The sequence below is a fragment of the Lycium ferocissimum genome, chromosome 2 (assembly GCF_029784015.1).
Source record: "Lycium ferocissimum isolate CSIRO_LF1 chromosome 2, AGI_CSIRO_Lferr_CH_V1, whole genome shotgun sequence".
Classification (NCBI taxonomy): domain Eukaryota; kingdom Viridiplantae; phylum Streptophyta; class Magnoliopsida; order Solanales; family Solanaceae; genus Lycium; species Lycium ferocissimum.
In genome coordinates, this window is record NC_081343.1 from 26,714,920 (window position 1) to 26,787,008 (window position 72,089).

At 37.3% G+C, this 72,089-nt stretch overlaps 2 protein-coding genes and 1 long non-coding RNA gene across 7 annotated transcripts; 1 reads left to right on the forward strand and 2 right to left on the reverse strand.

The window, feature by feature from the left end:
* The first annotated feature begins 5,759 nt into the window (after positions 1-5,759).
* LOC132034363 (MLO-like protein 4) lies at positions 5,760-22,371 on the forward strand. Of its 5 annotated transcripts, none has more exons than XM_059424688.1 (15): positions 5,760-6,114; positions 6,149-6,222; positions 6,852-7,078; positions 7,201-7,317; positions 7,770-7,830; positions 8,078-8,169; positions 8,550-8,624; positions 9,132-9,217; positions 9,767-9,816; positions 9,893-9,933; positions 10,013-10,183; positions 10,312-10,347; positions 10,992-11,059; positions 21,530-21,590; positions 21,695-22,371. In XM_059424688.1, exons 1-15 carry the CDS (start codon positions 5,954-5,956, stop codon positions 22,130-22,132), a joined length of 1,758 nt encoding a protein of 585 aa, XP_059280671.1. In that variant the 5' UTR covers positions 5,760-5,953; the 3' UTR covers positions 22,133-22,371. The 5 variants fall into 5 exon arrangements, with proteins under 5 accessions (XP_059280671.1, XP_059280678.1, XP_059280694.1 ...); XM_059424695.1 differs by having other exon boundaries at positions 5,761-6,079; positions 6,165-6,222; XM_059424703.1 differs by lacking the exon at positions 5,760-6,114 and adding an exon at positions 6,362-6,466 and having other exon boundaries at positions 6,205-6,222.
* LOC132034394 (uncharacterized) lies at positions 12,553-17,225 on the reverse strand. The gene is made up of 3 exons (XR_009409074.1): positions 16,816-17,225; positions 14,285-14,379; positions 12,553-13,113 (listed from the first exon to the last, which is right to left on the reverse strand). It is a non-coding gene; the product is annotated as an uncharacterized LOC132034394 (long non-coding RNA).
* A 501-nt stretch (positions 22,372-22,872) lies between the features above and the next one.
* LOC132034388 (ferredoxin) lies at positions 22,873-23,576 on the reverse strand. Its single transcript, XM_059424728.1, has one exon. It carries the CDS (start codon positions 23,493-23,495, stop codon positions 23,061-23,063), a length of 435 nt encoding a protein of 144 aa, XP_059280711.1. The 5' UTR covers positions 23,496-23,576; the 3' UTR covers positions 22,873-23,060.
* Positions 23,577-72,089: the final 48,513 nt, after the last annotated feature.

Sequence of the window (72,089 nt, forward strand, 5' to 3'; positions counted from 1 at the left end):
ACAACTATGAACAGTCAATCCTTCTGTTATAAGATTTAATCTACAAAGAACGTCGAAGACGAAAAATAATATTAATAGTTCAACATCATGCTTTAGCTATATAAATAATTCATCAAACATTAGGAGAGGGACGAGCTCTCGAGATTCAAAATTCAACCGTGTTTCTTCACACTCAACCTTTCTTCCTATTAAAAAAACCCACAAACCGTTCGTGAGGACAAACAATAACTTCTTGAGCCTTGCATCACCTAAACAAACCCTACATCTATAACCTATAACTCAAACAATCGACAAAACTAAGACTAGCTCACGGCTTTTGTTCACCATCCCGTGAGTTCTGACCGTAGAGTGCACTTAGAATATTCATAGAAGAAGGTAGGGATCACGCTTCACATACCTTATATTGCTGGAAAACCAAGAAACTAATTCACTTTTAAGCTTGCTCGAGAAAACTTTAATTCTCTACAATCTGACCAAAAATTGACGTTCAAATCATGTAATCAACGGGGCCATAAATTTGATTGGCGATGAAATATACTTACCTTCAAGATTACAAGATGATGGAGAGGGACTTTATTTTCTAGGGTTTGTTCTTGGTGGAGAAGAAAGTTCCTGGTGTCCATTTATGTTTCTGTACTCTGCCAATTTTCTTTTATGGAGTGAATGTTGTGCAGTTTCCAACTCCCTTTCTTTGGATTCATCCTCCAGCCTTAATCCTCTCTATTGCTGGGATTTTGAATGTTCATGGGGCTTCTTCTGATAAAATCCCCTTTGGGAGTCTTAAGTTTTGCTACAAGCAAAGTTTACCTTCTCTTATGAGCATTAGGTTCTCCGAGATAGTTCGTTGGCGAGAATAGATCTTGATTGCTTCTTTTGGCCGTGTTTTCTGCTGCTGCTTTTCGGCCACCATTCCTTTTCAGTGAAGGACCAGGTTCCTTCACTTTTCTTCCTATATTTTGATTGTTGTTGTAGGCATCTGGAGGTTTTGACTCATTGAGACTTCCCCCTTTTGATATGTTTGTTGTACAAGTGGTTTCCATGCTTTCCTCAACGTTTTGTTGCGCAGGTCCGTAGTAAAACACACATAACTGTTTGCTCCAGCATCGTATTGACGAACGGTTTGATGCGTTGGAAACAGACTCGAATACCTTTCATTTGATAGGTAGCACACCCCCATAGAGACTTATATGCTGGCAGATATATTTATATGAAGTTGGACCTTGTATTATTTCATTTGTAAGCCTTAACTCGTGGAAAAGTTCCAACTCTACTTTTGAGCTAATATCCTTATCACATTGAAATCGTTATGTATACATTTACATACGTCTCAAATACTCCGAGGCTCGCGTCCGATTATTTATGTACATTGGCTCCAACCTTAATCCGAGAATACGGGTTATTACATCAACCTCTTCATTCTCAAATCTCGAAAGACCAAATGATCAATTTATGTTATTTGAAAAATCTTTGAAAATTGTGATAAAAGTAATTTTGTGTTACTTGTTTGTTTTCAGTATTAGGTCACAAAAATAACAACAGTTCTCATTAGTTATTCCCACCAATGTCAGAAATCATGATAAGGCATCTCAAGGCTCTTGTGAATAAGATTTTTTCCTTTACTGAGCTCTAGCTAAATGGAATCAATAATTATCATTTTCAAGAACGTACACCTTCTTCCTTAATTTTATTTTATAATTTAAACACATTATTTAATGCTATATTTATGGAGTAATTTTTTTAAAATTATGTTCTCATAGATAAGAGTATAGTAGGAAGGATCTATTGAAAGCAATGTCCTTAATCACATCATGTCGTAAAGTTAAAAAAATATCACAAGCTTAATTCCTATTTTTTGTCAACCAAATTAATGTCACTTTTAAAGATTGATATGTAGCGAAAATTTAAAATTAGGCAAAATAAGGACAAAAAGACAGTTACATATGGGATATGAGTGACGAGTAACGCGGATGCACAAATACCGGAAGTTAGGTGGTTAGGTACCTTCCCTGGAACAGCATGCATGTGAGAGGGTCGGACTTGGGGGAAGCAAAAGCAAGAGATATTAGCAAGCCCCAACGCATTTGTAGCTGAGCTTTTACCTACATTTAAAATCTTATTACCTTACATTAATTACTCCCTCCATTTCATAATAAGTGGTGTTTTAGGTTTTTCATTTTATCTCAAAATAAGTGGTGTTTTAGGATTTCAAAAAGAAATTGATCTTATTTTTTCAAACTTACCCTTATGTATAATCAAGAACCATTAAATAATTTTTCTTTTTCTAGGCATTAATTAAAGGTAAGTTAGTAAAAAACACTCATAATTTTCTAAGAGTAAACAATTTCTTAAGGGGTGTGAATAAGCTAAAAACACCACTTATTATAGAATGAAGGGAGTAAGACAAAAGTAGCCACATAAATTAATACTCCCTCCAAATCAAAAAGAGTGTTCACTTAGGTGTGTTCAATATGGAGGAAAATGTGTTTTTGGAAATAAGTGAATTTCTACTTATTTTCTCATGTTCGTTTGGGTAGTGAAAAATAAGTAATTTCTTACTTATTTTTCTCACGTTCGTTTGGTTTGTAGAAAACACTTTTCGGAGTGGTTGGGGTTTGGGTTGTTGGGGGGTGGGTGGTGCATGGGTTGCGGGAGTGGTTCGGGTTGGGTGGGGATTGTGTGGTGCATGAGTTGCAGGAGTTGTTGGGCTTTGGTAGTTGGGGGTGCAACAAACAAACAAACAAACAAAAACAAAAAAACAAAAAAAAAAAAAAAAACTTTTTTGTTAAAACAAAATTAATTTTTTTGGGGCGTGTGGGATGGAGGGTGGGGTGGGGTGTGGAATGCACTTATGGACTTGTTTTCTCTACTTTTATTAAAGAAGTTATTTTTTCCATTTTTGATGAATTTATTTTCCTAAAGAAAATATTTTTCAAATTTTTTGACTAAACGAACATGAGAAAATTTCCTCCCTACCGAACACATCCTTAGCCTTTTCTTCTTTGGTCAAAAAGAGTGTTCACTTATCAAATATGTTGGAATTAAACCAAGATTACTAATCCAAAGTTGTTTAGGATTGGTATTTGGTATTTATTTAATTCATACTTAGTTAAGATTTATTTGTCTAGTTCATATTGGAATGGGTTTTCTAGTCCTAGTATATGTTGGTTTTCTAGTATTATAAATAGGGATGCTATGTCACATATTTTCATTGTAGTGAGATTCAAGAGTTTTGAGTTATTAAGTAAAGTCTCCTACCTTCTCTCTCTAGTTTGATAAATTTCTTCTATATAGCCATTGTTGAGTCTTCCGCTTGTGCTTATATTATTCCTTTGAGTATTTTTATTTCCTTCAAATTGGTATCAGAGCCTGTGTGAGATCCGATCAAAGCCTCGTGTGTAATCCGACATATAAAAGAATATGAATATTCCATATTTACCAGATTGTCCCGTTTTTGTGTTTGATGGCAAAAATAATTTTGAGAGTTGGTATCAACAGATGAAGAATTTCTTCAATGTTATTGGGCTATGGTCCATTATTGATGAAGGGTTCGTGGAAACCTCAAAAGGCACAACATTGACTGGTGAAGCAGCTACACAATTGGAGAAAAATATGGAATTGAATTATAAGGCATTCTACTACCTCAATAGCAAAGTCCAATTGCATGTATATAACAAATATTTGCATGCAAAATCAGCAAAAGAGGCTTGGACAATATTAGTGAAATCATATAGGCGTGCTGCAGATGTGAAGAGAGAGAAACTTCAAGAGCTTTGGAGACAGTATACGTTGGCCCAGATGAAACCAATAGAATCTGTCAAAGAATTTTTTACAAGAATTATAAAAATAGTTAATGATATGAAGGCCAATGGAGAAGTATTGGAAGATGCTAAAGTTGTTGAGAAGATATGCGCCCAAGATTAGAATTTCACATTAAGAGAACAGATATTAAGGCAACCCAGGATCTTAATACGTTGAGAGTTGATGATCTAGAAGATGAATTGGTGGCATATGAGATGTCATTGAATCGGTAAACACATGGGATAGTGGATGAGGCATTGCAAACAAAGGATGAACCAAAAGATAAAGAAGAGTCATCGAATTTGTGAAATAAATGAAGAAGCGAGAATTCGTAAATTATGAAGAAAAGAAGAAAGGTAGAGGTAATTTTTGTTGTGGTATAGATGTCTTTGATTGCAACACAGAATCCAATAATGTTCAAATTGATTTATCAATGATTTCTAGGATAGCTAAAAAGGATAGTTTGATTGGGACTGATGCTCTTTCAATAGAGGCTACTAGTGTTTTAAGTAATGAAATATGTAATAGACATGATTGGTCTATACAATGTGGGGCTATTGAAAAAGGAATAGAAGTTCCCGCCATTATCACACAAGAAAAATTATTTAAAGGTATTGGAGATGAATCTAGTGATGAAAGAAGCAAAAGAGTTCATCAAGAGCAAGTTTTTTATGATCTACCCAAAATTGAAGCAGAAATAATTAAGAGTCCAGATCCACAATTGACGTGCATGATTTTGGATATTGAAGACATAATCAATTTTGAACCATTATCTGAGATTGCATATTTTGAGGAGCTTGAAGAAAAATTATTTGTTGATGATATTGCTCTACCACCTATTGAAAGGTCAACTAGAGTCGGATGGGCACACAAGACCAAGTACAAATCAATTGAAGAAGCAGATGATTTTAAATCAAGACGAGTTATTGAAGGATACAAAAAGAAGAACAAATATGCTCATGATATTTGAAGATGGAGAAAGCCAAATTAACTTTGAATCTTGTTGAAGAGAACCGAAGCCGACTAAAGATGGCACTTTCATAAGTTTGTTGATGCTTACGTACTTCAGAAATTGTTCGAGAGTCCGAGGTGGTTGACTTCTACAAGATATGATATTGTTAATGGCACGCTCAAGGTTGAAGATCTTGGTTTAAGGGGAGGCTATGTTGGAATTAAACCAAGATTACTAATCCAAAGTTGTTTAGGATTGGTATTTGATATTTATTTAATTCATATAGTTAGGATTTATTTTTAGTTCATATTGGAATGGGTTTTCTAGTCCTAGTATATGTTGGTTTTCTAGTATTATAAATAGGGATGCTTTATGTCACATATTTTCATTGTAGTGAGATTTAAGAGTTTTGAGTTATTAAGTAAAGTCTCCTACCTTCTCTCTCTAGTTTGATAAATTTCTTCTATATAGTCATTGTTGAGTCTTCCGCTTGTGCTTATATTATTCCTTTGAGTATTTTTATTTCCTTCAAAATAAAAAAAAATAGTTTTATTTTTTCAGATTTGCTCATATTAAATGTTATGTGATTAAATCCCATTAATCAGGGGCATTTTAATCAAATTATCTATTTTTATCTAGGAATTAGTATTTTCTTAAGGAGTGTGCAAATGGCTAAGTGGACACTCTTTTTGATCCAAAGGGAGTACTAAATTGCTCCATTCGTCCCAAAATAAGTGTCCTCTCATTAAAAATTACGCTCATTAGAAAATCAACAAATATAATGTGGATTTTACTAAACTACCTCTTTTATAATTTGTTAGATAGAATTGAGCAATATTAAAAAGCACTACTCAGTTAATACTAAAAGCATCTTTCGAAACGCTTGCTAATTTTTGTCTTGAATTTTTAAGGTGACGCTTATTGTGGAATAAATGTTTTTGTCTAAAATGACACTTATTTTGGTACGGAGTGATTATATAAAAAGAAAGAAGTAGCTAGTTAGCCACATTTCTTTTTTAGTCCAACAAAAGTGAGAGAAAGAAAGAGGAAGATTCCATGCAGTGGATCTCCACTCTTGTAATAGTAATAAAGTGTTATTATATTATAAGTTGAAGTCAAATGTGAAGCCTTTTCAGTATCCAGTCACTTGCTGGATCTTGATTTTCCCAGAAAGCCTTGTACTTTGAAGAAGGTGGTTAAGAAATGGAAGTAGTATTCAGGGAAGGAAGGTCATTGGAGGAAACACCAACATGGTCAGTGGCAACAGTCACCACAGTTATGGTATTTGTTTGCTTGTTTGTCCAACGCTCCATTTACCGATTTGGAAGGGTCAGTAGTCAATGTGTGATACTAATTCTGTTTCAGTAAACACCCAATGGACAGTCATTTCTTAGTAAGTTGTGTATATATGCAGTGGTTGAAAAAGACTAGAAGAAAAGCTCTTTTTGCTTCTGTGGAGAAGATAAAGGAAGGTCAGCCATTGTCTCATATTTCTTGTTTTAACGCCATTGTTAGCTTTTGAATTCTTTTCTTGTCTTGACCTCTCTCTATATGTAGTATGACTACAAGATGTACTAGTAAAAATCTGACTTACTTCCAACTTTTATTTAGTATGTAAGGGCCAGAATAAAACAGACTGAACCATACAAGATTCATACAATTGACCCTACTAGTTTGTGATTGAGACGTAGTCTTATTGACAAGTTTGCAAACTGGGTAATCCTTTTTTCTTTTCTTTTTTTCAGTTAATGGTAGCTTTGGCATTGTATAAAGTTTGCAAGAGTTTTTCATTGCTTCCATTCTTGCTTAACACTTGTATTTTGCTGGTCAATTAATAACTTAGAATTGCTAAAATAGATCTTGTTTTCAACTTTATATGATGCTCAATTATAATACTTCCAATCTCAAAGACTTTTGTGGTTCAGCTCTTCCCTAGACCTGCGCATAGTGGAAGCTTAGTGTACCGGGCTGCCCAATCTCAAGACTTTTGATGATCTTTTTTTTCCTGAAGCACCTATGCTATATATAAGCAATGTAGGTGATTTTCCATTGGGATATCTGATGTGGATTTCTTTTTCCCTTGTATGTCTTATTGGGACAGAATTGATGCTGCTTGGGCTAATTTCTTTGTTGTTGGGACAATGCGCTAGGCAGATTTCTCAAATTTGTGTGAATTCATCACTTTTTAGCAGTAGATTCTACCTTTGTTCTCAAGAAGATTATGACAGTACGAGTGAGACAAACCATTTGTCAAGGTCCTCCATTCTCCCTAATCATACTGATATTCCTCCCAAGGGAATTTATCAACCACCACATCAATGTGGTGAGGTAAATTGTTTTTCTTGATTCATATTGCACCAAATTGTTTTTCTTGATTCATATTGCACCAAAATGCTGCTTCTGCTACTGCACTAATTAAGGACAAATCTTTTGTATTAACAACGTAACAGGGACGTGAACCTTTTGTCTCCTATGAAGGTCTCGAGCAGCTTCACCGGTTCCTGTTTGTTCTTGGTATTACCCATGTTCTCTACAGTTGTATTGTTGTGGGCTTGGCCATGACCAAGGTAGGGTTTCAATATCAACATTTTCTAAATAAGGCTGGAGATATTCCATGTCTAGTATGTTTCACGTAGAGTCCTTATGCTATATATAGTTATTATATACAGTATACTAACAGAAGCGTATTTTATGCAAGTGGTGTCGGCCCATTATCACAACTCAGCTTGTATGTGAGTTTGGTTCTAGGGATGTAGATGTTCTAAGGCTTTACTGATTGATCAAATTGATGTTTACTTTGCATTATTTTCAGACAGTGTCGGTCTATTATGTGGAATTCATGTTTTTAAAAGAAAATATTACTATACTTATATATACTTTGTGAAGTTTTTTGACGAAACGGTGTCGGATGACACCTCTATATTATTTGATGCAAAACAGCTCGGTTCAAGCTCTTCCTTGTTTGTGTTTTTAAAATTAAGGCAGGATACTTATTTCTTTTGAATGAATTTGATTGTAGATATACAGTTGGAGAAAGTGGGAAAACCAAATCAGCAGTGGGCCAGAGAACAACATACAAGGTGCGTGGAATTGAAGATAATAAACTATGTGCACAATATTCACCTTCTTCCCTTATGAGGAAAAGAAATAAGTCATGCTTGCACAGGTTACAAATTTAAGGAAACTTATCATAGATAGTTCAACATGTATGCAATTTAATTGCATCAATTGTCTTAATATTAACTAGTAAATATGTGTTCTGATCTTTTAGCATAGAGCTGAGTTTCTAAATATCATTCTGCTTTATCTTATTCTTGTTTTATTTAGTGCCAAAAAATAAGGAGATGAGGCGACAGTCCACCTTTGCTATGCATCATGCTTCTCATCCATGGAGTAAGAGTCGAATTCTTATATGGATGGTAATAATTCTTGCCTTATTATGATGACATCATACACTCTGTGTAAATCAGGATGCATTCAAGTAATTTTTTTTATATATCATGGAATTTTATTCCATAGCTGCCTCGTGAGATTATATAATAGGAAAAGGTTGAAATTCTTTTTTCCCATCCAAGTTGGTGAATAGAAATTATTAGTTCCTTTAATTTAATCTGAGTTGCCAAGTTCTGAGTGCATCTATTATTGGGGTACCACCTTTGACTAACACTTGTTAGCCTCCCTGGCAAATATGACAAAGTTCCTATACATTTTTGTCTTCTATATTATTTCAGCAATTTGGTTTTGGATTAGCCCTGCATGTAAAATATCCGCGACACTGATTTGTTTTGTAATCTTGCAGCTTTGCTTTCTAAAGCAATTCAGGACTTCAATTCATAAGTCAGATTACTTGGCATTGAGATTGGGCTTTATCACTGTAGGTATTTTCTTTTTATAGTACTCTGCTTAGGAATAATACCTGAACTCCTTTGTTTGTGTGGGAAGGGAAGGGAAGAGGTGGAAATGCTCATTATTCTTTTCCACGGTTAAAATTCGTCTGCATCATTCTAGACACGCTTAAGCAGCTGCATTCGAATTGAAAGGCGTCCTCTTATGGGAAACTTTATGCAAGAGGGCCGGATATCGTAAAAATGCTGTTGATGTTAAGTGATAATATCTGAACATTACCGCTGAAGCACTAAGTTGAATGCTTTAATTATGTTTGTTACCAAAATTCAGTATCGTTGTACTATTTTGTTGCTTGGAGGTGTTTGTGGAAAAGGGTGTTTTATTTGTCTGGTGATACTGATAAGTAATGCCAGAGATAAGAGGACACATTTATAGCAGGTTTATTACTTACCCAAATCAAGAATCAGCAACTGTTGTTCTTCTCAAAGCTCACTTATTTATTTTATTGCCTGACCCTTGCTTCAATAATGTGCAGAATCATAAGCTTCCACTTACATACAATTTCCATAAGTACATGGTTCGTAGCATGGAAGATGAATTTTATGAAATTGTAGGGATCAGGTATGTTTGTTATTGGTTTAGATCATTTTAGTTCACAGTAGGGTGGGAGGACATTTTGACTCAGTAATTATTATGCTTTGTGATATAGCATCTACCAAAACCCTGAGGTACTCTTTGAGTGTCTGTTGGCGTTTATTATGAATGTTGCTAGGTACTTTTGCATAAACTGTTTCCAAAACACGTGCAAAGTTGGGAATATGCTGGGATCATTTTTTTAGCATCAAATAAAGAGTAGAGGAAACCCCTTCTTTGCACAATTAATGAGATTTAGTTCTGTTAATATTTGGAAATTTACTCAATTTTGATCTTAGTTTCTTAAAGTTGCTGCCATGTGACCAGGAGGTCAGGGGTTGGAGCCGTGGAAACAGCTACTTGCAGAATTGCAGGTTAAGGCTGCGTATAATAGATCCTTGTGGTCCGGTCCTTCCCCAGCCCCCGCGCATAGTGGGAGCTTGGTGCACCAGGATGCCCTTTTCTATCTTAGTTTCTTCTAGAAATGGGTGTTTTGATAGTTGCATATTTGTGCTGACTTATTCTAGGACTTTGCAGCTGGCTACTTTGGGGTTATGCCATCATATGCATCTTCATCAACATTCATGGTAATTAAATGTTGTTACATGAAAACATCATCTCTGGCTTGTTGAAGTTTTCAAAATGATGTTTCTTATATTGCAGGTCTTAATATCTACTTCTGGCTTTCTTTTATTCCTGCCATTGTAAGTCAGCCTACTTTCTTTGGTCCGTTGCTTCATTGAAATGATCGTGTATCGATGCCCACAATTCCTTGTACCAAAGCTTGTCATGGTGGTTGGAACAAAACTACAGCATGTAGTCTCCTTGTTGGCACTTGAAATTGCAGAGCCAAAGGGTCCACTTATTGGAACACAAGTAAAGCCACGCGATGAATTATTTTGGTTTGGGAAACCGAAGATACTATTACGATTGATACAGTTTATATCTTTTCAGGTTAAATTCTCGATCACTCTGATCTTGCTGAATTCACCGTTCAATGTTCATTTTAAGCAAAACAAGTGAAAAGATAAAAAGGATTTGCATGGTTAAATGCCCTAACATTGATATTTTTGTCTGCACAGAATGCTTTTGAAATGGCAACATTTATCTGGTCCTTGGTGAGATTCATCGCCTTTCTTCTTTTCTATAATCCATGGATCATCCTCTTGTTTAAAGATTACTACTTTCTTAGGTCGATATGTAAATAGATTTCTCTTACTGCTAAAAATGAATGAATGTGGAGTGTGTTAGAAAAATGAGATTCTTCTAGATAGTCTTAATTAATAGTTCCTATTTTAATATTTTGTTTAGTTTGTAAAAGAATGGTGGTCCTTGTTTTGTGGAATATGTCTTGTAAGAAAGTACAATAGTGGTTGGATAGGTAAGGTGTTCTACTAACTTTTGAAATATATTATGTAGATATATGTGTGTATGCCTTTCCGACATCGATGAATGAAAAAAGTTTCTGCTGAACCTTATTTTCTTTCTCTGAATTTTCGAAAACTAACAGGGATAATCACTATATAAGGAATTTATGCTTCAAAATGACATCTATGTGCTTCTTTATTAGAGTGTGCAAACTGAACTTGTACATAGTAGGCCTAAATGAATGATAGTCTTTTTCTTGACTGATATAGACACCCATTTAAAAAAGTCTTTTTCTTGACTGATATAGACATGAAAAAGACTGTTATCTCAAGAAGAATTTTTGTTCTTGTAGATCAATGATTCACTTCGTAACACTATTTATCCATTTCTGCAGTGGGGATTAGAGCAACGGGCGTGCTTCATGAAGAACCATGCAATGGTTGTCATCAGATTGATTTCAGGGTATGTAATATACACCTTGACCACCTAGCCCCTCGCCCTTGAAGCTAAAATTAGTAGGTCAAATCCATTGTCCTATTTTCTATGGAGTTGAACTTTTCAGTGCTTGACTTTAAAAGTACTATCATGGAACTAGTTCTGTGTTTAATATAGTTCAATTTGTGAAGAACTTTACTTTTGTATCACTTTAGCCCATTCTTGCCTTTACTTTGTTAAGTATCTTCCTATATAACGCTCCTGTAGTACTCTATTTTTGGTCATCCCTGTCTCAATTCTATCGCTACATCTTCATTGATCATATCATTCTCTTATAAGATTGAGACTCTGAGTTGTTTTCACATAGACACCATAGTACCGTCTCATCTCACTTTCCCGACATGCTTCTTATGGGGAATAAACATGAGCGCTTACATGTTCTTATCTTAAACGATTGCAAAAGACCCTTTTAGAAGGCACTGTGTTTGAATATAGTATAAAAATTATGGTTGGTCAAATGACTCCCGTTGTTGCCATCGTAGTTCCTTCATTGTCTATCAGTCTTAACCTCGAGTGCACTCAGTGGCGAAGCCAAATGCATCCAAGGGGTGTCAATCGACACCCCTTCGCCTAAAATTACACTGTGTAAATACGTAAAAAGATATATATATATATATATATATATACACGCTATGTGTTGAACCCCTTAATTTCGTCATATATTTACTTTTTTATATTTTGACACCCCTTAGTAAAAATCCTAGTTCCGCCATTGGGTGTACTGTGTACACATACATTTATCTTTCGGTGAAGGTTGTCTTGCATTGTTTATTTGTTTGCAGTCCTCGTTCTACTACATACCTATATGTCTCATCTTCTATAACTGGAGCTTATCCACTGATTCCTTTCTAGTATGCAACTGCACCCCTCAATCTTCACTGATCAGATCTTACTAGACGAAACTAGTTCACACATAAATGGACTAGTGACTAGTTGTCATTGACATTGAGAGAACTTCAATCTTTTTCTATGTAAGGAAACGACGCTTAGGTTTTTCTGATTAGGAAAGTACAGAAATAAGAAGAGTTTAGTGGTTTAGTTATCAAGTGGGAGACGTGGTGCGTAATGACAGGACCAGTTGGTGCACAGTTGGCGCACAGTTGGCACCAGCTGGCAGTTGACTAGGCTCATTAATTCAACGGAGGGGATTAAATCATTGATGCAGTGATGAGATCAACGATCGAGATTAGTTAGTAGTTGGGCAGATTAGTTGTATATAGCTATATTGGGCCTCAATGGAGAGTTAGTTTTGGACTGGTAAATTCTGAGCCCATTTCTTCAATTCTCTTCTTCTTCACCAATTCGCTTTCTCTCTTCTCCTCCTCAATCTCACCATTAATTCCACCATTGCGAGTTGAAGCTCAAGCTCGAGTTTCACCTGTTACCATTATTCTTGTGATCATTTGGTTGTAACCTGTAACCTTTTGGTTGTAATCTTTCAGTGATTAATAACAGTCCATTTTAGCTCTCAAATTACTATTTCGATTACGAATTATTCTTCAGTTATCTACGTACGTTACAATTGGTATCAGAGCCCATTCTGGCCACTATGACAGTCCCAGAAACACGATAAAAAATGACTGAAGAGTTGGTAAAAAAATTGGATACTCAATTACAAACTTACATCGAGTCTAATGACTCGAAAATGGAAGAACTAGGTAAAAAATGGATTTTCTGTTGGAAAAATTGGTCAATAACCGAGAAGAAGCAACTGGTAACATCTCTTCAAGTCAAACTCCAACTCAGGAAGGAATCCTAGGTAGTGCACCTAGAAGAGTTCGTCAAATGGAACTTTCAGGCGGCAAAAACGCAAGAGGAGAAGCGAACGAGTATACAAGATCATCGAACCTTAGGGATCACCACCCTAGATTTGAGTTTCCATATTTCGATGGAGTTGATCCTTGTTCGTGGTTGAGAAAGGTTGATAGGTACTTCCAGTACAATCGCATCTTCGACCCAGATCAAAAACTTGAGATTGCAATGATGCATCTGTCAGGGAAGGCAGAGTCCTAATTCATTTCCTATCACATTAGCAGAGGGTCAGTTAAATGGAAGGAATTCACTGAAGAAATTTGTAAAAGGTTTGAAGGGACAAGCAACAGTAAATTGAATCTAATAGGAGCATTCAAAAAAAATGGAGCAAAAAGGCACAGTAGACGAGTATTTGGAGCAGTTTGAGGACCTTAAGACTTGGGTTTTAATCCGCAACCCTGCTATTCCTGAGGAATTTTTCTTAGAGTTCTTTGTGGAGGGACTCAAGGAAGACATAGGACACACCATCAAGTTGCTTAACCCCTACTCATTTACTCAAGCAATTGACAAGGCATGACACCAAGAAAAGCTACTGAATGCCCAAGGGAAAAAGGATAAAGTCCAATGGAACAAAGGACAACATCAGGGTGGAATCAAAACACTAGTGGATATGGGAGAAATGTGGGCTCTAGTGGGAACAGTCAGAACAACACGCTGTTTGAGTATAGAAAGACAAATGGATTGTGTTTCAAATGTGGAGAGAAGTACACTATTGGACACCAATGCAAGCTGAAGCAGTTGAATGCCATAGATGCCATAGTAGAACAAGAGGGTGAGCAGACACTAGAAATGAACCCTGTTGAATTAGAAGAGCTAGAAACTCTGTAATCAGGAGAAATAATGGAGGAAGCAGTCAGCCTAAATGCCCTGTCAGGAGTGGAAATGCCAACACTATAAGGTTGGTAGGAGAATCCAAGAAGAACAAAATCACTATCCTGCTGGATTCAGGGAGTACTCACAGTTTCCTAGACCTTGACACTGCTAAGAAGTTGGGCTGTGTCATAAGCCATGCTGCACCTATGAGAGTCACTGTTGCTGATGGCAATAGGATATACAGTTAACATACTTGTCCTAGGTTTAAATGGAGCCATGGAATTGAATTTGAAGATTCTGTGAGGTTGATCAGGCTAGGAGGGAATGAGATGATACTAGGAGGAGACTGGATGAAACAGCACAACCCTGTGTTATTGGATTTCCTAGAATACAAGGTTCAAGTAACTCATAAGGGCAAGAGAGTAAAACTAAAGGGCATGTATCATCATGGTGAGCTTAAAAAGATGACAGCCAATGGCATGAAGCACATTCTAAGGAAGGGTCAAACTATGTGGTCACATTTGTTCACACTATCAGGTGTAGAAGTTCAGGAAGAAGAAACTATACCTGAGGAGATTCACCAAGTGGTAAGCAGGTTCCCAGATGTATTTGTTGAACCAAAGAGCCTACCTCCTAGGAGGAATCATGATCATCTCATACCCCTGAAAGAAGGAGCATCACTAGTGAGCATCATGCCATACAGGTACAGTTATTTTCAGAAGAATGAAATTGAGAAACAGGTCAATGAGATGCTTAACAATGGCACTATACAACCAAGCCATTCCCCATTCTCATCTCCAGTTCTATTAGTCAAAAAGAAGGATGGAACTTAGAGATTTTGTATTGATTATAGGGAACTAAATAACATTACTATCAAGGATAAATTTCCCATACTATTGGTTGATCATTTTTTGGATGAACTGTGTGGATCATGTATCTACTCTAAGATTGATCTTAGGGCAGGGTATCACCAAATTAGAATGGGGGAGGAGGACATACACAAGACTGGATTCAGGACACATCTGGGGCACTATGAGTTTAAGGTCATGCCTTTTGGCCTGACTAATGCCCCTGCAACCTTCTAAAGTCTGATGAACCATGTATTTGCTGCCTACTTTTTTTTAGGTTTGTGTTGGTATTTTTTGATGACATCTTGGTGTACAGTGCATCAGTTTCAAACCATGCTCATCATCTCAATCAGGTGTTGGCAGTACTGAGGAAAGAACAGCTATTTGCTAAGTTGTCTAAGTGCTCACTTAGGTCGGACAAGGTGGAGTATGCGGCCATGTGATTACTGGTAAAAGGGTTTCCACAGATCCAGCCAAAATTGAGGCTATGGCTAGCTGGCCAATTACCAAGACTCTAAAGGCACTTAGAGGATTTCTGGGACTAACAGGGTATTATAGGAGGTTCATCCAGTCCTATGGACTGATTAGTAGGCCATTGACTAATCTCTTAAAGAAGAATGCTTTCACTTGGTCTGATGAAGCTACTGTTGCATTTGAGGAGTTAAAGTGTGCTATGACCAAGGCACCTGTGTTAGCACTGGCCAATTTCAATAAGACCTTCATTATTGAGGCTGATGCTTGTGCTAGAGGGATAGGGGAAATGTTGATGCAAGAAGGTCAACCACTTGCTTTTTTCAGCAAGGCATTGTCACCCAAGCACCTTGGTCTCTCCACTTATGAAAAGAAGTTCATGGCAGTCCTAGCAGTTGTGGATAGGTGGAGGCACTACTTACAGGGTTGTCATTTTATCATCAAGACTGATCACCACATCCTTAAGTATCTGCTAGAGCAAAGGGTGACCACATCATTATAACAGAAAGGGTTGACCAAACTATTAGGATTGGACTATGAAGTATAGTGCAAAAAAAGGTCGGAAAACAGAGTGGCTGGTGCCTTGTCTAGAAGGCAGGAGGAGGATCCTGGCTGTTGTGCTATAACAGCCCTAGAACCTACCTGGATGCAAGAAGTGATGCTCAGTTATGAGCATGATCCTCAGTCCTTACAACTTACAGAGTTAATTGCAGCACCAGGCTTTAAACCTCACTATACTTTATCACAAGGGGTTATAAGGTATGATAATAGGATTGTGATAGGTAAGGGTAATGAGTTGAGACAATTTATCTTTGAGGCATTGCATCAGTCCCCATTGGGAAGACACCCAGGGCAGCAAGGAACATACAAAAAATCAAGATGCTCTTCTTTTGGCCCCAGATAAGAGAGGAGATTTTCAGGTTAGTCTCTGAGTGTGATGTTTATCAGAGAATTAAGACTGAAACTATATTCACACCTGGGTTGCTACAACCCCTACCCATCCCTGATTCTCCTTGGCATGACATTGCCTTGGATTTTGTGGTAGGGCTTTCTAATTCTGGGCATAAGAATGTTATTCTAGTGGTGGTGTACAGGTTAAGTAAATATGGGCATTTTCTTGCCTTGAAACATCCCTACACTGCATCTGATGTAGCTGACCTATTTCTTAGAGAGATTTATCGACTACATGGATTACCAAGATCCATTGTATCAGACAGGGATGCTATTTTTACTAGTGGGTTTTAGCAGCATTTATTCAAAGCCTTGGGCACCAAGTTGCATATGTCTACCTCTGACCACCCACAGACAGACGGGCAAACAGAAAGACTCAACAGGTGTTTGGAGTCTTACCTTAGAGCTATGGTTTTTACTAATCCTAAGAGTTGGCTTAAGTGGTTACCTCTAGCTGAGTACTGGTACAACTCGAATTTTCATAGTTCCTTGAAGACAACACCATTTCAAGCTCTCTATGGGTATGAACCACCTCAAATCCCTACTGGGTCACTACCACACTCTATTCGTACCCCAGTTGGGTAGTGTTTAGCAGAAAGGCAGCTACACATCCAACAACTGAAGGACAACCTCACCCAAGCTCAGTCGCGCATGAAGTTTTTTGCGGATCGTCACAGATCTAAGCATATCCTACAGCTTAGGGATATGGTCTACTTAAAACTCCAACCCTATCATCAAAACTCAGTTGCACTTCGCAGGAACCTAAAGCTTAGTGCACGCTATTATGGACCCTACAAGATTATTGCAAAAGTAGGATCAGTGGCTTACCATTTAGGGCTTCGACCAGACTCGCAGATCCATCCGGTCTTCCATGTGTCTCAACTAAAGCAACGTATCGGGCCGGACTTGGTTGCACACCAACACCCACCTGCTTGCGATGCCGACGGTCACATTTTGATGCAGCCCATCGCGATTCTCGAACGAAGAATGGTAAAGGTCAATAATGCAATGGGGGTTAAGGTTTTGGTTCAGTGGGCTAATTTGGGCCCTGATGCTGCCACGTGGGAGGATTGGGGTTACATTCAGAGCAGGTTCCCAACATTTGTAGCTCAACTCCGACCTTGAGGATAGGGTCTCTTTGAAGGAGGAGGATTTGTAAGGAAACGATGCTTAGGTTTTTCTGATTAGGAAAGTAGAGAAACGAGGAGGGTTTAGTGGTTTTGTTATCAAGTGGGAGACGTGGCGTGTAATGCGAACCGGTTAGCGCACGATTGCACCGGTGGCGGTTGGATTGGGCTCATTAATTCAACGGAGGGGATTGAATGATTGAGGCGGTGATGAGATCGACAACCGAGATTAGTTAGTAGTTGGGCTGATTAGTTGTATAAATCTGCATTGGGCCTCAATGGAGAGTTAGTTTTGGACTGGTAAATTCTGAGCCCATTTCTTCAATTCTCTTCTTCTTCACCAATTCTCTCTCTCTTCTCCCTCTAATCTCACCATTAATTCCACCATTGCAGGTTGAAGCTCAAGCTCGAGTTTCACACTGTTACCATTCTATTCTTGTGATCATTTGGTTGTAACCTGTAACCTTTTGGTTGTAATCTTTCAGTGATTAATAACAGTCCATTTTAGCTCTCAAATTACCATTTCGATTACGAATTACTCTTCAGTTATCTACGTACGTTACATTCTAAGGGGAACATTGGTGAGAACCACTTAAAATAGCAGCTAAAATATTAGCAGCAGAAGTGACGAGATACTAAAACTCGAACCCTCCACCCAAGCTGTTGACGACCTGTCATATTTTATAAGTTTTGTCTGATTTTTCCATTTTCACCTTGTATGCTAAGCTAAAATCCTCAAGTTTCAGTCCTGTCTAGTTGCTAGGTTAAGCCATTGTTACCCGATTTTCAAGCCTTGTCCGAGTCCAGTACCTTCAAAATAAGGTATTAATATCTATCAAACCAAAAGAGATAATTGCCAGGCGTTGTTGCGTCGGAATTTGGGTCCTTACTGAATGCCTTAAGTTGATGGTTGTTATGACTTCTGAATAGTTGTTGAACTACAGCAGGAGCTGGTAGACTGTCTTTCTAGATTAAAACATGAAATGAAAATCAAGTAGAAGACTAATTATCAACACATATATATTTTGGTTTTATTGTTGTTACTTGTTTTGTAACGTGTATTATAATGCAACTAGTCTTTGGGAACGTGCGTTCACGTGTATGTAGAGCTTACTTTTGCATCCAAAAAAAATGCAAAGAATGATTTCAAATATAATCTTGTAGACTAAAATATATTCTACCAAATATATGTTTATCTATATAAACACAACCGTATAAGCTAATTTTTATTTATTTAATTATTAGTTAGTTGTTTGCAAAATAGGAAATGCTAAAGTACGTAAAACTAATTAAGATAATATAGCATCTAATGGTATGTGGTATATCGATGAATTCCTGCTCTAAATTTAAAAAATGCATGTAAATATCTCTAACGAAATTAATAAAGACACCACGAAGAAATATATATCTCCACAAAACCTACAAATATAGCTCAATAAACATACATTAATCTTCAGAATTTAAAGGTAGGATAACTTATTTTGATTAGGAAATACACCCTGAAAAGAGAAAAGAAATTAAATAATAATTAAATCCAAGTTGAATTCAGTCATATACATATTTATCTTTGCTTGGCCAAGTCTTTACAATTTGCAGGTATTTACCTAAGCTGACACTTCAAGTTTTTAATCCCATAGTTCCCAAATTATATTTAAAGAAGATAACGTAACGATAAAAGAATAATACTAAAAACGTAGAATGAGATTATATAGCACATATAAACATCCACTTCAGTTCCATTTGTCTCTTTTATATTGCCATCTCATTCACCCTTGCAAATGGTAATACTTAACAATTGTAAGGGAATTATTAGATAATAGGAAACAAACTGAAGTAGGATGCAAATAAACAAAAGAGATGAAACAATGACATATAAAGAGATGAAACAATGACATATAATTAACTATAAGGAAATCTTTTAGTGTCAATATGCTGGAGTGCAGTAGTGAATAGGGCTTTCTGAATTTCATTACACTCACACATTGATAATGAAACTGATGATAATTCATTCTTGCTATGACCACCAACTATTCATAATCTTAATTAGATAAGCAATGTCTATTGCTATAAATGACAATGAAAAAATGAAAATGAAAATAAAAATTAGTAGTAAAAAAATGCATGTGGGCCGACAACGATTGTAAATTTTTTGGCAGACTACCAAATTTTAGAAAACTATCCCAAGAAAGGAAATTCTAAACAACCCAAGGCCTAAGCATAAGACATGATAGAACAAATACTGGAGATATAAATATTATCTAAAAGAACACATAGCTGTTGGCAGTGTTTTAAAAGGCGGGGGCGTAAGGCAGGGCGTTTTACATATGCCTCGGCAAGACTTGAGCCCCGAGGCACGGGGCGTGAGCCCCGAGGCACGGGGCGTGAGCCCCATGAGTATTTAATTTTTAGTATTTCATAAAATAATATAATTATAATAATATTTTTAATTAGGTAAAATTACATAAAAAATAAAAGAAAAATAATATGCGCTCTAGCCTCACAAAATACTAATCAAAGCAATTCATTATACGCCACTTACAACTAGTAATTATATATAACATAACTTTAGAAGTATAAACAATACAATGAAATAAAAGTTATTATGAAATGCAAATCAACTCTAACATCTGAACTTTCAAACAGTGAAAAAATCACATTTTCTTAAAACAATATTACTAACATACTATTCATTTTATCTCCATCTGAGCAAATAATCAATAAACTTTATAAGTATTATAATTAAAATGTAATTTCTTCACGAATAAAAATAAAATTACTTTCAAATATCGAAATAATAAAATATGATAATTTTGATACATGGGAAAAAAGACCAATGACGAGTGAAATGTACAATTCGGCTATGCATTTTTAAAAGAATTATTAAGTGTTATTCACTCTCACGATGTTCTCAAATAGTAAATATACAATATTACGACCTGTTATTTGAGTTACACTCAATCTTCTTATTTCTATAAATGAAAAACTATTAAATATCATTCATTTGTTAAAGAATTATGAGGGTCAACAACCTTAATTAAGGAATTTAACATATAATTTTTGTAAGAACTGGGCGAGCCGCGAGCGTTGAGCGTTAGGCCTGTTTAGGGCGTACAGTCGAGCTTAGGCGTTTTAGGGCGTACAGTCGGGCGCTTAGGGCGTAAGCCTCACGGCAATTAAGCCTCGATGTATACCCCGGGGCATTTTGCCAGTGCCCCGCCCCGGGCAAGGCTGCATTTTAAAACACTGGTTGTTGGACATGAGCTGGAGAAATCTTTCCTTAGTTCAAACAAATCTCTCCCTTTCTACTGCTGCTGCAACTCACTTTGTTTGCTATGATTATTTGAATTTATATAAATGGAGTGAAGATGGATGGGAATATGAAAAGTGTGTCGATATCGTGACTAATAACCCGACTCATAATTATGATATTATTGTGGCCTAGTTTGTGGGACTATTGTTTGTACTCCCTCCGTTCACTTTTATTTGTCCACTATGAACTTTACACATTTCTTAAGAAATAATAATAAAAGTGCATATTTTATCATGATACCCATATTAATTAATGTATAATTGCATTGGATTTGGAAAATAATTTGGAATGAGTAATTAATGTTAAGGGCAAAATAGAAAAAATAAATTGTTTTTCTCTTGATATGCGAAAGTGGACAAGTAAAAGTGAAAATCTATTTATGGAATAGTGGACAAGTAAAAGTGAACGGATGGCGTATTCATTTGTAGTATATGACATTTAAAGTATGAGAGATGAAAAGAAGCATTGATTAACGTAAAATGGATTTGTAGAGTTGCACATATTCACATCAAATGAATGTAGACCATGTTGTATTATTAATGCTAACTCCTCATATTCTGTCTGGTTAACATGATAACTGACTTTTTTTCCCATTATAATTACTAATTCATTACACTTTGAAAGGTTACAATTTATTAACATGATAAGTAACGTTTCTTTCCGTTATAATTGCTAATTGGTTAATAAGAGATGATTTTCTATTAATTGTTTCATTTATCATTTATTGGAAGGTAGATTCCTATTTGAAACAAATATATCACAGGAATGGTGTTTAGATGAGGGTAATTTTACTTTTAGATTGACGGTAATTTAGTCAATCAACTTTTTAAGGGTATTATCGTAATACAACTTTCAATTATGGAGCTTCCCACTATTAGTATATTATGATGATGATATGATATGATGATCATGTGATCCCTAAGCAGATGTTTTTGGTACTAGAAACTGCATTTATTGAACATGGTTCTTGGGCAATTCATGTACTACATTCTTTAAGATGCATAGGGAATCCCTAATAGATCTTTTATAAAATTAGTCTTATGATGATTCGTGATGGACCCTTAGTAGACCTATTTGGTACTCAGAAACTGCACTCTTTGAACAGGGTTGTTGTGCAGTTCTGGTGTAGCCACGGCACTGTTCCTTTAAACGTGATTATCTCGCAGGTGATACTTTTTTTCTCATTTACTATGTCTCTCTATAATAATACATTTAGCAAGTATTAAAATGCCAACTGAACTAGAGTCTCATACAAACGTTTTGGTTACAGATGGGTTCGCGGTGTGGAAAGGCTCTAGTAGCTGAAAGTGTTCGAGACTCACTTCACAGTTGGTGTAAGAGAGTAAAGGACAAGTCGAAGCGAGATGCTCTACGCTCTATCACTACAAGATCGACATGTTCCCTTGGATCAACAATTGATGAGGAGGATGAGATAGCAACAGTAACTTTATCTCCATGTTCCTCTAGAGGCTCATTTCACCACCTAGATGAGAATGTTGTCTCAAATGAAGATTGCATTGTTGAAACTTCAACCCAACCAGAACATGAACTTTCCTTCAGAAACAGGGAATATTCATCCGATACAGAGGAGATCGTGATTGATGAGAGGCATTCATCTGAACCTCGGGTTACTGATATAGAAGAGATTGTAGCTAATGATGACGCAGGCAAGCTGGAAACACTCTTCGAGCTGTTTCAGAAGACATGATTTTTTCTCTTGCTACACGAGTATTCATTCTGTACAATACACTACATTAGCTGAGTAGACGCAGAGCAATTCGTGCATGGGATAAGCCCCTTAAGAGTATAAATTGCTGCCTTTGCTATCTAGACATGAAGACCACTTCTCTATGTTTAAGCTAGATTAGTCTTGTATTGTGTTACTCAGAAAATGAACATATATTATTTGTAAAGGAACAGTCTGATGAATATATGCCTAATTTTACATGGGAATTTTCCAGTTTATAACATTAGATCTTTAAGATGTTTTTGTTTTACGCCCCATGACTCTTTTCCACCCAGGATTGGACAGGATAACAGAGCAAGTATTAGTAGCATAATGAAAATGCTTTATTATCTTTGCTCGCAACAATTGTGACCTCTCATGAGAATCAATGTCCGCATCAAAGATGTAGTGCTTGCACATCTAAGACTTATTAACTTTGTAAATTTTCAGTAGCCCTAAGGCTATGGAATAAAGTATTATTTTGGATCTAGACTAAGGTACTAGTGGTGATTCTTTAATGTCGTAAAATAGAGTGTGATGAGACAAAATACAATTTGTCTTGGTTGAACATGGATTACATTTGCCATCTACGCATGAAATTTCAACTACACTGGCGGAAACTATCAGCAAACCAATATCCATTTCATTGGCGCACACAATTTAGCAGGTGAATCCGAGACAAGTTAAATATAGATGAAAATAAGCACATCCATCATTATCTAAAAAGGAGATAGGAGTTGATATACTAAGCACAAGTCATTGACTTAAAAGACATACATAGCATCTTTTATGATAACAAAAGAGGGAAAACAAAAAAAAGTTACATATCAAAAGTAAATGCTCATCAAACAAATGAAGTGTTTTTTTATTTTTATTTTGGTAGTGATGGACAGGTGAACAAATGTAGAACTTAGCCAGTGAGTGCTTCCTCCTTGTGAGTCTCAATGGTTACATCAGACTGTGGGTAAGCAACACAGGTGAGCACAAATCCATCAGCAATTTGGTCATCATCAAGGAAGTTTCCATCAGACTGATCAACACTTCCAGCAGATACTTTTCCAGCACAAGATGAGCAAGAACCAGCCCTGCATGAGTAAGGAAGCTCATGTCCTTCTTCCTCAGCTTGGTCAAGAATGTACACGTCATCTGGACAATCAAACTCAACTGGTCCATCTGGTGTAACAAGCTTCACTTTGTATGTAGCCATGCAAGTAATCCTACCATTTCTACCAGATTTAAGCCCAAAGAGAGCTTGTCCAACATTTGGTATGGCTTTCAGGCTAGTCACAACTGGCTTTCGTGGGAGGAAAGAAGTGCTAACCATGGTACCTGAAATACTAGCCATTTCTCAAAGTTAGAAAGAATTATTTTATTTGCTTTACTGTGGTTTGCTCTCACTTGATATATGCCCTCACTTGAGATATGAGGATAGAAGAAGTGAGGGGCTTGTGGATATAATGTGCTTTGGAGAAGGGTAAGGGAGGTTTATCTTCCACGTGTCAACATGGTGTGGCTAGCTTTATCATTTTATCAGCATAGAGGGATTCACCAGTTATTTTGTAAATGTGATGGTAAGCTTCAATTTTAGCCCTTCATTCTCAAAAGGCTTGTGGCTTTAATTTTGACCTGTCTTCCACTGTCAACCACAATTTAAATGGAAAAAAGAAAAAAGGATATGGTACTGGCATAAAAGGGATTTTTTTTTCCCCTTATAAATTAGAGGAGCCAAAAAAATTCAAATGGCCATGATGGATTACTTACGGCTCCGTTTGTTGTTTCTTACATTGAGAGGTTTGAATCAGTTTATATATCTGATTATTAAGATAAAATTTTAATCTGAGTATTGGATAATTAAATATTTTTTCACTATTTGAATGGTGTACTGGACAGACTATGAGCCTATTAGGATGGGCTTATAACTTAAAGAAATTGGGGCAATTTGTAGGATTGCCCTTCGCTGGGGGTGGTCTTTAATTTTTACCCCTTAAAATGGTGGTCTTTAAATTTTGTCGCTTGGACGCAATTTACGTAAGCATGACGAGTCGCACTCGCGCGCCCAAATCTGCCTTAAGGCTGAATTTTGTAAAAAATCTGTCTTTAAAATTAAATGTGCGATTTTTTTTTCTACCGAACTAGGGTTCGAACCCACAACCTCGAGATATTAGGCGAGGGGTAAAACTTAAGGACCACCAATTTGAAGGGCAAAAATTAAAGACAACCCCAAATGAAGGGCAACTGCGCAAAAAAAAAAAAAAAAAAAAAAAAAAAAAGAAGAAGAAATTGCACGACTTGCCCGTCAAATGGGCTGGTCTTTAATTTATTCCCTTCAAATGGGCTGGTCTTTAATTTTTGTCCTTCAAAATCGAACTTATGCCTAGCGGGGCATAAGTTCTTTAAGGCGTCGGGGCATAACTTGTAGAATATTATAATGCGAAAATATAAATTTATGCCCAGCAAAAAAGTTATTTGCATTGAGTGGAAAATATTAAATACCAACACAAAATAGGGGCAAAGTGCAAATGACCCTATAATTTATTGGCTTTATAAGTATAAGACATAAGGTAGGAATCCTAGGCTTTTGGCTTATTTGTTATCTTGGCTTAGCTAAAAAGCACTTTTTAATCTTACGCAAACACTGCAAAAGTGGTTAAAAACTATTTTGGCTTAAAAGCACGTAAAATAAGTCAATCCAAACAGCCTCTATAGCTACTCTAACTAACTCTTCTACTAGGTTCGAGACATCAAATGAAACATCGAGTATAACAAGTTCTTTATCCAAGCACGGAGTAAAGTAAGGCAACAGATAGGAATACATATATCCCAGATCTATAAGTGCAGAAGCATCACGAGAACATACGGAAAGTATACCTATAATTTATATTGATCAAACTCTTCAAAAAAGACATTGGGTGCATGTTAGATCCTCCAAAATTGGTGCATTTCTTGAGAATCAGACAAGGGTGCATCATCATTTTTGGAAAGTTTGACAGAACATTGCCTATAATCACTCTATTGGATGAATTTGCATTTTGTATGACCATACCAAACACACGGGGAGGTCCCCCTACCGGAGCTTTTCCACGGGACCTACAAATGTTGGTCCCTGTCTGAGATGAACCGCCATACTTATGATGTTGTTGCTGCCCCTGAGTGGCTGGTGGAGAACTGAAAGAAGAAAGTATAGCTGATTGGGTTGATCTAGAAGAACCTTGACCATGACCACCCCTGCTTCAGATGGAACATTGCTAGTAGGTGCAACATAACGAGCTCTCTTCCTATCTCTCTTAATGTCCTCATGAGCCTCCATGACCTCCACTCGGGTGGCAGCATCAACAACGTTCATATGTGAACCATGAAAACTTTTACTCACCAACATGACTCGGATACGATAACATAACCTGGCAAAAAACCTCACAACCTTGTCTCTTTCACTAGGGATCAAGACATTGAATTAGCTAGGTACAAGGAGAAGGTCGATGCGGTTTGGAAACCAAGACAAACTTAGTTTAGGTTCTTTGATTTCTTGAACCCATTCTACTAGGATTTGGAGAACAAGAAGTAGACATCCTACTCTTATATAAAGTGTTGTATTGATGCTTTTGAGATCGCCACCAAAGAGAGAAACCCGACAGCAAATAGAACGAGATCTATTCAAAATGTTCTTCTAGTAAGAGAGAATCAATTGCAATGAAAAAGAACCTGAACATATCAAGTTAATTTATACTGTTATTCAAGCTTTAATAGTGTCACACCTCGACGAGGGGCATGAAGGGCATCCGGCCCTATCGACCAAATACCACCTGGCGTATACTGACATAATCTCAGTACAACTATCCCGGCTTGAAATGTGATCTCACTGTAACATAGAAAGACACCTGCACGTAGAAAAGGCCCAATGCAACAAAAGACATATGCATGACCAAACATAATATATATATTCGCTAGCCGACGAGGCTGCCATAAGAGCGTCATAATCAAACGAAGGTCGCGAAGCAGTACATGACATCTACATACATCATACTGTCTATGAGCCTCTAGGAGTACATAAACATGACATACTGGACAAGACAGGACCCCGTCATACCCAAAATATACGTATACATAACATGTGAACATAGCATATACCAAAAGAGCAAGCCTGGTACAATGGCACTTGTTGATGACCCACTGAAGCTGATAGTCCCCTCTTTGAAGATGTGCTCCACTCTGTCTCTCAGCACCTGCAGCATGAAATGCAGCGTCTCATAGGATGGGATGTCAGTACGAATAAAAGTACTGAGTATGTAAGGCAAGAAACAATAACATAAGTAAGACATAGATATAAGTAAGAAAGGAATGACATTTGATGACGGTATGGCAATAAGTAAGGAATGACATTTGATGACCCTAATTGAGATTTCAAAGACGTTCAAGGTAAGAGAAGAAAGTTTGCCAAGAGAAGCCAAGGCATACGACATGTATCGGAAAGGATTTACGAGTAACAAGTTAATGATGATTTAATGATGCTTTGGAGAAGAGTTATAATTTCCCTTAGATTGCTAATGAGATGATAAACAAGTGTCAAGAAGGTTTCATAAGGATTGGAGATCAAACGAGTCGACGAGAATGAGTTCGGAAAAAGCGGGCATTATACGGCCCAACATCTTTGTAGGTATAAATTATCTCTTTGGCAAGTATGTTTGGCGTATAATCAGCCCGGATGGCCAGCCTCACTTTGGACCAAAAGTACTACCAAACATACGGTCGGTATAATTTATACGGACCGTATGTTGTCCGTGAAATCAAGCGGGATTGAATTGTGTATTATTAATAAGGGACCAAGTTCATTTCATTTTATTTGCTCTTCACACCCCTTCTCTCTAGAACTCTCTAGAATACTTCTCCACACTTCTCCCATAAGAATTCAAGAGATATTAGTGATCAACTTCACCAAACCAAGTGAATCAAGTGTAAGAAACTCATTAAAGTTCATCCAAGACAAGGAATCCAAGTGAAGGTGAAACCAGGGTTTTGATCAAATGAAGTGTTTCCACCCAAGGTTCATTCCTATACCATCTAAGGTAAGTTTTAGGGTATTTCCATATTGTTTAAGGTATTGAGAAGTTAAAACACTTGGATTGTAGAAGAATATAGAAAATGGGCCTTGAATGTGAGAATAGTGGTGTTTGTGAGTAGTAGCTTGGGTTGAGTAATGATTCTTGATATGTTATGATTATAATCATGTTATAAATGAAGTTAAGAACATGGGATAGACATTGTATATGAATGAATGTAATAGTGTGCTATGACCATGGATATGGATGATTGGAAGTGAATTGAGAAGTTAGGATAATGTAGGTGAATAAAGACCATTGTTATGATGTTGTGAATATTATTATTGATGTTTGGGAGTTGATATATAATATGGAGAAAGTCGTATAAATAAAGGAGATGCTGTCCAATTTTCTATAGCCTTAGTCATGTATGCTAAGCTATCGATTTTCTAATGATAGTATAACTCTAATGAAGGTAGAAACGTGAGCATTGAAGGAGAATGTGCAAGTGATAGAATAGTTGAACGAAAAGGTATGTAAGGCTAATCCTTCTTTCATAAGGCATGGTTCCTTGGCCAAATATCTAATCTTCTATAAGCCTATGATGTCCTCCAAATACGATTCTATCTTTAAGAGCTACTAAGCTCGCTGACTCTCGATATGTTACGATTGTCTTGAATTCCTTATATGATGAATAATCCTCTCGGGATAGATGTAATGAACGACGATAGTAATGATGCTAAAGATGCTTATGAGCTTTTATGTATATGCGCCTTGTATGGCTACTATGAAACCCCGAGCCATACGGCCGGGTAGAATATATATATATATATATATATATATATATATATATATTACGCGCGCGCGGCACCGGTTGGGTACGGATAACCGAGCCTTGGCGGGGCCGAGTATGTATGACCCGAGCCTTGGTAGGGCCAGGTATGTGAAACACCGAACCTTCATGGTCGGGTATGCTATGTATATGATATGTATATGATATGAGTATGAATATGATTATGATTATGTAAATGAATACGAATATGAATGGAAATATGACTTCGAATACGAATATGGATATGGAAGGTAAACGAGTTCGGATACGGATATGGATGCATGTACACAATCACGCATTAGAAATGGGAAGTCCCTATGAAAAGCAAGTAAGAGTTTATGACGATGATACTATTATCTCCCATCCTATGCTATCTCTTATGTTGTCTATTATGATTTCGTAATGATGTTGATCATGATTTACATACTCAGTACATCCTTCGTTCTGACGTCCTTTTGTTTGTGGACGCTGCGTCATGCCTGTAGGTGGCCAGGGAGACAGGCTTGATCCATATCTTTATTACCCAGGGACTACATGCGGAGCTCGCAAATTTCATTCGGAGCTACGACTTTGGTATTTATTCTTTTGTGTACATATTTATGGGTATTGCGGGGTCCTGTCCCGCCTATATGATATGACATACTCTCCTTATAGGCTCGTAGACATGTGTATATGGTTAGATGTATTTGGCCTTGTCGGCCTATATTTTGGATATCATTTTGTTAGCCTCGTCGGCTTAGGTACATTGTTGTGGGCATAGTTGTTGATGATGATATAAATGCATTATTTCCCAATGGAATTAGTATGAATAATGGATGGAAAATATGATTTAGCTATGTGGCTCACCTAGATATAATTGTGAAAGTATGATAACAGGTGCCCGGGTGGGTTAGCACTGGGTGCCCGTCGCGGCCCTCCGGTTGGGTCGTGACAGTAGCATCATCATCATGTCATCATCGTATCATCATCATATCATCATCATCCCGCGTCCGGGGTAACATCATAACATGCCCACTGTAGTGGTGTGCACATCTACGTGCCTGCCCGACCGACTATAATGCGGCGCGGAGTAGTAAAATAGTGCAATACATATATATAATGCATGAGAAGCCAATGAACTAAAATCTGGCCTTTCGAAGTGACGTAAAGTCGATAACCTCCGAATGAATTATGAAATTTGTATCGAACTCAAAGAAATAACTTAATGATGATCGACATGATGATATTTAAGAATCACTGAAGAAGTATATCAAACTAATTGGGGAAAACAAGTAAGCAATTCAATCAAGGACATCTATAAGAAGTGATACATGATTGGAGCAGAATTATCGGGGTATATGCATCGGTATGCTATATTTAGATTTGTGCCAAGGAAAGAGGAGTAGCAAACACCTTACATACCTTACTTGTCGAGCCGTCACTTTGAACAAATCTTTATCTCGATGCTCACTCCTTCCCCGAAGCTATATTGAAAGATATGTCTTTAGTTATAACCTATCATGTTTGTACATCAACGTATATGAGTTGCATATCGAAAGGTGCTTCGAGTTATGGGAATTTGGGCAGAATTTCCTCTGTTTCTACTACGTTCCCAAGGTTACAACAACAATTAACTTAACACATACAATACCAAGCTCAATCCCATATCTATATTACTCAATGAATAACATTCAATTTAGGGTTGGTCCGTCTTTTACTAAATTCGACTATGTACATCATAATCCAGTGAATATAACCTTGAATCAACTTAATTTCATAGATGTGAAGGGAAGATCTTACCTTACTAAGCTTGGATTGATCCTTGCTAGCTTTCAACTAGAGATCTCGCCTCCCTTGTTTCGTTCCACAACTAATTACAATACCATGATGTTTCCACAAGCTTCCCGAGCTAATTAGAGTATAAGTTGGAGTGACTAATGATCCAGTGGGTAAAATATCTTGAAAGGAGTATATGGAGGTATATAGAGGTGTCGAGGAGTTAAATAATGATGAAAATGAGGTGGGATGGGTTTTTTATACCCCCATAGGTCGGTTCCACCACCTCAACTCGACAGCAACCTTAACGGACCGTCGATTTTCTTGACGGGTCATCGAGTTGCACCATTGAGTTGCCCCGAGCCTTCAAAATGCACTGCTCGAGTAGTATGTCTTGAAACGCCCATAATTTTTTACTCCGATGTCCTATCGACAAGCAGTTTGTTGCATTAGAAACTAGACTCAATGAAATTCAATTTGGATAGTTGATCACTCCATAAATCCTCATATGTTAGGAGATATACCTATATCAAGTTGGACTAGAAATCCCATGCCACATCCGTGCCACATTCTGCCAAGTTTTCTCAAAGTTTTGACAACTTTCGTTCTTCATTTCGCTTGATCTCGGAACCTTTAGATACTCTCTTAATACTGGTTAATAGTCTTGCTTAACCTTATAAGAGTTCCATGGCCCCTCTGAGCCCATGTTAGTTTGATTATGACCCTAGCGATATGAAATTTTCCAAGGTGTAACATCCTTCCCCCCTTGGGAACATTCGCCCATGAATGTGGGACCTCATAGGTATCATTACGCAACATATCATAAGTAGGATCTCATAGGGGAAATAAACATCAGTACAAATTTACGTCAGGTGATCATCTTGGTTCTTATATTTCTCTTGATCGACACTCAACATGGATCATCAATTAGCATAACAACTCTCATTCTTTTCCAAGGTCTAGTGTATCACACCTAGGCTTCCAACACAATAACGCTCACAGTTCATATAAGTCTATTATAAGTGTCTTCTTTAGTATGGATACAACCTCGTGAATCATCGTCTAGTTGAGTGGAGTCTTGTAAGGCGTCTTCCAGTGCGGCATCAACTTTAGCAGGGATAAATGAAGTTATTTGGACTTTATTTCCTCTTCGGCTTCCCATGTCATCTATTACCTACCCTTGCTTTTCCACAACACCTTTATGGAAGCCACATCTTTAGTTCTAAGTTTACGGACTTACCTGTCAAGGATGGAAATTGGCTCCTCTTCATTGGTTAGGCTATCCGTGACTTGCATATCATTTAATGGCATAATACTTAAGGATTGGAGGATCTCCGATGCATATCCTTAACATAGACACATGAAAGATGGGATGAACTGCTTTTAATTCTGATGGAAGTCCCAGTTCGTAAGATACTTGACCGACTTTTCGAAGGATCTTATAAGGGCCAATGAATCTCGGACTGAGTTTTCCTTCTTACCAAATCTCATAACACCTTTCATAGGCGATATTTTCAAAAATACCCCATCGCCAAATCGAAATTCTAGGTCTCACCGTCGTACGTCTGAATAGGATTTCTGACGACTTTGAGCTGTCTTCAGTCGCTCCTGGATCAACTTTACTTATAACCTCAAGGGAAGATCTTTTCCTCAAACTTACTCTAACTGACTTGAAATAGATTAATCGCCCGAATGGTGCGAAATGTAATATCTGGTGCAAGATATAATATCATTCCCCCCTTAAGAACATTTATCCTCGAATGTAAGGGGGGTGTATGGGGGTATCATTAATAGAAACTAACGTATCATAATATAATTCAACAATACATATGTACGACTGGTTATGTATTTGCTATCCGTTGAAATGAGTTCCTGTATTCATGGTCATCTGCATCATCCTCGTGTTTTAGCCCTTAATAGCTCAACGTGCTTTCGTCCATACATCGACTATTGTTCCACTTCCTCAGACTAGCAAGGACGGACCTTCGGACCCTCATACTCCGAATGTCATCCTTATTTTTTGCCATTGGCTCACCTTTAATCATAATTAGTTGTTCCCACCAGGCTCTGTAAGTATTATGTTCCCGAAAATTTCCTTTTTCTTCTCATTCTATTCTTGGTGTTGCGGAAAAGAAGATATTATTCATAGGAATCAAGGTCGAAGTATGATGTTAGCCGGTAATTCCTCTACTCGGTTATCAATTGAGAAGCTTCCCTGGCCATCAATGCTACGAACATGTCATGAGCCTTAGAGGCAACTGAATTGTGTACTACTTCTTGCAACTACTTCTCTTTACCCCTCAGTATTAATTCATCTTCTCGTCCCTTCGTTTGAAACTAGGTTCCTGGTTGCAACATGCTGTCATCGACTTAGGGTCTTATAGGACGTCTCTTTCTTATGGGTTTTCTTCACATGTTTTTCCTTTATAATCATCTTTAGTGTTCGTCCCTTCGAGTCCGGACCTATGGTCTCCTAGCACTGTATCCATTTGTTGCGTTGCACTAACCTCAAAACTTTATTCCGCCTTACTCAATTAGAGATAGCGTCTCCCTTATTGTACTTCTCATTTGTGTTTCCACACGTTATGCATCATTTGCGTGATATCTCTTGTTTGACACAGAACTACATGTATCAATTACCATTGCAATGTTCTTTAGATCTGGAACGTAACTTGCCTCAGCGATTCGAGTCTGCCTGCTTCCCCTTATTTAAGACTATGTAATCCCTGACTAGTTCTAACTCGCGTCTCGTTTACACGTGTTTGTGTTGTTGTTTCCCCTTCCTATATGGTGGTTTACTTCACTAGGCTCCTTTTTCGCGTCATTCCTTCTATAGGAGGGCTAACTTATCATCTCACCACTATTCCTTCAATATGTGCACAACTCCTCATTCATAGCTACGTCTTTCTTAGTCTATTACCGACTTTGGGGTTCAAAGAGTGCTAAACTATCCTTACCTTTATGGCCTTAGCCTCTCGAGTACACAAATGCCCAACTCTCGTTTCTCTTCCACTCTCATTTATCATGGTCTTGTCGTCCGCACGTATGCATCCTCTTCCTCTCCGCTTATTGTTTCCTGACCATTTTCGCATTGTCCTAACTTCCTTGTGGTCTATCGGGGTGAAATCCGGTTCGCTAAACATACATTGCTCATTCTCCTCTTTTGTAAGTTACAAAATTACCACCGCCTTTTAACCCCCCTTCTTTCTTTTCTCGAGCCGTTTTGTTACTTTTAATCCCTATCTTCCAGGATAGCCAATTACTCATTAGGGTACATATTTCATACTAGGGCGGCTCCGACATCCTGCAGGTGTTTAGTTAGACCTAAATGTGCATAAATATTTTATTTAGCCATGCTTGATATCATTTTGCATCACGATGCATGCTCATAATATTATCCGTTGCGATTGATTTATAAGGAATTTCCTTTCGTCGCTTATCAATATCCTTCCCCATGTCTAATCGTTTGTCTTTTTATCCTTACGTCATCGCCTAATCATGATGAATCCCTTATATCCATATTTCGATGTAAGCTCTGACTCAACTTACTTTCTAGAACTAGCATCCTTTTCTCCTTCATCTGGAGATGATCATTCCCTCGCGGTACTTATCACATTTAACAGCTCACTTCTCTATCTATCGTGCTAAATTCAGGTTACATAGTTATCCCGAGTAATGTAGATGAGACTCTTATGCTTGCGTGGTCTACTTGTCAACCTAACTCATTTCTATCTATGATTCTTCATCATTATCCCACTTTAACTCTCCTTTTCTCTAGCTCCATTTGTTCTTTTATACTTATTCGACTTGATTGCAATCCAATTTATCTATTAGCACTCTATCTCATAATCATTCTTGAAACTTGCCTGAGATATTCTTAGCATTACTAATTCTTCTTATTTCTGTTCATCCTCACTTTCTAATGGTGTTCTAACTCTATACTTGACTTGCATTTAACCAATCGTAATTTCCAATACGTACTTCAAATCTTGTGCTATCTTTCATCAACGTTACCCACTTCGATGAACTCTTACTTACATATTTGTACCATGTATCCTAGCATAAGTAACCAAGCCCTATTTCTGAGTTCCTTTCGACCGGGTACTCGACATAAGGTAAGTTTGGGGTCCCTTAGTCCTATGTTACCAAAAGGGAGGGGGAAATCATACATTATATTGCCCTTGTTAGTAAAATCCCGTCTCTTATTCAGCGTCGCGGTTCCGCCGCTACTACTTTGATCCCCCTTCATCCTTAACTTTCATTTCCGTCTGTCAAGCAATAAATGGCATTCTAGGTCACAAAATACATACATATAAACACAAGAAATTTCAATGGAGGGGTGTAGTATACCTGTAAACAACTTGGCCCGGCCCTATACATGAGAACTCCGATCAGAGGAACCCTCCTATCTTCACCGCTACTCTTCTGCTCTTGGCCTAATTAATCTCTTCCTCTTGTGCATATCTCATAACATACACCAATGATTGTAACGATTCGCATTTCGCGGGTGGGGTTAGCGCTCAGAAAAGCTACTTCGAACTCTTTGGTGCTCTTTCGGACTTTGTTTTAAAAGAGTCTCCATCTAATTTTTAGGAAATTAGGAAAATCAATTTTGAAGGGTTTATTCATACACCATGAAAAATCCTTCGTAATCCAAAGTTCTAGGTAAGGGTTCTGGTGATCGCCTAGGGAAGGTGTTAGGCAACCTAGTATTAAGGATCAGTACTATACGGTTGACCTTCGAATTCCAATGTATGAGTATTTGCATGAACTGTTTATTTGGTGTTTATTTCCCGCATTATAAATTCTGTCATTTTTCATATCATTTTTTTTAAATGAATTGAGTATATCCCCTTTACATATAGGGTATTTAGGTTCGGATTTATAATATCCGGATACAACTAGTTCCTTTTATATATAAGGATAGTAGTAATTTTATAAAGATAAAAAGGGTTCATTTATTTAAAGTGTGAAATGAATGGGTTTTATTCATGCTTGACTCATACACGGTTCGGGTTAAACCGTTTAACACGTTTAAAGAATGTCCTTTTCTAAAACTTTTATGTCTATAAATGATTTATAAGGGTTTTAAATTATATGTAAAAATTCCTTACATAACAAAAACTAACCTTTTCGTTTTCCATGCATTAAACTTAACGCCTAATACTTGTAATAAAAAGATTGTATTTTCACGTGGGTTTGGCCTAAATTTATTTCTAAAAATTGATTAAGTGTCTAGATGTATTGATATTTGTTGGTCCTTGGCCTAAAATTTTGTTTTTCTGTTATTGGGCTCATTGAAAATAATCCTTCTCCTTTTTTCTGAAAATTTTTGTTATGTGGGGTTTAAAAAATACAGTTTTAATCGGGCCTTAGCCCAAAATTCTCATTTTTTCCGCTAGTCTTAGTCCAAAATAAGACTTGTGTTTGGTGTATGAATACACTAAGTATATATATATGAACTGAAATCATTTTTTCTAACTGGGCTTAGTCCAAAAAGACATCTTTAGGAAACTGAGCTTTAAAGGAAATGCTTCTTTTGATTTAAAAAACGTCAATTTGGTTTTTTCTTTAAGAAGATGGTAACAAAATTCCATAATGATGTAATCCCTTTTTATCCTCTTTACTGATTAATTTAACTAGCCATTTTACTTTCAAAATTGCTCATACTAAGCTCGGGTTTGAAAATCATGTGGGGACCTAAAGTCGAACTAAACGGCGTAGGCACTGTTGTCCTAAGACGACTAGTTCATGACCATAATTATTCCAATAATATACATGAGTTTTACAACTTTACAAATATAGGATACAATCAGTTGCATGTAATAAAAATGCATAAGTAAGGAGAAAGGGGAGACTAGGGGCGTACCAAGCCCCTAGTTGGCCATTTTCACCCATGGCTGGGCCTTCTACACGTTTAATAATATTAGCTTCTATCTTCGTCTTCTTCAGACTCGATATTTTTTTAAAGAAAAAATCTGCCTGTTGGGCCAAGGCTTAACAGGTTGGCTGGATTGGGTCTAAATGGCCATGCAGTGGAGGAGGAAAAAGAGAGAAAAGGGACCCCAGTCAGTTTATAATCTTCTGAACTTATTACATATGTAGATACAAGTACACATATATCAAATTCATTCAAGAGTCATGCAATCCATATAGCTATATCTGTACTATCAGGCTTAATAGGTAGGGATTTAGGTAATAAGAGGGGAAAGTCGTCACCATCCTTATTCCTGATGTCGCATAAGATCCAAGAGGTTTCATGAACCTCCGGCATGGCAAGACACCAGGGGAAGGTTTAAGACCAAACCCCAAGAGCTACCTTAGTTTCCCAGCCAATATAGCCATAAGTAGAACAAAATTCCATATTCATACATGAGTTTGGTAAAGACAGAAACAGTTTTGGTGTATTCAGTCATAACATGATTAGGAGTAGACAAAGTAAACGGGCATGGGATAGACAAAAACAAGTGATAACATTTGGAGGAAGTATAACTAGAAGCAAATTGAGAGCACACAGACATGGCTTAGATAGCAACAAACTGCGGGTCTAATGCCCATGGGATAGATAGCATAGGGAAATATTCATTATGGTAACAATAAAAAGGGACACATGGAGGATTCATACACAACCAGGAAAATATGCACATAAGCTGAATTTAGGTTTTCCCTGAACTCAAGTGAACATGTGCAAGATAGGAGGTCATTGCAGAAATGACAATTTGTAATTTGAGTGATCATGGCATAGGCAAGGAAAAATAGATAGGACCAGGTTTCTTTGTTTCAAGTAAACATATACAGGAGGTGTACCACACAAATGAGCAATTGTAGTTTGAACAACCATGGCATAGGTATAAACAGATTGCAAACAGGTCCAAGTGTGTGAGGAGGATACAGGATTGCTTGTTAACATTGGCAGTCAAGTTGTTAAATGGTGACAATCTGCTTTTTAACTTTTTTTTACTCTAAGTTCTATACTTCTTTTGAGAAATTTCTTATATGTGTCCAAGCTAAGCACATGTGCACCCAGATTCTCTATTTAAATATAACCAATTATTTTTTAGTGATAGTTTGTTTACAATCTAAGTCTCCTTAGGTCTAATGACAGTACTTATATGGTCCCAAGGTCTTCATACGGTGAGCATGCATCCCAAAAATCATAGAAGTGCCATGATGTTCTTTATATGGAGAGGAGGTGTTATGAACCTAAGCATTGCTTTGATTCTCCCTTATCCCTCTCCTCAGAACATCTTTTAAAAAGACCTTTCTAAGCTATGTAACTTTTAGCTCACCTATGGTCCTTTAGAAACATATGAGGTCCTGTCACTTAAGCTATTCACAACTAGGCGTTCCTCAAATACATATATAAATACTCACAAGCAGACAAGGCTATTTAGGTATAAATAAGGACCATTCTTTGTTATCAGGGCCTAATTAAGCTCACACTAGAACATGAGATGAATTAAAGGGTCATTTTTGGCTTTCTTAAAAAAGAACCATCACAGACTACTCTGAGTACTTCAACAAACCCAAACATATCACAAATCCTCCTCCAACTGAATCACAAAGGTATATACCAACTGAATAACCAAGCAATAATGACTAATCATACAAAAGGGTTCTCAAGGATACAAACAAGCAGGGACAGTTAAATGGTGATATTGTAAGCCACCAAAATCCAGGCCAAGGATTCAAACAGTTCAAGCATGGATATGTCATGCAAGATCTCATGAAACAAGTTCACTCTTAAACAACACAAAGCAAGAAATTTTGAACTCTTAGGCATGAATCTAGTTCCTGATAAGTTATTTCCTCTAAAACATTGGTCAATGGTGCAGTTTTTAATCCCTTTGATCATGACAAAGAATATGATAGACCCCCATACTTTATTCTAACTTAGTTTTGATAGCATAAAATCTCAAGAGGTCCTCCCAGGTATGGTTAAGCTTCTCCTAACCAAACATAAGGCCTATGTGTATTCCCACAGCCATAGGAATGAAGTTCAAGAGAAAAAGGGAACCTCAGGGTCCTGAAAGAGAAGCAGGACTATAATAACCCGTTTGGTCTTTATAGTCTTTTTGGCATTTTCATCCTTTTTCGAGCATTGATTAGCTCAATTTTGACTCGAGGGGACCGATGACACACTTCCCGAGATGGCTAGATCAGATTCGGGCAACTTTTGTGAAATATAGGCTTAAAGTGAAAAATAGTTGACCCAAAGTTGACTTTTGGGTAAACGAACCTTTTTCGAAATTCCATCAATTTCGAGTGGTCCGGATGATCGTTTAGAACTTGTGTGTGTATTTGATTCAGTTTCCAATGCACTAAGATGCATTTTGGGACTTGGGTTGGGAAATGGGAATTAGGGCATCGGGGATTGACTTGGTCAATGAGACCTCCGTTGGGAATTCTGAGGCCACGAGCACGTTCGTAGTGTATTTTTGTGTGGGTCTGCGTATGTGGTTTGTGAGCAGATGGCCTCGAGAATGGTTCGGAACTTTGATTAGGGACTTCCGGCGCACACACTACGGCGATATGTTTGGCACAACTGGAGTGGCGAGAAGTATATTGACACCGCCGGAGCGGTGCGGGGCACCGTATGGGCCGATGTTGCGGTGCCGCTACCGCCGTGGCGGTAACGGGCTTGTTATTTCATTAAGTGTGATTTAAATAAGCCTTTGGACCCTCATTATTTCCCATCTCGAAATTAGAGCTTTGGGGAACAGTTCTTGGAGATATTTTAGAGATATTCTTGGAGGTAAATTTTGTTTATTCCTCTTCTCTTCCTTTAATCATAATCATCCTAGATTCCCCTCTTCCCTTTAATAATCCCTTAGTGATAGAAGTTGGAAGAGGGTTTTGATGAACACTTTCTCTAGGCTTAGTAATGACAAATTGATGATGTTTATGTTAGATTTTGATGAATCTAAGCTTGTTAATCCTATATCTTTCTTTTCTAGTATTGAATTTCGGAATCAAAGAGTTACGGTTTATATCAAAATTGGGGGTTTTGCTTGAAATCAGAAATTAAGCTAATACTTGAGTTAAATCAGCAATTAGTGGTTGGGTTATGATCACCTAGTGCCTAATTTGGTATTTTGCTTCTGAATTTCCCATTTTGCCCTTGTGGGCCCGTTTCCCAAATTACTAGGGTTAGAATTGCCCTAAATTGAATAGTAGCAATATTAGTATCATTCTTCATGATTTCTAATCGAGAATTCGATTATGCTTAGACTACTTTGGTTTTGAGGTTCAGCGGAAAGGCAAGGCAAAGGAGTGAGTTGTTGGTGTTGCGGTTCGGCTATCCAGGTAGGTTATGGCTTACCTTTGGTGAGACTTTGTATAGCGAAGCATATATTTAGATTATATTGTTGGAGATAGCATGTGAACCTTTGGGTATGAAGTCGGGTTGGATATTGCCTTAGGTTGGGCCCTGTTCTGTGTTTGGGCTAGTCACCTCATTATTTGTGATTTGATTGTTCTATTGTGCTGACTTGCTGCCATGAGTTGTTGGTAGATATCGAATTCTGTTTTATCCTCTTGATTATGATATAGTTGGCATACCCGATTGGTATTTTTACTCGGATATATTGTTGGCGTACCAGCTACATTAGTACTTGTGATTCGGTTATATTATTGGCATACCCAGCTGTTGGTATTGTGATTCGGATATATTATCGTACCCATAGCGGTACTTGTGATATTGAGCATAATTATTGATGTGATTCATGCATTGCACGCACTCTCATTTTCATGATACACTCATGAGATATTGATGATATTTGATGAAACACTTGATGAGTTTGGGCTCGATTTACTTGAGTGACGTGAGATGGCCGATGTCCGATGTTCATCCCGGAATCGCTGATTGGGTGAAATTGATACTTGATAAAACTCTTTTACTTGAGTGACGTGAGATGGCCGATGTCCGATGATTAATTCTGAAATCATTGATTGCATGGCCGATATCCGATGTTAGTTCCGAAATCGTTGATAGTGCATAGACTCCGCGGGTCCCGCAGAGTGGTGCCGGTGAGAACCCCCAGTGGGTAAAGATCCAGGGTCCCGTCTATCTGTTGGGCAAAGATTCGGGATGGGTGGCACTTAGACTTCGCGCGTCACACTAGGTTGTGCTACCGAAATGTCAATATTTCTGTTCGAAATACAAGTGTACACAACATTTGCATTGCATTCATACACTATTGCATTACATTGCATTATGGCTTGATTTTGAGATGTTTTGGTGTTGTACATATGATGTTGGATTCCAGACTTGATATATTCGAACTTAGCACATTTGGGATTAGATGCTTTACTTAGGCAATGACGTATACTTGGATTCGATTACATTTGATTTATACTTGTTGGTTTATCTGCTTATCTGCTTTATTATCTAGATTGTGTTAGCAATGCTTAGCTGGCTGATGATGCCTACCGATTATTGTCTTGTCTTGATCACTCTGTTACGTTAACATGAATGCGAGCATCGATCGGATCCACTTCCGTGACGCGTGGCGATAGTCGCTTGACTTAACTTCGAGTTTCCGGGGTGAGCATGGTAGTCCGCCGCCTTGAAGACTTTTCTATCTTTATGTCCTATTCTATTCAGAGACATAGACACTTTATGTATTATTCATTCCAGACTTGTATTACTTCCCTTTTTAGATGCTCTTGTGTTATTCAGACTAGACACTGGGGGTGTTGTTATTATTCCGCACTATTCTATTACTTATATATCTATATCGTGAGACTTACGTATTTGTTCTATTCCGTTGCTTAATTTCTTCCTTTATGTATTTATATATTGCTGGGTTATGGGTTCGCTTACCAAGGTGGGAAGGTAAGTACCCGCACGGCTTAGGCAAAATAGGTCGTGACAAGGACAGGGTGAGGTCATCACCTCCCCAACCCTTACCTGAATCTTTCCTTCAGTAAAAAGAGAGCAAAGGCTCCGCTGGTCATTACTTCCAGTTCATACCTAAGCTCACCTTTTACTCTCCTAAGGGGCTCTCAACTCCTTACCTCATCCTCATACCCAGTGATAGCCACTAAGACTTTGTGGTTAAGATTAGTTTAACACTGCCTTGAAATCACATCCCAGCTAAGCACCTAGTTGACCACATAAATTAATAGTTTCAATTAACTTAACCTAGAATCTTAATTATGAAAGCTGTCTTGAATTCCTTTTTGACATTATTTCTTTGAAGAACTTGATATCTTAACATTATAAACTTAAGCTTCAAACTAAATATCAATCCTGAGACTGAAGTAGTTCCATTTCATTGGTTGATCAACCATCTTAAAAATCAAAGAGCATGTCAGGATTCAATCACCTTTTCAGTGTCACTAGACCTTTTTGAAGACCCAAGCATAGACTAGATAGAGAAGGGGGAGGGTTTGGTGACATAACAACAAGACTAGGTTTTGTTCAAATAAACAATCATGTCACATAATTATCCTAGTAGTATCTAGATGTCCTAATTCATCTTAAATGATGTTACAGCTTCATGAGCCTATACTAGCCTCTAGCACATTGTACCAAACAAATAGACCTTGGTCTCTATCTTCCTCTTAGAATTTCTATATTATGTTTAGGGGTATTGATTGCTTTATATTTACCTTCAGTGTATAATAGAAAACTATTCAATGTCATTCTAGGCCAATCCAGACATATTTAAACATACTTAGGTAGACTTAGGCCTATTCGAATGCAACTAGATCTCATTCAATCGCATTCTAGTACCTTGACCACACCTTAAGACTCATATAAGTATGCTTAAATTCATTAAGTCTTGTTTTAGTCCAATCATGATTCTTTACTTATTCTAATCATGACTTTTACCACTAATTATGACATAAACAAGTGTGTTGGGACTCAGGAAAGCAGGTTAAAGACTCCAGGATAGCAACTACCTTAAACTACTCAAGATGGGTCATCACAGTTCTTTGGCAGTCTCATACATTTAAACAGGATTAATATTAATCTAGAAGGTTATTAAAGTTACTAATATCAATCATATAACTATACTTCATTATGTTTAAAGGATGAACAACCAAGCAGGGACCTTGGCATCTAATAAAGTATACCTCAGTCTACACATCTTCACCAATGGAGCAACATCAAGAAACATTATCTATGCACCACATTTAGTTCATACTAGCAACCACTATTAAGGCCCAGCATATCATTAGTGAGGACAAGAATGTGATCTCTATCTCAAGCTCCTGATGAATTTTAAGCATTACTAGAGCAGCAAATTACCACTAATCAAACCCAAAACAAACTAACAGCAAACAGAGTATTATCACATAATAAAGCTACTGAAAAATAATAAAAATAAATAACAACTTTCAAATGTTACCTTTTTTAGGTGCAGCCATGGACAAGAACGAATTTGAAGCCTGTGTGCTCCCAAATCCCAAACTCAGCCACAAGAAAAAAAGAACAAAGACACCAATTTTTTAGAACTAAAAAAAAAAATTAAAAAAAAAATGAACTTTAAAAGCTAAGTCTTAAAGTCTTTACTGGGAAGCCTAAATCTCGAGTTTTTTATACTCAAATTCAGGCCTTTTTGGTTGTTTTTCCACCTGTTTAACTCATAAGGTTGGGGTTCTATAAAATAGAACCCCAAAGCTGTGTAAATTAGTGAAACCAACGATGTGGAACAAATCCATTTTTCAAAAGAAAACTCTCATTACACGAATTTAACGTCTGAGATTTAAAGTAAAACTACGTATACGGCTAGATTTGTTCTATTTTGGGTCGATCTGGGCTATCATTCAAAGACCAATAAGAAATCACAAAAATAATAAAGCAATATGATATTAAATCAACAGAAAATCGCGGATCTGACCTAGAATGTGTAAAAGCAAATATTTTAATACCGTTTTAGGGACGAATTCGAGCAAGAATGAGAGTGAGCATTAATGTTTCACGCTTAAAGACGCACTAGCACTGTGCAATCTCTGCAAAACCTGAAAGTTTGCCATTTTTGGACTAGGAGAGAGAAGGGAAGGGTGAGGCGGCGCTAGGGTTTGGGAGAAAAAGGGAAAGAGAGAGAGTGGGGTGAGGATAGGGGTCGTTTGGTATGAATGAAATGAAAAAGGGGGTGTTATCCCCTTAAGCTGACCGGACTTAGGGCGGGTCTTGGTCCATTTTTTGACTGGAGTCAGTCCAAGTCATAAAGAAATGAGGATGGCATATAAAATAAACGGGCACTATTTTACGCGTATAAAGGGTAAAGCAGGTAATTTAATAAACAGGAAAAACTAAAAAATATCGATTATTGATCATAATATTTTAATTATAATCGAATTAGGGCATAATTAACCTATTACATAATTTAAAAAGCGGCCAACTGTGTAAATGGGCTTAATTTTGCGAATATGGCCTTAATTGATTTTAATCTGACTGATTATTTCAATTATGGCCATATTTGGCCCAATTAGCCCATTAAAATTAAATTACCCTAATGACCTTAATTAATTTGAGCCAATGAATTTAGTTATTTCAATCAAGGCCACTAAGAGGCTAAATTTACAAAAATGACCCCAATTTCCTTAAACCATGAATTAGTTAATTTAATTGTGGCCATAACAAAAATAATAAACAATTAAAAGCCAATTTGCAATAATGACCATCTAATTGATTAATTATCCTAATTAAAACATCTATAGACAAATTATGAATAATTTTGAGAAATTATACAATTATACAAAATTAGAGATTAAGGGGTGAAATGGTCAATTATTTTAATTACTCAAACTCCTTGAATTGAAGGGAATAATGTATTTGCTAATTTTGATTTTTGAAAATTTAAACAATTAAGTAAATGATTATTTTAAAAATGTTTTTTTCTTTGATTAAATCCAACAAGTATCTCCTAAATGTCATAAAAGGTACCAATTAATTTCTAAATAATATGTGATGTCATTAAAAACCTCTTTATCAATTTAAAGCAGTAAAATATTGACCTGAACAATTTATATAAAAATTATTTAAACCTTTTAGGATGCATAACTCATTTCATTTATTATCCAAGGACTTTGAGTGATTAAAATAAATTATGGGAGGTCAAAAATTAGGTTTTAAGAGTGATCCCTAGTTAACAGGCTCCCAAGACTGAGGACTATCCGGTACCTCTGTGACGCTGATGTCCATTGCGGCCCTAACATAATGTTGGACCTGAGGACAAATCGTCTGTGTCAACCCTTGCACTGCTCCTCTCACACTCTGCTCAACGGTCCCCGAATGAGAAACTAAGATCGGTGGTGAGGTCATAATCGAAGCTGCTTGGACGGGTGCCTCAGATGGATCCTCCTCAATAGAAGTCATGATCTCCAACAGATCTGACTTAATCGTATAGCTTATACTTATCTTTATCTCTTCCATTACCCTCTGACTCGTACTGGTGGGTGGCTCTGGTCTAATATCCACCCTTGTAGTTGTTCCCACACTCCTACTAACTGGGGTTTTTCTCTTCATCGACATCGCTGCAATTCAAATGGAAAAATAGAATCAGAATCGAACTTTCCTATGTTTTGGCTCTATCGGACAATCTAGATCATGAAGAAAGGAAACAACCCTAAATGTCCTGTAGCCTCCTGTTTATAAGTATGGCGTGCTAAATACTCATAAACAAGACTCTACCAGACACAGCTCATAGACATCCCTAGGACAAACTTGCTCTGATACCAAGTTTGTCAGACCCCGACGAGGGGCATGACGGGTACCCGGCCCTATCGACCAAGTACCACCTAGCGTATACTGATATAATCTCAGTACAACTATCCTAGCTTGAAATGTGATCTCACTGTAACATAGAAAGACACGTGCATGCAGAAAAGGCCCAATACAACGGAAGACATATTCATAACCATACATATATATATTCGCTAGCCGACGAGGCTGCCACAAGAGCGTCATAGTTAAACGAAAGCCGGCGAGGCCGTACATGACATCTACATACATCATACTATCTATGAGCCTCTAGGAGTACATATAAATGACATACTGGACAAGACAGGACCTCGTCATACCCAAAAGATATGTATACATAACGTGTGAACATAAAGATATACCAAAAGAGCAAGCTCGGTATAATGGCACTCGTCGACGACCCGCCGGCCGATAGTCCCTGAAGAGGTCCTCCGCTCTATCTCTCAGGACCTACAGCACAAAATGCAGTGTCTCGTAGGATGGGACGTCAGTGCGAATAAAAGTACTGAGTATGTAAGGCAACAAACAATAACATAAGTAATACATAGATATAAGAGAATAAAAGTAACCTGAGCCATCTGGGGATGTACAATAGGCAATGCATGAGTTTAAAAAAAATCATATGCAAGTACATACATATAGTAGCATCATCATCCTGTCATCATCGTATCATCATCATCATCCCACGTCTGGGCCATCCCGCGTCCGAGGTAACATCATAACATGCCCACTGTAGTGGTGCACACATCTACGTGCCTACCCCGCTGACTATATTGCAGCTTGGTGTAGTAAAATAGTGCAATACATACATATATATATATATATATATAATGCATGAGGAGCCAATGAACTAACATTGGGCCTTTCGGAGTGACATAAGGTCGGTAACCTCCGAATGAATTATGAAATTCGCATCGAACTCAAAGAAATAACTTAATGATGATTGACATGATGATATTTTAAGAATCATTGAAGAAGTATATCAAACTAATTGAGGAAAACAAGTACGCAATTCAATCAAGGACATTTATAAGAAGTGATACGTGATTGAAGTAGAATCATCGGGATATGTGCATCGGTATGCTATATTTAGATTTGTACCAAGAAAAAAGGAGTAGCAAACACCTTACATATCTTACTTGTCGAGCCGTCACTTTGAACAAATCCTTATCTCGATGCTCACTCCTTCCCCGAAGCTATATTGAAAGACATGTCCTTAGTTTTAACCTATCATGTTTGTACATCAACGTATATGAGTTGCATATCGAAGGGTGATTCGGGTTATGGGAATTTGGGCAGCATTTCCTTTGTTTCTGCTATGTCCCGAAGGTTACAACAACAATCACCTCAACATAAGCAATACCAAGCTCAATCCCATATCTATATTACTTAATCAATAACATTCGATTTAGGGTTGATCCGTCTTTTACTCTATTCGATTATGTATGTCATAATCCAGTGAATATAACCTTGAATCAACTTAATTTCATAGATGTAAAGGGAAGATCTTACCTTGCTAAGCTTGGATTGATCCTTGCTAGCTTGCAAGTCGAGATCTCGCCTCCCTTGTTTCGTTCCACAACTAATTACAATACTATGATGTTTCCATATGCTTTCCGAGCTAATTAGCATATAAATTGGAGTGACTAATTCTCTAGTGAGTAAAATATCTTGAAAAGAGTATATGGAGGTTTATAGAGGTGTTAAGGAGTTGGATAATGATGAAAATAAGGTGGGATGGGGTTTTTATACCCCCATAGGTTGGCTCCACCGCCTCAACTCGACAGCAACCTCGACGAACCGTCGAGTTACTTGGCGGGTCATCAAGTTGCACCATCGAGTTGCCCCGAGCTGTCAACATGTACTGCTCGAGTAGTCTTTCTTGAAACGCCTATAACTTCCTACTCCGATGTCCTATCGATGAATGGTTTGTTGCATTGGAAACTAGACTCAATGAACCTAAATTTGGATATTTGATTCACTCCATAACTCCTCATATGCTAGGAGATACACCTCTCTCAATTTGGACCAGAAATCTCGTTTCACATTTTTCCAAAGTTTTGACAACTTCCGTTGTTCATTTCGCTTGATCCCAGAACCTTTAGATACTCTCTTAATACTTGTCAAAAGTCTTTCTTAACCTTATAATAGTTCCATGGCCCCTTCGGGCCCACGTTAGTTTGCTTATGACCCTAGTGATACGAAATTTTCCAAGGTGTAACAAATAGTTAGATTTCGTTGGTCCAAAATTTTAACTTTTTGTTTTATTGTGCTGTAAGGGTCTTCTTAGAATAGGTAGAGTCTTTGAAGAAGGTGTCTACAATTAGTGAAGAATTGTAGAGGTGGGGGTTGGTGCTGTAGTGGTCAGCTTCTTAGGTGTACAAGAGTTGTAACCCTAAAACTGCTCAAGTTATAGTGGAGATTTGGGGAAATCCTATTGGCGATAGGTCGTGGTTTTTTCCTCCCTTGAATAAAGGTTTTCCACGTAAAAAACTTTGTGTTGATTTATTATTCTGCAATTTACTTCTTACATAGTTGCTGAAGAACCTGGTTCTTCAGTTTATAAGTGGCAGCCTTAACTATAGTTATTGTAGGGGAACATGTTGCACCTCAAATACCACAGGTTGCACTAGTCTAGCTCGTCTAACAGTTGGGGGCCTACCTTCAGTAGTCCTAGCAATTGCAGTCCTAAGTTAAGTAGTCTGAGCACCGACTTGAGCTCTCCGCCTACCACGTGCCCTAGGCATATCCTACACTGGTGGTGCCTCGTCTAGACCTATATTGGAGATAGGTCATGGATTTTCCGTCTCTTGAGCAAGGAGTTTTTCATGTAAAATTTTATGGGTGATTTACTATTCCGCACTTTACATCTTGTTTACTACTAAAGAACTTGATTCTGTAGTGAGTTAGGTGGCAGCATAAATAACAATTGATATCAGATTAGGTTCTTTAAAATAGGCTAACACCTTAAAAGAATAAGAGATGGCTGCATCACCTAGAGTTCAAGAAGGACGGTCAATCACAACGACACCATCCTTTAATGGAAATATTATGAATGGTGGAAGGCTAGAATGCAAGACTTTATAGTTGATGAAGATTTTGAACTTTGGGACGTACTCATGGATGGTCTAAGAATCCCCATGACAACAGATGAAAAAGGCAAAAAAGAGGTTCCCAAAGAAAGAGAATGGTACATTGATAAATATATCAAAGTTGTCTAAAAGAATGCCAAGGCTAGGAAGATCGTTATTTGTAGCATTGGACCTGATGAATATAGTAGAATCTCTTTCTACAAAAATAGAACAAAAAATTATGGGATACCTTGCAAACTTCTATGAAGGAACAAGTCAGGTAAAAAAAGTCAAAGATTTCCCTACTAAATAGGCAATTTAAGTTGTTCAATATGGATGAAGGAGAATCTCTTCAAGAGATGTTCAATAGATTTACTGATTGCCAACATTATCAGTTCCTTTTAAGAGTTGTTCAATATTTTAGTTGCCAACATTATCAGTTTCTTTAGGAGATCCGTTAAGGACCTGGTTCTTGTGTATGTTTGTCCATCATTCTTGAACATTGTCTGTTAATTTTATATTTTTGTCAATCATCATTACTTCATTAGATCTTGAATTGATATTCAGCTCAAAGCAGCTCAACACTACCTATGTAAGTGATCAAGATCTCCTTAAAGATATGATAGCAATTTATAATATTATTTATAGACTAAGTTTATTTTAAATATAGACTCAATATAAAAATAATTTGGAGGAGTATATTTAGACTCAGTCGAGCAGTTATAAGGGCGAGTCAACCCAACAATCAGATGATGAAACTGTAAAAATTGGTTTGAAGTTGTTGGCCGCTCAAACATGGGGAGAGCCTACAGTCTAAGCTCACAGAAATCCTTTCATGGCATCTGTTCTTGATCGCTGAGTGTGGGGACTTCCTCGTAGGACAAGGCCCTTGATATGGCGTCCGTGATTACTATGAGCAGAAGGTCATTTAGCTTTCTAGCGCCCTAGAAGCGACATAAGCTAGACGGCTGGCTAGACGAGCAGAAGCGTATGGGTGAGACTATACAAATGCCCCTATCTCTGGCTCCTTCTCAACATGATGAAGGTTCTTCCAGTGATGGAGATGATATTTGATGGAATAGACAATTAATTTCTCTTAGATGTCTCTTAAACTGTTGAACTATAACTTATCATGCTTTTTAATCATTCGCTAGCTACTATTGAATCATTATTGTTGAATATTTCTAGTTATCTTGAGTGGATGTTAATGGATTTACAGATGGATAATATTATAGTGTTGTATTGGAGAATGTATGTTGGTTGATTGGAAGCATTAATGTTAGTTTTGGCTTAATATTATCGTCTTCTTTTGTTTGGCGGGGGGTGTTGCTACAAAACAGGTCACTGCTTGCCAGTTATTTATTAGAATATTGATGGATAAACAACTAACTTCATCTATTTGCTTCAAATAATATTTGCAGAATCATGAACAAAATTGATGAAAACCCCCATTAAAGTTGTCGATTAGTTCATAATTATACCTATGAACCTGATGGTAGCCTAGAAACACAGATTTTTTACTACATTTAGCTTTTTATTTGCTACACTTTAACCGTGTTTGAGCTATAATCTTAGTATTTTATACTTATTACGTGTGTTTTATTATGTAGGACTTACTTCCGAGTTAAGGAGCATTTTGGAGCTAAAACGGATACTTTGAAACTTTGAAGTATGAGTAGAAGTCCAAAAAATTCAACCGAAATTGATCGGGTTTTGAAGACCTAGACTAAAGTGGTAAACGAAAAAATTTGAAGCAAATTGAGCAAAAAATCGTTGAAGTTGATAAAGAAGGAAAATGATCTTTAAGATAAATATTCAATGCGATTTTGGCAACAATAATACAGAGCATGCTTAAAGAGGGGGAAACTATTACCCAATGATGGGAAATGATTATTCAATGATTGAGGACATTAACTTTATGCAAAAGAAGAGAAGAAAACAAAGGATTAAAGATCATTCTTTTACCTGTGGCAATCAACCTGTGGAAATTTTTCAAGAAGAAAAAACCTGAGAAATTAGGTTCTAAAAAATAGCACTGCCGCGACACTCAAGGTTAGGGTGGTCCGCAGCGCGGCAATGATGTCGCTGCCAGATTTTTCTTCTGAATTTTAAAAGGGTATTTCGGTCCGGGCCCATTTTGAAGGGTTTAAATACCTAAAACACACGTTTTTTAAGAGATTTTTGACCTAGGAGGCATTGAAGGAGTGTAGAAGAGGATTTGATGGCCGAATTCATTACTTTCCATCACGATTCGATTCAATGAGAGAGTTTGGATCAATCGTCGGTTGTAATGTTTTCTACTTCTTTGTTCCTTTATTCGATTATGTAGTAATTTCCTTATAGGGTTTTGACAAGACATGATGTATTGATTGACGTTTTAGATTCGATTTTTATTTTATTGCTTGAATTCGTTAATGGAGTTTTGAATTGAATTTCTGAGTTATTTACTATTTTATTTAGTCGAAAGAGGAATAGTTTGGTGAATATCTCTGCATTAGTTTATTTGGTTTTAATTGGTGATTCTCCTAAGTAATCAAAAGAGCTTCTTGAATTATTGGTTGAACCAAGAGGGGAAAATATTCGAGAGACGTTTTCATTGAGACTAAATCCTTTGGGTTTTTTCTTGCAAATTTTCACAGGGCTTTTTATTAGTCTTGAACTCATGGATAGTAGTTTTACTTGATTGTTGAAATATTCTTGAATGCTTGAATCGGAAGGAAAAGTGTTTTATGAATTATCTTAATATAAATCTTATTTAGCTCATGATTGAATGATTTTATTGAGTAATCGGAAGAGACTCTTGAATAATTTATCTTGGGTTATCAGCTGAGATATTCATGAGAAGTCGTCTAAAAATCTGTTAGATCTATTTCTATCCATAGTTTTTGAACATTCTCAGGGCTTGTATTAGTTTAATTTGTGGAATCTAAATAAATCACCAGAAGACATTTATTAGATTCTTGAGTAAACTAATTACTTATTGAATTCGTAAGACTCAATAAAATATTTGAAGAGAATGATAAAACGAATCGGATCTAATTGCTAAATCTTGCATCTGTCGTGTCTGCTACCCTTCTCATATTAATAGTAACCTTTGCTTTCCTTGTCAATTGTCTTTAGTTATATTTATAGTCCATAATCGTGGTTTATAACCACAACAACTCAAGTTTTGATCACCTGGATAATACTAAGCAAGTTTTGCTTGAATAATTATTTGTACCAATCCTTGTTGAGACGATCTAAATACTATACTATCTTTGACTAGCGAAGCGCTCAAATTATACAGTGTTTTGCACTCATCAAATTTTGGGGCCATTACCGGGGATTGGCAACAAATAATATTCAGATAGAATTTTGTGTATTAATTCAAGCTTTTATTTTTCCCTGTAAATAATAAAATTTAAAAAAAAAAATCAAATAGTTATTTCTTTTTTGAATTAATTTTTTTTATTATTTATATAACTTGTCTTCAAGATTTCTTTTGTAGTACCTGACAACTGTTAGAGGTGAAAACTTGAAGAAAACATTCTTGAAGTTTGAACTCGAAGTGCTTTAAGATGGAACACAGCCAGCCAAGAAAAATAATTGCAGAGTTAGTAGCTGAATCTTATATAAAGTCTGTTATTTGTTTTAAAAGTAGAGGAAATGATCAATAGTTTGATTGTCAAGCATGTAAGTATTCCTTCTATGGCTCATTTTATGAAAAGGTCACTCCGTTTCTAGTGCTTATAGAAATGATGTTTCATATGACAACAAGTCTAACTCTGAATGGAATAAGTATCCCAATTATGATTGGAATGAGAGAGAAATGAGACAACCACCTCAACAGGAGACGGATAGCTTAGAATAGCTTATGTATCATTGAGAACCTAACAACACAAATGAGTCAATCAGTAAGTATGATGTCAGACAACTTATTACATTGTGATGGTGAATATATGGAGGGGACACCATGTGAAAATGAGCCTACCCAAGATGATGAGCAGTTAGAGAGAGACGTTGCTACTCTACAAGAGGACTCTGATTCGATTGAGATGATTAAGGATGATCAAATTTCAATTGATTGTGAAGCAATGGAAGAAGAGTTCATACCCCTATCCACCCTTCCACGTTTACAACCTTTATTGGAGGAGAATGAGAAACAAATGATCTTGAACATAGAGGAAGAATATTCTAATGACCTTTCTTCTTTGTTTTCTTATTCTAACCTTGACCATGTGGATTTTATTTTTGCGGATTTACAAGAATACGCACGGATTGATCCTGTGAAAGAATGCAGGAACAAGTTGAGGATCATCCTACTAGAACAATTCACCGCTCAAAATGAAGCCAAGAAAGAAAGAAAAGAGTGGGTCTTACATATATTCTAAGAAGAATTTGACCTAATGAGCTCCATAAGAACCCCAAGGAGCGAAAAAAAAGGAATGAGTTCAGAATTAGGGGTTGAGTTCATAAGTTTTCAGAGAAGGAAAAAATTTAGGGGAGTATCCTTACCTTTTGTCTTTTAATTAAGAGTCATGGGGACATGACACAATTTAAAGTGTCGAGTTAGAAAATGTACATATATGTTTATTTTTATTTTATTTTATTTGACGTAGTTTTGTGTCTTAATCTTTTTTCTAAAATAATAACCCCTTGGTTGTTATTTGTGCCGCAGTTCTTTTCCGAGGGTTGATTCTCTTTGTAACGGGTGTAGTTAATTTTTTTTTTTTTTTTTAGTAAAGAATTCAATGCTTTTATGTGAATTAGAGAGTTCTTCCTAAATTTTGTCTATGCCTTGAGAACAATAAGGGCCTTTTTTTTTATGTCCAGGCTCAGGGTTCAACTCACGTATAAGTATTAGAGATAATTACTTTTTCTCAATTTGTCCAAGGAGAAAGTTGGGAAATCATGTCCTGAGTGAGTCATGAGCCATGAGTGGGTGAGAATTTTTGTTATGTTTTGTGCATGTGATTGTTGTCTAGAACTTGCCCCGAGTGTATGCAAAGTGAAATAGTAAGTCTTGATCAGTCTAAGAAGTGATATAGGCATTTCTTTGTTGAGTCGGATATGCCTTTTGACCCACCTAATCGTATGTATACTAGTCAGCCCCGTTGAGCCTGTAATCCTATTTCTTTGGCAACTACACTACAAGCCTAACCCTTTTGATTTGATTTGTCTATCTTCTTGAACCTTTAACCTCCCGTGAGCACTTGATGTTGTTAAGAGATTTTTAGAAAACTAATAGAGGTTTTGGTTTGGTTTTTGAGTGGAACTTTAGAAAAAGGGAGAAAGTGCGCTGTTTAAAAAGAAATTAGAAATCCTCTAGTAAGGACTAAAAAAAAAAGAGGAAGAAAAAATGTGTTCGTAAAGAAAAAAAATCCTTACTAGTGGTGGTTCTTACTTTGTTTGTGCTTAAAGAAAAGGGAAACTTGGCTCTAGTACTTTAAAGGTCAGAAAGTTTGTTCAACAAAAGTGTGGGGTTTGAATTGTGAAATTGTATGTATTAAAGTGCTTAGGGAGGTGCAGTCACTACTGTCCATATGTATCATATTCGTCCCTCAGCTTACATTTCAACCAAATTAAGTCCTACCTGACCTTAGACTAAATGACCTATAATTAGTGGAGTAATACACCAAGGGCAAGTCTATGGTACATCTTTTGCGGCACATGAAGTTTGTTTCTGTGACAGAGCGTAAATTCTTTCTATCTTGAGTCTCTGATTGTTCTTGGATTTTATGTGCGACGGACTATTCTCTGTTATTTGTGTGAGGGGTACATGACTTGCGACGGTAAGTGATATCTCTTGGCTTCTCTGATGGAGTAAATGAGTGAGACTAAAAAAATTGTTGGTGCTTTTGAGTTGAGTTTTACGGTTAGGTGATTACAGTACTATATTTATTTATATATTCTTGGCATGACAAGTTAGGGAGAGTTTAAAAGGGTCGTTCATTCTTGGAGTTTAGTTTGATTGCTCGAGGACGAGTAATGATTTAAGTTTGAGGTGTTGATGGTAGTCTAGAAACACATATTTTCAGCTACATTTAGCCTTTTAGTTCCTACACTTAATCGGCTTTGAGCTATAATATTAGTAGTTTATACTTATTACGTGTGTATTATTATATAGGACTTAATTCCGAGACTAAACCGGTAAACTAAGAAATTTGAAGCAAATTGAGCAAAAAATCACTGAGGTTGAAAAAGAAGGAAAATGATCTTTAAGATAAATATTTAACGTGACTTTGGCAACAAGTATAAATCATGCTTAATGAGTGGGAAACTATTACCCAATGATGGAAAATGATTATTCAAAGATTGGGGACATTAATTTTACGCTAAAGAAGAGAAGAAAACAAAGGATTAAAGATCATTTTCTTACCTGTGGCAGCCAACATGTGGAAATTTTCTGAGAAGAAAAAAAACCTGAGAAATCAGGTTCTGAAAAATAGCACTGCCACGATGCGCAGGGCGGGGTAGCCCACGACGCGGCAGTGGTGTCGCTGCCAGATTTTTTCTTCCGAATTTAAAAGGGTATTTCAGTTCGGGCCCATTTTGAAGGGTTTAAATATCTAAAACACACATTTTTTTAAGGAACTTTTGACCTAAGAGACATTAGAGGAGTGTATAAGAGGATTTGATGGCCGAAATCATTACTTTCCATCATGATTCGATTCATTACGGAAGTTTGAATCAATCATTAGTTGTAATGTTTTCTACTTCTATGTTCTTTTATTCTATTATGAAGTAGTTTTCTTATAGAGTTTTGACAAGACATGATGTATCGATTAACATTTTAAGATTCGATTCTTATTTTATTGTTTGAATTCGTTAATGAAGTTTTGAATAGAATTGCAGAGTTATTTACTATTTTATTTAGTCGAAAGAGGAATAGTGATGCAAGAAAGAAAGAGGAATAGTGATGCAAGAAAATAAAGAAAAGATAAAAAAGAAGACACAATTGATAAACAATTGGACAATAACTAGAAGAACTAGCCCTAGTTACCTTCCAAAAGGATCAAAGGCACCTATCTTATGCAACAATCCTCAAGAGAATAACAATCTCTTGCAAATTGAATGATCAAAACAAGGTTGTACAATTTGGAGTCCACCAAATCATAACAAGTCTCAACTAGAGAGAAAAGTTCAATATTCATATATTTCAAGATAGGTTGAATGAGAAATAGTTTTAAGTGTAGCTTATATAGGTAAAGTCTACACCTGGTCTTTAAAATAATAGCCACTAATATAATAGCCACAAGTCGGCTTTTAAAATATGGCCTCGCAGGGCTCCAAATCATTAGCCACACGCATGGGACTCCAAAGTGGGTCCATGGGCTAGCACAAATAAATCCATAGGCTGCTTCCCCGAGCTAGGCAGTGTCCACGACTCCTGAAATGCAAACTCCTTCTCCAAAGCTAGGTGAACATCATGAAGGACCATAGCCTGACTCCTAGTGAATGGTCGGGATGGCTGGAACATGTCTTGATCAGTTTGGACTGCATCATCCTCCCCTTCTTGGAAAGATTTCGTCCTCGAAATCACCGTGTCTTCACCCTCGACCGCATCACCTGAAACACAAGGAACCAGGTCAGAAACATTGAAAGTGTTTGAAACATTATACTCACTCGGAAGATCAATAACATATGCATTGTCGTTATTCTTTTCCAACACTTTAAATGGTCCATCTCCTCGTGCGAACAGTTTTTCTTTTCTTTGGTTCGGGAATCGATCTTTCCTGAAATGCACCCAAACCCAGTCGCCCTTTTGCAACTCCAACTTCTTTCTCCTTTGTTTGCCTTGGACACCACCTTGGCATATGCCTTTTCCAAATTTTGTCTCACCTTAGCATGAAGTTTAAGCAACGAATCTCCCCTGCTTGTACCTTCAACATTCAGAATAGCATCTCGAGACAAAGGGATTAAATCCAATGGAATTAAGGGGTTAAAACCATACACACACTCAAAAGGAGATTTCCCTATCATTCTATGCATCGTACGGTTATAAGCAAACTCAATGATGGGCAATTAATCAACCCAACTTCCTGATTTTCCTTTGGTCATCGCCCTAAGTAGAGCTCCCAAAGTACGATTCACAACTTCAGTTTGTCCATCCGTTTGAGGATGACAAGAAGTAGAAAACAACAATTTGGTGCCAAGCGCACCCCACAAAAATCTCCAGAAATGACTCAAGAATTTCGTGTCCCTGTCACTAACAATGGTACGGAGCACGCCATGCAATTTTAATACATTAGCAATAAACAAATAAGCAACATGCTACGCATCATCACATTTTTTACACGGGATGAAATGAGCCATCTTAGAAAATCTATCTACAACAACATAGATACTATCATGACCAGCCCTAGAACGAGGTAAACCCATAACAAAATTCATAGATATATCAATCCACGGGCTAGTAGGGACTGGTAAAGGGGTATAAAAACCATGGGGACTGGACCTAGACTTAGCTCGCTTACATACCAAACAAGCACCACAAAATTGCATCACATCTCGCCTCATCTTAGGCCAAAAAACGCTCCCTCAAGAATACCTAAGGTCTTATCCACCCCAAAATGACCCATCAAACCTCCACAATGTGCCTCACGAATCAGTAACTCCCTCTACGAGGACATGGGTATGCACACCCTCCCCTTCTTAAAAAGATAGCCATCATGCCACTGATATTTCTCTACCCGCTTCCCACTCACTAGATCCTCATAAATGCTCTTAAACTTAGGATCATGCTCATACATAGACTTTATGCTCTCAAACCCTAAAAGTCTAGAAGTCAAAGTGCTAGCTAGGGAAAACTTCCTAGATAAGGCATCAGCCACTACATTCTCTTTCCCTCTCTTGTAATGAATCACATAGGGAAAACTCTCAATGAACTCAACCCACTTAGCATGTCTCTTATTCAGCTTCTCTTAGCCTCTAAGATGTTTCAAAGACTCATGGTCACTTCTAATCACAAACTCTTTCGGCCACAAGTAATGCTGCCAATGGGCTAAAGCTCTCACTAATGCAAACAACTCTTTATCATATGTTGAATAGTTCAAAGCTGCCCCCTTAAGTTTCTCACTGAAATAAGCAATAGACTTCCCCTCTTGCATTAGTACTCTACCTATCCCGACCCCTGAAGCATCACACTCAATCTCAATGGTCTTACTAAAGTCGGGTAGTTGTAACAATGGGGCAGAACTAAGCCTATGTTTCAACTCCTTAAATGCTCTCTCTTGGGACTTTTCGCAAATAAACGGTTGTTCTTTCTTTATCAACTCAGTCAATGGCGCTGCTATGAGTCTTTCACAAACCTCCTATACAAATTAGCCAACCCATGAAAACTTCTCACTTGAGTAACACTAGACGGGGTAGGCTAATCCCTAATAGCTTCTACTTTTGACTCATCGACTTCAACTCCACTAGCACTCACAACAAAACCAAGAAAAACAACACATTCAACACAAAAGGCACACTTTTTCAGATTAGCATACAATTTCTCTTTTCTCAAAACATCAAAGACTTGCCTTAAGTGATCAACATGTTCATCCACAGATTTACTATATACAAGAATGTCATCAAAATAAACCACAACAAACCTATTTATGAACGGTTTAAGCACATGATTCATCAATCTCATGAAAGTACTCAGTACGTTAGAGAGGTCAAATGGCATCACTAACCATTCATAGAGGCCAAACTTGGTCTTGAATGCGGTCTTCCATTCATCACTCGGTCTCATCCGGATTTGATGGTAGCCGGACTTAAGATCAATTTTAGAAAACCAATAAGAACCACTTAACTCATCTAACATGTCGTCTAACCTAGGAATAGGATGACGATACTTTACTGTGATCTTGTTGATGGCTCTACAATCGACACATATTCTCCACGTTCCGTCTTTTTTTGGCACAAGTATGACCGGAACGGTGCACGGACTCAAACTTTCCGGCACTAACCCCTTGCTTAAAAGCTCATCAACCTGCCTTTGGATTTCCTTGGTCTCTTCTGGAGTACACCTATAGGCTGGTTTGTTCGAAATTTGGGATCTGGGCACAAAATCTATTTGATGCTCAATTCCTCTCAAGGGAGGCGATCCGCTTGGCATCTCCTCGGGAAATACATCCACAAAATCCTGCAAAAGATTCTCAACAAAACTTGGAAATTGATTAGCATTAGACAAATCATCACTATCACTCAAGAGAATACCTTTATGCACTAAGCAAATCATCATCTTGTTTTCATCATTACCTTTGAAGTACTCTCCCGGTTGCATGATGGCACATACCTTTTCATTACCCAGCGGTGGTGATGTGGACTTAGGATCGGTCACAACACTAGCCTTACCTTTAGCTGCTTCCTTCAACTCCTTCATCCATTGATAATCTTCTATCATTTGCTTTGGTGACAAAGGCTTAAGTATGAGACTCTTACCTTCACTTTGAACCGCATATGTGTTGGCTCGGCCATCATGAATCGCAGCTCTGTCATATTTCCATGACCTTCCCAAAAGTAAATGGCATGCCTACATTGGTATCACATCACATTGTACCTCATCTTGGTAAGATCCTATCTTGAACTTAACCAAAACCTAGTTTGTAACCCGCAATTCACCACACTCATTGAGCCATTGTAATCGGTAGGGTCGGGGATGTTTCAATGTAGGCAATTTTAATTGCTCAACCAAAGTTTGGCTAGCAACATTAGCACAACTTCCTCCATCCACAATCAATGAACAAACCTTCCCCTTTACCCTACACCTAGCATGAAAAAGATTCTCCCTTTGCACATCTTCTTCATTCTCCAAGCTCATAGTGCTCAAGTTTCTTCACACCACAAGAAACATTTCGGGTAGATCATCCTCCTCTTCTCCTTCCGGCTTCTCAAGATCATGATCAAGTTCTTTTCCATTGCCATCTTCTGGTTCACTTTCTTGTTCTTGAACTGTGCCATCATCAAGAATAAGCATGGTCCTCTGAGTAGGACACTCTTTGGCCATATGCCTATATCCTCTATATTTATGACATTGAATAGATGAAGCACTAGGAGAATTGAGTTGAGTTTTACCTCCGGAGTCCTTTGGATCAGATTTGGTTGGACTCTTTTCAAGTGGCCTTTTAACATCATGGCTAGCACCGGAACTTGGACTCTTCATATCCTTGCCCCTACTCCACGGAGTAGTATTAGCACTTCCTCTCGATCGAAATGTCTTGTCCTCCTTGACCCCTTTTTCTGCCTCTATAGCCGCTTGGAAAACCTCATCAAGAGTATAGTAAGTGAGTAACCTCAATTGAGATGATTTCTCAGTTCAACCAGATTTGAATCGGATGATAAGCTGCTCCTCGTCTTCTTCAAGATCAAGAGCCATTCTTGCTTTCTCAAACTCATCATAGAACTCTTCTACCAGCTTAGAACCCTCGCTTCAATTCATAGAGCCTTCGGAGTTGCTCTTGACGATGCTTAGCAGTGACATACTTAGCATCCATGACATGTGTCAATTGTCCCCAAGTAAGATGTTCCGGTAAACCATGTCTTCTCCGAACTCGCTTTTCCAATTCCCACCATGTAGAAGCATAGCCTTCAAAAGAGGCAATGGCATCAACCGCTTTCCGCTCCTCCGAAAGTTCATTTGTGTCAAATATTCTCTCAATCCGAATCTTCCAATCGATGTAATTGTCCAGATCACTGGTTCCTTTAAATGGTGGAATAGTGATCTTGACATTGTTAAGATTAGTATCCCTTCTGCCTTGATTCCCTCGGACCAGTTCCGGATAATCATCATGGTTGCCATAGTCATGCTCAAGATTTCTCCCAACATACGCTCCTCGACCTCCTCTTCCTCTATATATCCTTTGGCCCTTTTGTTCTTGGGCTCTCCGAACATATTGTTGATCAAACTCATCTTCGGCTTGTTCTAAGTCATGGACCTCAACATCTTCATCAACCGAGAGCAAATTTCTCCTTGCCCTCATAGAAGGTACTTGCACTTGAATATGAGGATCTGGAAGTATGGGATTTTGAACTCTAGGAACTTGAGGAGTTCCCATAGCATGAGCATTACGGGCAGCTTCTTCCCTCATTCTTTGTTGGCGGGCCACCTCATTAAATTGCTACGGTGGTATTGTACTAGAACCGGTGTCCCCTGGAACCAATGGTGCTCCCCCTCGTTCAAGGGCTTGCATCCTTGTTTCCACTCCGTCTATCTTAGCCGTCAACTGAGCGGTCATGTTGTTCATTGCCGCCACAAGGTCGGCTATAGTCACTCCTCCTTGTGCCTCCGCAACAATTTCATCTCCCCCCATTGTACCTGCACAACAAAGCTTAAAGATACGGGTTAAGGTTAGAAATCACCTTACTCACTCCCTTACTTTATTTGGGTGGCACTCGGTTCCCTCAATAATGTAAAGGTTTGGTTCACTCAGACTTGTTGTAATTGGCTTTCTCGGAATTGACCAACTCTTTTTCGATCACTTCAACTACACAAAAGATGCTACTTTTTTTGGGATTAGAGTGAGTTTATTAACTCTATAGTCGGACGACTCCTTTAAAGGTGGCACACTTGAGTCAAACAATTCACTACGAATCAAAATGAGAAAAGTTTGAAAAGAATTGGCACGAAAGAAGTTATAGCTCAAGAACTAGTAAACTTTGAGTAGGTAATTACTCAATAGATACTAGCTAGAAGTTATGTCACAAAGAAAGGATTAAGAAGCTTCCCAACCCCCCTTAAAACATGCAAGGCAGCCCCCTAAGTCTTACTAATTAATATCCTTTGACCAACTTGTCTTGGAATTTAATTACTACAAGTTTCAATGATAGCTTGCACACTTGACTTCTTGTTTTCCCAAGAGGTGATTAGGAACTTGGACACTCTTTTCTCAAGGTGACTGTTAGTCTTCCCAAGAATTGACTTGGGAACTTGTGTCAATTAACGGTTTGACTATTTGTTTGCCTCTACACCCTTTCACACACCCCAAACTGATTTTTTACTTCTCCTAATGAGTGCAGCCCCCTTCTTCATGTTTTGGAGGGGTTCAACACCAACTCCTTGGGAATTAACTCTTGACTAGTCCCTTTGACTTTCAAAACAGTTTTCACGCTCCCTAACACCTTGAAAGCTTAACTTATCACCAAAATTAGATCAAACAAAGGTTGTAAAGCTGAAATTATCAAGAACACACATGAACATTCATAAAATCTTTATGAACACGCAAGAACACAAATATTCAAAACACAAAGAAATGATATACCAAAACGACCATCTTGATGTCTAGTTTCCAAATATCACCATGGATCATCCAAGACACCTAAACTAATGTTACGATTGGAGACTTTAAAAACAATAGTTCATAAACTTCTTCTTGAACTTATGAACATCCAAGAACACAAGTCTTCAAACACAAAAATCAAATTCACCAATGGATCAAGAACACCCAAATGCTACAAGCAACACGAATTTCATCCAAAACAACAACGATCAAGAAGTTTAAACCCTAAGAACACTAGGAAATTCGTCCCAAACAGAATTTAATTTAATTTTTTTATATAAAGTTTGATACAAAACAAGGACTAGATTTGTAGGGACAAATCTATGATCGGCTCTGATACCAAATGATGCAAGAAAATAAGAAAAAGATAGAAAAGAAGACACAATTGATAAAAAAAAATTGGACAATAACTAGAAGAAATAGTCCTAGTTACCTTCAAAAAGGATCAAAGGCACCTATCTTATGCAACAATCCTCAAGAGAATAACAATCTCTTGCAAATTGAATGATCAAAACAAGGTTATACAATTTGGAGTCCACCAAATCACAACAAGTCTCAACTAGAGAGAAAAGTTCAATATTCATATATTTCAAGATAGGTTGAATGAGAAATAGTTCTAAGTGTAGCTTATATAGGTAAAGTCTACACCTGGTCTTTAAAATAATAGCCACAAGTCGGCTTTTAAAATATGACCTCGCAGGGCTCCAAATTATTAGCCCCATGTATGGGACTCCAAAGTGGGTCCATGGGCTAGCACAAATAAGTCCATAGGCTGCTTCCCCGAGCTAGGCAGTGTCCACGGCTCCTGAAATGCCAACTCCTTCTCCAAGGCTAGGTGAACATCATGAAGGACCATAGCCTGACTGCTAGTGAATGGCCGGGATGGCTGGAACATGTCTTGATTAGTTTGGACTGCATCAAATAGTGTTGGAAAGTATTATTGGGTCGGGTCCACCCTTAAGGGGTGCTAGATGACCCATGAGCCTATTAAATACTCCTCCGCATTAAACCCTAGAGCTAGCCTATATAAACACTATTATGAGTGTTTAAGAAAAGCTAATCTATCATAAAGAGACGGCTAGGGTTTACACATAATATCTATCTCCGCATTAGAAGGGATGTCTAGGCTGTGGAAACATGGAGATTTATCCGCTTTGTGAGAATTCCCGATGAGCGGTGACACGAGTCGTGGTTGCTCAAGATCCGCTTCCACTATGGAGAAACCTGTAAGTCTCCTAACTAGTATTTACGCATCAAAATATCATCATTAGCATCAGAGCCATAGGCTCGTGTTCCGATTGGAGACATGATCGTATGCAATACATGAAACTTAGATTTTTTAAGAATAATCCCGAATCTTAATTGCATTATTTCATGTCTGTAAATGCCTACTTTTTTCATGAAACTTTAGGGATTTTATAGATCTCATCGAGAGCGTTCCGTCGATATTTCATATTTTTTGGCCTCGTAGTTTGTGAGATATTGAATTTTAAGTTTTAGGGATTACAAATTTAACCCAAAAAATTCCATAATCCTTGTTTCATGCAATTTTCGTGCAAATTGGCTTGGGTAATATGTTACCCATATGTTTTTGAGCAAAACTATATAATCAATTGTGATTTTCATCAAAAACTTGGGTAGTATTTTAAGGAAAATCCGCTAGGGTTTGTTTAGAACAAAACCCATCAATTTTTTTATCATATGGATCGATAGTTGAACATTTTTTATGGTTCAAATCATTCCTAAAATATTTTTAGGACATAAAACAGTGATTTAATTGGAGAGAATTGGCCGAAAAATATGGTTTTTGCCGGAAAATCAATCCAACCTGTAAAGAAAAAAACCCCACAATTTTTCAATTTTTGGTACTATTTTTGATGACTTTTTGAGCAATTGATGTTTGGAGTCAATCCTCAAACACGTTTAGGACAAAACTTAGTGTTTTGATTGAATCAAAATAGCTTAACAACGGAGAAATTTGAAGCGGATCATGGAAAAACCCATTTTATGCACCTGGGTCGTGTCTGACCCGGCTGGTGGAGAAGAAGGTTGGTTGCCCAGCCTGGACGAAACCCCACTCTCCGCTGAAACATGTTTCTGGAGAGTGTGGTTCACCCTGATATCAGAATTCGATGATTCTTTTTTGGTTTTGCCTGAAATTAAATTTCTGATTTTTTCATATTTTGAAATAAATTTTGGACACTGGAAAATATTTTTCCCGTAATTAATACCTTTCTGAAATTGTTAATTCCGTATTGATTAATTTATGTGGTATTTGTAAAAAATGAAAATATGGAAAATTATTATATGATGCATAGAACATGTCTATGTTACTCACTCTCCTTAAAGCTTTATATATATATATATATATATATATATATATATATATATATATATATATATATATATATATATATATATATATATATATATATAAAAAACTATTTTCCAAGTGAAATTAGGTATAAATGTTGATTTTCTACTTGATTTGTTCTTGAAAAGGTATGAAAACTATTTTCTTTTTCAAATCTAATTAAATTATTCTATTGATATATAGGTATATCTAGAATAAGATCTGAATTTTTCTATTTGGTGTGTATATTTTTATGCATATACCACTTGTTTAGTCAAGAAATAAAAATATTTATTGAAATATTTGGTGACTTAGCTTGAGTTGTATGGTTACTTTACATTTAACATCTATTAGACGATGATTGGGAACATAGTGAACTTTCGACTCTAGGATTTATGTTTATGTTTAATAGCCCCGTCAATTTGCTAAAGTTACATTTATGTGTATGCAAAAACATTAAACATGAGTGCTTTTTGCTAATTGTGAAACTTTGTGTTTTACAAATATGTAGAACTTTTGCGTTCCATAAATACCATGTCTACTGCTTTAAAGAATATTGTTGTAGAGCTTATCAAAAGTGAAAAGCTCAACATACTTAGTTTTAAAAACAAACATTATCATATATATATATATATATATATATATATATATATATATATATATCTCCGCCCGGCTATTTAGGCTCGGTGTTATCATCATATTATCATCTCACGTTCGGGACATCCCGCATCCGGGATAACATCATAACCTGTCCACTACAGTGGTGTGCACATCTACGTGCCTGCCCGGTGAACTATAGTACGGTGCGGTGTGAGAAAATACATACATATATATAAAGCATGCATGAGAGCCCAAATGAAAGCAATATCTCCATCAGAGTGATGTAAGGTCATAAACCTCTGTTTATCATTATGGAACTATCAGCATTATCATATCTCACCTTGAGAGAACAATAACCATAAGATGAGATCAACATCAATGAATAAATCAATAATCATATGACAAAGATCAATAATCATAATAAAATTATCAACAATATCATAAGAACCTCAAAAATCATAAGCTTCTAGCATTTTTAGGAATAAGGATATTATGGATATCATAGGAACATCAAGGACTATAAGCTTTAGCATTTCTAGAAAAGGAGTCATCATGGAGAACATTTACATATATGATCGTATCGAAGTGACCATGCCATAAGAAAGAAAGAGTTAGCCTTAACATACCTTTTGTCTCCTTAACTACTTAACATTTTTCCTCCCAAGCTCGCAAATCTACATTCAAGAGGGTTCATACTAGAGTTAAGCCATTTAAACTCTCATAAGGTCAACTAAACTAATACTTGAGCTAATGAAAATAGGACAACATTTCTTTTATATCTTTTACTTCCACCAATCCTCCAAACAACATCCAGATAAAAACAATGTGAAAAATTCCATGTTTAAGAGATTATATACAATTTACACTTAAATCAATCCAAAACTTCCTTCCAAGTTCCATTCATAATCAACAACTAGAACACAATGCCTTATGACTTTCCCTACCACAATTTCGTTCACCATTAGGACTTATTAACCTCCAAATCAACTCAATATAAGAAATTAAAGGAAGAGCATACCTTATTCTTGAAGAACTTCAACTCCCCCATTCTTGTTTTCAAACTAAAACCACCACAACTTTAACTAAAAGCAAGGATCATCATCATCCATGAGCTAGCTTAGGGTTCCAAAGCTTGATTTTCACTTGATTCTGCTTAAGTGGTGTATGGATAAGTAGAGATGGTAGAGAGAGAGCTTGAAGAGCCTAGAAAATTCTATTTTTGGGTATAAATAATGATCCAAGGTTGTGGCCCTTTTAATTTATAAAAGAAGGAAAATTTCCACCGCCTGTAATTTGACGGCAAGGTCGACGATCCGTCGACTTGCAACCGTTGAATGGAGACAGCCTCTGATTCTCAGAGAGCTGTTCGATGGTGCAGCTTGACCGTCCATCGACCATTCGATGGTCCGCAGACCTGCGGCCATCGTGTTTCCCAGTTGACACACTCAGTTTCTTTTAGTTCATTCAGCCTCCAATCTTCCCGATACTTGTTGAACATAACTTAAACTCCCGTATATGTAGAATAATCATGTAGAATCTCTTATGACCTTGACAACAACTTCACTTACTAACTCCACGTCGGCTATCTTACAGCGAAACTCAACGTATAAAATACAGGGTGTAACATATATATATATATATATATATATATATATATATATGCATGAATATGATAAGAGTACATCCTGAATCCGTCGGAGTGACAAAAGGTCATTTTACCTTCGAACATCGTTATGAGATAACATTTTCATCAACAGATGAAAGACGTACTGAACAACATTACTAGAACATGAATAAACATTGACCATCCCTATCTATAAAGAATAGAATCATTATAGATGTTACACCTTATAAAATTCTTGCATCGTTTGTGTCATAGTAAGACGGGAGGGGCCACAAAACTCCTATAAGATTAAAGAAGACCTCTAACAAGTGTTAAGTAAGTATCTAAAGGTTTCGGGATTAAGCGAATCGAAGAAAGTCCAAACTTTGGGAAAATTTGGAAAATTTTGGACAAGATATTTTGTCCAACTTGAGGGAGGTGTATCTCCTAGCATATGAGGAGTGATGGAATTCATAATCTATGCAAATCCAAGTTCAGAGAGTCCTCTTTCCAATGTAAATTGTAGTTCGCAAATTTAACAAGTATGGTGTCATGTACGGCCCATACAAAAAGTATGTATCGTGCCTCATTATCAAAATTTGGCAGAAAGTTGGAAAAATGCAGGCCCAGGTACCGCCCAAAAGTATGACCCGTACATTCTGGGCCTACATTGGAGGTGGTGGCTGACCTTTCGCATTTTAAAAGTGTTTTAAAGCTCATTTTTCATTATTTCTCATCTAAACCTCGATCCTAAGATCTCTCTAAGGCCCTTTAAACACCTCATAAAGTTTCAAAGGTGAATTCAAGCTTAATCAACTCAGATCCAAGGCAAAAAGTGTGGAAACTACAAGGAAGCTACCTCTATGATGTTGTAGTGCCATTAAGGGTGGTTGTAAGCTTGGTAACTCTTGGATTTCGACTTGGAGTTGCTATAAGAGGTAAGCATATTGTGTTCTTACTTGTGCTTAAGAATCATCCTGGTGTTAGTTAAGGTAAATAGTTAGATTTAACATGAACTAGTGAATAGAGTTGCTATTTGGAGATTGTTGAGTTTATGGGCTGTTTTCTTGTGATTCTTGTGTGGTATAAGGCTGGATCTTTTGATGAACATAGTTGTTATTGAGTTTATGGGCTGTTTTCTTGTGATTCTTGTGTGGTATAAGGCTGGATCTTTTGATGAACATAGTTGTTATCATGTTAGGAGAAAGGTTAAATCGAGGTAAGAAATTCGCAAGGGGTGATATGGATCCTATATATTCCAATCCAAGCTTGTAGCTCGTCTTGAGATATTAGTAGTTTATTGTTGGTATGTTATGCATTGTTGTTGATGCTATGGTTGATGGATTATTTTTGGTTGTGTTGTTGTGTTAGTTTCCCATGGTGGGTTTCAGGGAGCAATAAGAACGGGGGAGATGTTGTCCGTTTCGCTATAGGATAGGTTACCTTTTTTTTTATGAGATTGAGAGGATTGTTCGTATAGTTAACGATGGTATCATTCTTGTTATCGTATAGGTCGTGAAGCGGATACCAGTTGAGCTCTTGAACCAGTGGATTAAGACTAGGTATGTTAAGGAAACCTTTTCTTCTCTTGCTATGGTTTAAAATGAAACGAAATGTAAACGAACGTTTTCCAAAACACTCCACTCTTAGTAAGCAAGGTCCTCCAAGTCATTCGTTTCCTTAAGATAGTGGTCAAGCATACTGTATATCAGATTTCAAGTCTTGTTGAAACACATGGCAACGATGTTAGTATTCATAATGTAATCGGAGGTGTAACGACCTCATGACACTTTTAAGGAAGTTCTAAAGATCTTAAAGAAGTCCCCTAATCCTTATGTACTTACGAAAGAATAATATATGAGGTGGTATATGTATGTTCATAAGCTAATGAATACAATTCCTAGAATGTCTATTGTATTCCTGTATGCATGTTACACAAGAATGGCCGTTTGCATTATGTTCATTGCATATTGAGATGTTGTATGCTCGATGGAAGGACTATGGTACGCATAGGTGCACAATTATTTAGACGTTATACGCCCTAAGGACAGACTGTGACACGTATAGGTGCACATAAAAGGTTGAATATGGACAATCTGATAATGAAACGCATAGTTCAGCCCATGGTAAAGGTGAAGCCTATGTACAATATATTGCTTACATATATACAAAGGTCGACATCGACCATAGCATTTACATAATACTCGGATCTTATACACACGTGTTTCACAAATGATACGTCACCCCAAGCTTCACTTTTTTTTTGGAGTATTTGTCACGTTATATATATATATATATATATATATATATATATATATATATATACATATACGTCATATATATATATATATATACATATATATATATATATATATATATATATATATATATATATATATATATATATATATATATATATATATATATATATATATATATATATACATGCATAAGCTTCCGGCGGATGGTATCATGCATAAGCAAGGTTGTCATCATACGGGGGGGACGTCCGAACACGGATCACACCGACACAACCGAGCAAGAACCACCCATAACCCACACATATGTCTACGGACCTCTAAGAGTCATAACAGAATCATATGACGGGACAGGGCCCCGCCGTACCCCTGAACAAACATATACATATGTATAATAACGAAATCTGGTCCAAAGTATAGGCTCCGGAACAAGGGAGCGCTCCAAGACAATTGGACGGGGATCCTAAGTGGTGGACCACCCAAACAAGTATCCGTACCGCGCGGCATGAAACGCGGCCCCCGAAGAAAGGGGTCGGTCACGGAATATGTACTTGAGTATGCAAAGCATGAAAACAGTAAATAGGATCATAATCAGAACAAAAGGTACAGAAAGTAAATGCAATATCCAGAATACCAAAATGCTTACTGGTTAAAATACAAATCATGCATGGGGCTCTTAGAATATGGTCGCCCTCCGACATTGGCGCCATAACACATCATACTCCAGAAGGTTTCATATCTCCGTATCCCCGTCACACATCATAACATCATAGCATATATACACAGTACCCGGCCGAAAGGGGCTCGGCGTACCGGACACATCATAACACCATAATATATACACGGTTCCCGGCCAAAAAGGGGCTCGGCGAACCGGACACATCATACTCCGGAATAAAGCATAGTGCGCACGATGACATACCGGCCCGGGACTCGGCGAAAGATGTAATAACAGAATGCACGAGCAGAGTCGTGAATAACCATATGCAGTCGAAAACATTTTCAAAGACTCAATAGCATAATCAAAACAAACCATTACTTAAGAACCAAAACATTAATCAAATCAAGTTTCCTCCGAACGTCGCTCGGGGACATATCGAATAGAGCTTTGGAATTCATAGATACGTGTCAAAACCATATGACATAGCTTATGGGAACCGAAAGCATAATCATCATTACGATTCGACAGATAAGTACACTAACCATATCCGAAGGGTCGGGATGGTAGCCATATTAAGTTTTGTCACAAAGTCGTGGGAACTATACAAAGGAAAGTCGCGGGACCCACGGACGGACGTCAACCCAATCCGAGCCCGCCTATGGAAGGTGTAATCATTATACGCTATGGAACATCCCACGAGCATATCAAGGCGATCCGGTTCTGTCTACGAAAGTTACGGCCCTTTTCGACACAGAACCCTTTAGGAACAAAACTTTTTATGCAACATTTGAAAACCAATTATTTCAAAGACATAAGGGCCATTATTCCATTACATTACGAATGTCAAAGATAAAATGCAAATAAGAATCGTAGGCATACTCGGATCGCAAGAATAGAATTTCCTCGAGGCTCGTGTCATAGCCTATTTACAACTAAGGCATGCCAAAAGAAGGAAGGGTTAAGCTTTACATACCTCGTCCGCTTCCTAAGCTAATCCGAATTCAAGTCTCGGCTTCTCAAAATCTACAATAACATCATTTGGCACCAAACATTAGTCATAGGCACTTAGAAATCCGATTCTAAGCTAGCACTTCGTTTACGTAAATTTGGGCAAAGATTTCCCCCGTAAATTCAACAACCCCGAGAATTCAACTAGCCCAATATCATCAACAACAACACCAACAACCATACTAACAACATCAATAAGTAATTCAAAACGTATTCTAACATTAGTAACTCCTTTCTACATAATTCGACAACATTCCAATTACATTCAATTCAACCATATATAATCAAGTCAACATCAATGCTCACACATTCAAGCACTAATCCGAAACCATTCAAACACGACTCAAGAACACTTCCAACAATCCGCAAAATATTCAAACCAACCCAAGCAATGTACTACTCCACCCGAAAACGTCCACATTCAACAAGAACTACAACCACACGTTTCTTTCTTCCAAATTCATTAACTACACCAACGATCCACACATTGACAACATAATTCTCATAAATTCAAGAAACTATGCTAAAATCACATTAACTTCTACAACAACCCACAAACAATTACAACTTCAATTTAAATCATTAAACCTTCATCTTCATCATATAATCCACAACAATCATCAACTAATACACTAAATAAAATTAGTCCATCATAGTCTACCAAAACAAATTTCCCTATACGGCCACACTTCAACACACAACATATCATGATTTCCATCCATTTTTACACACTACAACACATTCAAAACATCCATAACACAGCTAATTCCAACCATTTAACCCACATAAAACAACCCCTTAATCCATAAATCTCAACAAAATAACAAACTAGTTTATAACGCTATTTTCTCCGTTCTAATCCGTTAAAACTCTAATTAAACTTGTTAACAATGAAAAAGGGACCTTAGTCTTACCTTAAGTATGCAACCAAGACGTCACCCTCTTCTTCTTGGCTGATTTTTAGCCCAAATTGAAGGCAACGCAACGTACAACACTTTTCTCTTCATGAGCTTCGCGATTCGGGGCTTAGATTGTGGTCAAAATTTGGTTTCTCTCTCTACCTCTCCTCTCTCTCTCTCTCCATCTCTGAAAATTCTGGACGTTTTGGTCTGAAAAATGAAGGAGAAAGCTGAAAATTTCACTTAAATGGCATGGGTATTGGGCACGACCCGACTTGGAATCGGGTTGGGCCGAATCCACCGTTTCAAATCGACCTTTCTACTTTAAAATATTCATATCTCCTTATCCCGATGTCACTTGTGGGCCCACGACCTATGGTTGGAAAGCTAATTCAATTATCTACAACTTCTATCTTTGGTATTTTTCCAAATTCCAAACTTATAATACCGTTTCGCCCCTCAAAGTCAGATCACCCGAAAACGTTACTTAAAAATATTTGCTTGGAGGACTTCCACTTTGATTTGGCTCAAGGGTCCTTCTTGAGTTGTGTTTAACTTCACATATATTATTCATATAACTTGTCATATGTCAAAAAAAAAATCTCGACATGTGGACCCCACCTCAGCTTATGAATAATCCAACGTACAAAAATACGGGATATAACATTAAAAGTCTCAACCTCGTATCCCGGAATAGTCCTGTCCTTAACTTTCCATGGTTAGCTCGGAATGTCCCAATGTACAAAATACGGGATATAACATCCTCCCCCCCTTTAGAACATTCGTCCTCGAATGTTAAACTAGCCTTACAGGGTCTTATAAATGCTTCGGGGGAGGGTCCCTTTTATGGCTATCACGTACGCTTCATTCATCAATCAAAGATAACCAAATGAGGAATTTAGATTACTTGTATACATAGGAAATAAGTGGGGATACCTATTCTTCCTCTTCTTGCCGAACCTCGTAACACCGTTCAAGGGTGACACTTTCAGAAATACCCAATTGCCGATCCGTAACTCGAAGTATCGATGCCGATCATCCGCATATGACTTCTGTCAACTCTGAACTGCTAATAACCGTTCCTGAGTGAGTTTCACTTTGTCGATTGCTTGCTGGATCATATCTAGGTCAACTAATTTAGTTCCATCAACATCAACTAGCCATCGGTGACCTGCACTTCTTGCCATACAGAGCCTCATACGGCCATCCGGATGCCAGAATGGTAGCTATTATTATAGGCAAACTCTATAAGTGGCAACTGATCATCCCAGCTGTCTCTGAAATTAAGAACGCAGGCCCGCAACATATCCCTTAGCGTCTGAATAGTACGCTCGGTCTGTCCGTCAGTCTGAGGGTGACATACTGTATCGAGATTCACTTGCGATTCAATGGTCAGCGTTATTAATCCTTACCTCCTTGTCACTATTTTACCTTTGCATTCCAGGTGCTCACTCAACCTGACTTTGTTGCTAATGGGTATAATGGTTATGTCCCTTAATTATTCCTCCTGGTTCCTTCCCAGGACTACTTCCGTCGGTCCAAAGTATGCATATACGAAATGGTTCTGCACCCTTCGCTATCCTTCACAGTACAACTACGCTTATGGCAACTCATAGTTCCAGTTCAAACTAAATCCTTGGGCTCCCACAATTATTCCTTTAGTTTTCTGCCACAATTGTTCCTTTAACCTCTATCTCTCAAATCTTACAATACAACCCAAAAGCATAGAGTTACGGAAGTTCTTACTCTTTCGCTTTTTCCCGACATTTTGGTCACTTTACCTACCATCTACTCACTTCCTTTCTTTTCCAAATATCATTATATTAGAACTTTCCAAGCTCAACCTGTAGTGAAACAGCATCAACTTGCCTTACAACATTTGTGCCATTTTTGTCACTCGAACTTC

What these genes read in the sequence shown, in the direction of transcription:
- LOC132034363 (XM_059424688.1), top strand. Translation starts at nt 5,954, where the DNA reads ATGGAAGTAGTATTCAGGGAAGGAAGGTCATTGGAGGAAACACCAACA. An exon ending in TGGGCTTGGCCATGACCAAG is followed by an intron (nt 7,318 to 7,769) that starts GTAGGGTTTCAA and finishes ATTTGATTGTAG; the next exon opens with ATATACAGTTGGAGAAAGTG. An exon ending in TTTCTTTTATTCCTGCCATT is followed by an intron (nt 9,934 to 10,012) that starts GTAAGTCAGCCT and finishes CTTGTACCAAAG; the next exon opens with CTTGTCATGGTGGTTGGAAC.
- LOC132034388 (XM_059424728.1), bottom strand. Translation starts at nt 23,495, where the DNA reads ATGGCTAGTATTTCAGGTACCATGGTTAGCACTTCTTTCCTCCCACGA.